General features: G+C 42.5%; 2 protein-coding genes and 1 long non-coding RNA gene across 4 annotated transcripts; 1 reads left to right on the top strand and 2 right to left on the bottom strand.

Moving 5' to 3' along the window:
- Positions 1-12556: 12556 nt before the first annotated feature.
- LOC127343846 (dynamin-related protein 5A) lies at positions 12557-16968 on the bottom strand. Of its 2 annotated transcripts, XM_051370040.1 has the most exons (8): positions 16483-16968; positions 16174-16365; positions 15866-16072; positions 15313-15741; positions 14990-15217; positions 14718-14913; positions 13582-14239; positions 12557-13044 (listed from the first exon to the last, which is right to left on the bottom strand). In XM_051370040.1, exons 1-8 carry the CDS (start codon positions 16855-16857, stop codon positions 12858-12860), a joined length of 2472 nt encoding a protein of 823 aa, XP_051226000.1. In that variant the 5' UTR covers positions 16858-16968; the 3' UTR covers positions 12557-12857. The 2 variants fall into 2 exon arrangements, with proteins under 2 accessions (XP_051226000.1, XP_051225999.1); XM_051370039.1 differs by having other exon boundaries at positions 16174-16968.
- Positions 16969-18738: 1770 nt separating this feature from the next.
- Positions 18739-25081, bottom strand: LOC127343847 (homeobox protein HAZ1). The gene is made up of 9 exons (XM_051370041.2): positions 24948-25081; positions 22750-23455; positions 22260-22425; positions 22045-22168; positions 21847-21959; positions 21180-21734; positions 20164-20415; positions 19964-20053; positions 18739-19837 (listed from the first exon to the last, which is right to left on the bottom strand). Exons 2-9 carry the CDS (start codon positions 23310-23312, stop codon positions 19205-19207), a joined length of 2496 nt encoding a protein of 831 aa, XP_051226001.1. The 5' UTR covers positions 23313-23455; positions 24948-25081; the 3' UTR covers positions 18739-19204.
- Positions 25082-34273: 9192 nt separating this feature from the next.
- LOC139837633 (uncharacterized) lies at positions 34274-39935 on the top strand. The gene is made up of 2 exons (XR_011754218.1): positions 34274-34328; positions 39418-39935. It is a non-coding gene; the product is annotated as an uncharacterized lncRNA (long non-coding RNA).
- Positions 39936-72089: the final 32154 nt, after the last annotated feature.

The raw sequence follows: 72089 nt of genomic DNA, 5'->3' as shown, positions 1-72089 counted from the left end.
TCGTTAATAGGTTAGTGCCGGAAAATGCATAATAATGACATATAATGTGTATAAAACATGTGAGTATCATCATAAAAGTAGCATGGAACATAAGAAATTATAGATACGTTTGAGACGTATCAAGCATCCCCAAGCTGAGTTCCTACTCGTCCCGAGTAGGTAAACGATAACAAAGATAATTTCTTAAGTGACATGCTATCATAATCTTGATCAATACTATTGTAAGCACATGTAATGAATGCAGCGATTCGAAGCAATGGTAAATGTAATGAGTAAACAACTGAATCATATGACAAAGACTTTTCATGAATAGTACTTTCAAGACAAGCATCAATAAGTCTTGCATAAGAGTTAACTCATAAAGCAATAGTTTCATAGTAAAGACATTGAAGCAACACAAAGGAAGATTAAGTTTCAGCGGTTGCTTTCAACTTGTAACATGTATATCTCATGGATAGTTGTCAACATAAAGTAATATAACAAGTGCAATATGCAAGTATGTAGGAATCAATGCACAGTTAACACAAGTGTTTGCTTCTAAGACAGAAGGAAATGGGTAAACTGACTCAACAATAAAACTAGAAGAAAGGCCCTTCGCAGAGGGATGCATGGATTGCTATATTTGTGCTAGAGCTTTTATTTTGAAAACAAGAAACAATTTTGTCAACGGTAGTAATAAAGCATATGTATCATGTAAATTATATCCTACAAGTTGCAAGCCTCATGCATAGTATACCAATAGTGCCCGCACCTTGTCCTAATTAGCTTGGATTACCTGGATTATCATCGCAATACATATGTTTTAACCAAGTGTCAGAAAGGGGTACCTCTATGCCGCCTGTACAAAGGTCTAAGGAGAAAGCTCGCATTGGATTTCTCGCTTTTGGTTATTCTCAACTTAGACATCCATACCGGGACAACATAGACAACAGATAATGGACTCCTCTTTAATGCATAAGCATTTAGCAACAAATAATGTTCTCATAAGAGATTGAGGTTTGTTGTCCAAACTGAAACTTCCACCATGAATCATGGCTTTAGTTAGCGGTCCAATGTTCTTCTCTAACAATATGCATACTCAAACCATTCAACTCATGGTAAATCGCCCTTACTTCAGACAAGATGAACATGCATAGAAACTCACATGATATTCAACAAAGAAATAGTTGATGGCGTCCCCAGGAACATGGTTATCGCACAACAAGCAACTTATAAGAGATAAGATGCATAAGTACATATTCAATACCACAATAGTTTTTAAGCTATTTGTCCCATGAGCTATATATTGCAAAGATAAAGAATGGAAATTTTAAAGGTAGAACTCAAGCAATTTACTTTGGAATGGCGGAGAAATGCCATGTAGTAGGTAGGTATGGTGGACACAAGTGGCATAGTGTTTGGATCAAGGATTTTGGATGCATGAGAAGTATTCCCTCTCGATACAAGGTTTAGGCTAGCAAGGTTGTTTAAAGCAAACACAAGTATGAACCGGTACAGCAAAACTCACATAAAAGACATATTGTAAGCATTATAAGACTCTATACTATCTTCCTTGTTGTTCGACCTTTACTAGAAAATATCTAGACCTTAGAGAGACCAATTATGCAAACCAAATTTTAGCAAGCTCTATGTATTTCTTCATTAATAGGTGCAAAGTATATGATGCAAGAGCTTAAACATGAGCACAACAATTGCCAAGTATCACATTATTCAAGATATTCTACCAATTACCACATGTAGCATTTCCCGTTTCCAACCATATAACAATTTAACGAAGCAGTTCAACCTTCGCCATGAATATTATGAGTAAAGCCTAAGGACATATGTGTCCATATGCAACAGAGGAGCATGTCTCTCTCCCACACAATGAATGCTAGGATCCAACTTTATTCAAACAAAACAAAAACAAAAACAAACAGACGCTCCAAGTAAAGCACATAAGATGTGATGGAATAAAAATATAGTTTTACTAGAGGAACCTGATAATGTTGTCGATGAAGAAGGGGATGCCTTGGGCATCCCCAAGCTTAGACGCTTGAGTCTTCTTGAAATATGCAGGGGTGAACCACCGGGGCATCCCCAAGCTTAGAGCTTTCACTCTCCTTGATCATATTGTATCATCCTCCTCTCTTGATCCTTGAAAACTTCCTCCACACCAAACTCGAAACAAACTCATTAGAGGGTTAGTGCATAACCAAAAATTTCACATGTTCAGAGGTGACACAATCATTCTTAACACTTCTGGACATTGCTCAAAGCTACTGAAAGTTAATGGAACAAAGAAATCCATCTAGCATAGCAAAATAGGCAATGCGAAATAAAAGACAGAATCTGTCAAAACAGAACACTACGTAAAGACGTATTTTTCTGGGGCACCATACTTGCTCAAATGAGAAAACTCAAAACTAATGAAAGTTGCGTACATATCTGAGGATCATGCACGTAAATTGGCATAATTTTCTGAGTTACCTACAGAGAATTTTACCCAAATTCGTGACAGCAAGAAATCTGTTTCTGCGCAGTAATCCAAATCTAGTATCATCCTTCGATTAGAGACTTTACTTGGCACAACAATGCAATAAAACTAAGATAAGGAGAGGTTGCTACAGTAGTAACAACTTCCAAAACTCAAATATAAAACAAAAGTACTGTAGTAAAATAATGGGTTGTCTCCCATAAGCGCTTTTCTTTAACGTCTTTCAGCTAGGCGCAGAAAGTGTGTATCAAGTGTTATCAAGAGACGAAGCATTGGATGCTCCATTATCTATAGTGGTATTAAGAGCTTTGTCAATTTTAGGCCTATAATAGTTTTTTGGCTTAGGCACCTTAGAGACATACATGAATTTTTGCTCCTTACCCACATAAGCTTTCTCCCTATAATTAAGAGAAGAAAAAGTTGAACCTAAAATTCCCATAGCTTCTTCAAGTTCACTAATCCTATGGGTTTGATTACCATGAGTAGCACAAGTTTCTAAGACGGAAATTCTCTCATTAATTCCTCTTAGAGATTCATCAAGTTTATCAGTGCTATTAAATAGTATTCCCAATTTAGTCTCAATGCTCGGAAGACTTTGCTCTATGGTCTCCATCTTTTTCATGACATCTTCAAGAGAGATTTCAATTTTAACTTCATTAACAGGTGGTTTTCCAAATAGACTCTCAATAATGTAACTAGCTTCTAAAGCAGGAGTGCCTAGGAAATTACCTCCCGCGAGACAATCAAGAACATACCTATTCCAACTAGAGATGCCAACATAAAAATTCCTGAGTAGAATAATAGTGGAGTGTTTCTTAGTGCACCTATTATGAGCATCACTAATTCTATACCAAGCATCTTTTAAACATTCTCCCCCTTGTTGCTTAAACGAACGAACTTCAACTTCAGGATTACTCATTTTAGTAGTAGTAAATAAAGTAAACTAGATAAAGTAAATGCAAGTAACTAATTTTTTTTGTGCTTTTAATATGGCAAACAATATAGTAAATAAAGTAAAACTAGCAACCAATTTTTTTGTGTTTTGTTTTAGTGCAGCAAACAAAGTAATAAATAAAAGTAAAGCAAGACAAAAACAAAGTAAAGAGATTGGAGGTGAAGACTCCCCTTGCAGCGTGTCTTGATCTCCCCGGCAACGGCGCCAGAAAAAGAGCTTGATAGCGTGTATACACACGTCCGTTGGGAACCCCAAGGGGAAGGTGTGATGCGTATAGAAGCAAGTTTTCCCTCAGTAAGAAACCAAGATTATCGAACCAGTAGGAGCCAAGAAGCACGTTGAAGGTTGATGGCGGCGGAGTGTAGTGCGGCGCAACACCAGGGATTGCGGCGCCAACGTGGAACCTGCACAACACAACCAAATTACTTTGCCCCAACGTAACAGTGAGGTTGTTAATCTCACTGGCTTGCTGTAACAAAGGATTAGATGTATAGTGTGGAAGATGATTGTTTGCAGAGAACAGTAAAGCGAGTATTGCAGTAGATTGTATTCGATGTAAAAGAATGGACCGGGGTCCACAGTTCACTAGAGGTGTCTCTCCCATAAGAAATAGCATATTGGATAAACAAATTACAGTTGGGCAATTGACAAATAAAGAGAGCATAACAATGCACATACATGTTATGATGAGTAGTGTGAGATTTAATTGGGCATTACGACAAAGTACATAGACCGCTATCCAGCATGCATCTATGCCTAAAAAGTCCACCTTCAGGTTATCATCCGAACCCCCTCTAGTATTAAGTTGCAAACAACAGACAATTGCATTAAGTATGGTGCGTAATGTAATCAACAAATACATCCTTAGATATAGAATTGATGTTTTATCCCTAGTGGCAACAGCACATCCACAACCTTAGAGGTTGCTGTCACTCCCCCAGATTTAATGGAGGCATGAACCCACTATCGAGCATAAATACTCCCTCTTGGAGTTACAAGCAATGACTTGGCCAGAGCTTCTACTAGCAACGGAGAGCATGCAAGATCATAAACAACACATAGATAGATTGATAATCAACATAGCATAGTATTCATTATTCATCAGATCCCAACAAACGCACATGTAGCTTTACAGATAGATGATCTTGATCATGATAGGCAGCTCACAAGATCTAACAATGATAGCACAATGAGGAGAAGACGACCATCTAGCTACTGCTATGGACCCATAGTCCAGGGGTGAACTACTCACACATCAATCCGGAGGCGACCATGGCGGTGTAGAGTCCTCCGGGAGATGATTCCCCTCTCCGGCAGGGTGCCGGAGGCGATCTCCTGAATCCCCCGAGATGGGATTGGCGGCGGCGGCGTCTCTGGAAGGTTTTCTGTATCGTGGCTATCGGTACTGGGGCTATTATCGACAAAGGCTTAAGTAGGCGAAAGGGTAGGTCAGGGGGCCTCACGGGGGCCCCACACCACAGGGCCGCGCGGCCAGCACCTGGGCCGCGCCGCCCTAGTGTGGCGGCGCCCCGTGGCCCCACTTTGTATCTCCTCCGGTGTTCTGGAAGCTTCGTGGAAAAATAGGCCCCTGGGCGTTGATTTCGTCCAATTCCGAGAATATTTCCTTACTAGGATTTCTGAAACCAAAAACAGCAGAAAACATCAACTGGCTCTTCGGCATCTCGTTAATGTTAGTGCCGGAAAATGCATAATAATGACATATAATGTGTATAAAACATGTGAGTACCATCATAAAAGTAGCATGGAACATAAGAAATTATAGATACGTTCGAGACGTATCAGTAGCAACGAGGGGATAAACGAGACTAACCCTTGAAGAGTTCCAAAGCCTACGAGATTAGATCTCGTTGTTGCAGAAGATGATCACTTGCCACTTTCAAAACCGCGTAGAAGATCTTGACGGTGCCACAATCGGGCAGCACCTCCGTACTCGGTCACACTTACGGTGTTGATGAAGACGTCCTTCTCCCCGTTCCAGCGGGCAGCGGAAGTAGTAGATCCTCCTCAGAATCCCGGCAGCACGACGGCGTGGTGGCGGTGGTGGTGGAGAACTCCGGCAGGGCTTCGCCTATGCGCTGCGGGAGTAGTATGTGGGGGAGGGGTGCTAGGGTTTGGGAGAGAGGGAGGTAGGGGCGCCGGCCAGGGGCCCCCTATGGGTGGTGCGGCCAAGTCATAGGGCTTCCCCCTCCCACTCCTCCTCATTATATAGGTGGAACCACAAGGGTTTTCCCAAAGTCTTCGAATAAGACCCCAACAGAAAAACTGCCTTATGAACGAAACCTAGTTGGGTTGGGACTCTCCCCTTTCCCCCCTTGCTTGGCCGGACAAGGAGGTGGAGTCCACCATGGACTCCACCCTCCCACTTGGTGGGCAAGTTAGGATTGGTGGAGTCCAACAGGGACTCCACCTTCCATAGTGATTTATTCCGGATAATTCTAGAAACCACCTTCCATAAATTCACCGGATCATTTTCCAAACTTGGAAAGTGACTTCCTATATATGAATCTTATTCTCCGGACCATTCCGGAACTCCTCGTGATGTCCTGGATCCCATCCAAGACTCCGAACAAAACTTCGAACTCCATTCCATATTCCATATCTACTTAAACGACATCAAACCTTAAGTGTGTCACCCTACGGTTCGCGAACTATGCAGACATGGTTGAGACCTCTCTCCGACCAATAACCAATAGCGAGATCTGGAGATCCATAATGGCTCCCACATATTCAACGATGACTTAGTGATCGAATGAACCATTTACATACGATACCGATTTCCTTTGTCACGCGATATTTTACTTGTCCGAGGTTTTAATCATCGGTATCTCTATACCTCGTTCAACCTCGTCTCCTGACAAGTACTCTTTACTCGTACCGTGGTATGTGGTCTCTTATGAACCATTCATATGCTTGCAAGCTAATTAGACGACATTCCACCGAGAGGGCCTAGAGTATATCTATCCGTCATCGGGATGGACAAATCCCACTGTTGATCCATATGCCTCAACTCATACTTTCCGAATACCTAATCCCACCTTTATAACCACCCATTTACGCAGTGGCGTTTGATGTAATCAAAGTACCCTTCCGGCATAAGTGATTTATATGATCTCATGGTCGAAAGGACTAGGTAACTATGTATCGAAAGCTAGCTAATAGAACTTAATAACGTGATCATATGCTACGCTAAATGGGGTGTGTCCATTACATCATTCATATAATGACATAACCTTGTTTATTAATAACATCCAATGTTCATGATCATGAAACTATGATCATCTATTAATCAACAAGCTAGTTATACAAGAGGCTTACTAGGGACTCCTTGTTGTTTACATAACACACATGTATCAATGTTTCGGTTAATACAATTATAGCATGGTATGTAAACATTATCATAAACACAAAGATATATAATTACCATTTATTATTGCCTCTTGCGCATATCTCCAACAGCCTCCATAGCCACCAATGCCTCACATAGAAGTCACCCCTCCCATAAAACTCATTCCTCCATAGCCACCAATGCCTCACATAGAAGTCAACCCTCTCATGAAACTCATTCCCCCATGCTGCCAATGCCTCCTTACGCCCCGTAACCACCCATTGGTGCTCCCATGCCGCCCATGCTTCCATAGCCTCCAATGCTTCCATAGGTGATCATCCGTTTTTGAGCCAATACTTGATGTCGCATGAGGTTGATGTACTCATTTTGCTTGTCATCTAGGTTGGATGTGTCCATGAAAAAAAGATATTCCTCTCATACTCCACGTCCACGAGTCGTTGATTTTCTTCCATGGCAACCTTCTTCTCCTCCAATGCCACCCCCCTCTCCTCCGTCGCGGCCCTCCTTTGGTCGGCCTCCGATTTTTTATCCCTAGACAACCTCCTCTCCTCCGTCGCTTCCTTTATTTCTTGCACAATAGCTTCCATAACGTTCTTGAGATCACCATCCCCGGTCTTCTTTCCATTTTTCTCTTGTTTCTTTTCTATGGGTCTTTTTATTCTTGCAACCGAGTTAGGAGTTTCTTCACTTGATGATTCATCTTCTAGTCCAATGACATCATCCACATGTGCCTTCATTGCGTTCTTTGTCACTTCCAATCCATTGTGGTCCTTCCACTTCTCTTTACTTTTTAGCTCGGCCCAACAATGGTGCAACTTCGGTTGTCCTTTGAACAAATTTTGAGCAATGTTCATCTACATTAAAAAAATGAGAGAACAAATAAGACATCTAAAGCAATTACGTATGCACATGAAACAAAACAAATATTGACAAAACAGTTGAACTTACCCTATCTTTATCATTAGTGCCACTTGGGTTCATATTATCAACCGCCGTCAACAGCCCCGACCACTTTGAACAATCGGTATTTATAGTGGACCAAGAGAACGAAGAGATCTGTAGGTGCATTCACATCCTCTATTGAAATTTTTGTCATGCATCTCCTTGATTATAACCCACTGTGTATCTTGTGTTTAGTCCGTTTCGGTAGGCAGATCCAAGCCCACCTTGCACCATGATCTACAAAGTAAAACATCTTTGATGAGGACATCCCTACCTCACTACTACCTCCGTCATTGCAGACTAAAGATGATCCTGCTGTGAAGCTCAAGTCCAATGAAGTTAGGATTGGACCAATAACACGAGCTCGTGTGAAGCTACTCAAACAACAGGTGAACTTGTTCCTAAACGATACTTTGATTGATGAGAACTTTATACTGCCTAAGTGCTATTACTTATGTATGATCAGGTATGAGGAGGGAGCAAGCATCGCACGAGGAGGAGAGGAGCAGCTGGACCAGAAGATGGACGTGAAGCTGGACATGGAGCTGGACATGAAGACATCCCATGGACGCGCTAGGGAGGAGCGGGAGGAATGCGCGAGAGGGGAAGCTGAAGTTCAGGCCGGTGCCAGATCCGGTCCGACCGGCCGTACCGCCGGACCATCCGGTCCCAGGCCCGTTCCGACCGGATCCTGCGCCGGGTCCACCCGGTTTTCAACTGGGTTTTCGACCTGTGCCATCCGGGCGATGTCCAGTAAGCCAGAAACGTCGCCCGGTCACCACCCGGCGCCAGGCCCGGTTTGAACCGGACCGGCTGGTCCCAGACCCGGTCGACCAGCCTCCCGACCGGCCGACTCCGAGTCTGTCTCGACCAGATCTGTTCTGGGTCGGTTATTTTCGTACTTTTTTGACCTGAGGTCGTCCTGAACTCCTATATAAGTGCCCAGGACTCCCTCCTAGCTGCTTCAGACCACTTTTAAGATAAACCCTAGTTCTTAGTTGTTTGCTCTGCAAAACTTTTGAATTCCCTACACCATATTGCTTGATATTGTGTAGATCGTGAAAAAGTCTTGTGTGATCTGCTGTTCCATTGGGAATTAGAAGGTTGCAACTTACCGCTTTGTGGTTGGCGGCTACGTGCGCAAGTGTGTGGAGTTGCGAATATCATGCAGGGTTGAGAGCTGTTGCATTGGCGACAGGGACCAATCTAGAGATTTCGTTGCGTCATACAAGTTATCATCCACTACATCGTCGTGTTCCTCCGTTGCTATCACCCCGTGATCATCATCACCACCGTTGCTTACTGAGAAGATCGGGCCACCCCTTATCAATCTTCCTCCATGGTGTAGTTGAGAGATCTTCCTTTCGGTGCATGGACCAAACCCTTAACGCGCGCTGGTTTTTACCACGCCTGCTGGAGAGCCGATTTCCAATTCCCGCGCCAATAAGAAGTCATTTTTAGCGCGTCTAGGCTTTTTTGGGCGCATGTTGGAAATGCTCTTAGCTTTCCCCCACAGATATACCATGTCATGTGTGTCAGCTCTGCATACTATGTGTGGTGCATACTATGTGTGGCGAGGGAACATGGAGATGCTAGCTATCCGAATTTACCAACTACTCCGTACGACTTCACGACCCAAATTAAGTGGAACGATTCAACGATTCTGCTAGGTAGAATCTAAAATTTTAGGACTCTAAAAGTTAAGATCTTACGATTTACAATCCTATCGTAGAGGTTCCGATCCGATTCAAAATAACGATTCTGATAATATTCTCCATATCTTTGCTACTCCATCTCAGGGAAAACAATATGTCCAGCAGATTTGCTTCTTTATATCCATCTGATGGCCGGATCCTATATCTCCTCATAGTTTCATGTATGACAGTGTATTTTCAGCTTCGCAATTGTATGCCCGTCGAATTGCGTGTTCTAGCTAGTTTAACCAAAACACCGACTAATGGAATAAACTAATCAATTATATTCAACACCTCCTCTTATGTTAGGCTGGTGGGTATTTTTTAGATCTCCAATGTGCCTTAGACGTGTATCATTGGAATAATATTTAGCACCCGTCCTCACATCTAGGCCGGTGAGTCATTTTTAGACCTCGCACGAGTCTTAGACGTGTATCCTTGGATTTTTTTTAAATATTGCGTTGGCTAAGATTTGAACCCAGGAACTTGTAGCTCTGATACCATGAAAAATTGTAAGCTCTAGCTACTTCAATCAAAAAACGATCTAATGGAAGAGACTAGGCAATTATGTTCAACACACCCTAGATTACGTATGTAAGAGGGATCCCGTAAAAAAATCCACTTCTAGTTCATTTTGTGATCTCTCGTTTTAATTTTGGTTTCAAAATCGAAACTAGAAGTGAGATCTTGATGGCATCCAGCTTGACACCTCACCTTTGATGGGTGAATTGTCCTTAGCTCCACAAGTTATAGTCCACACAACTCACAAGTGGGCGATTAATTTTGTCCAATCCATGGTGGTTCTGGTGAAAGCGTCATTAGCGCTGCCATTTCGTGTTTGGACTCATTAACTCTTCTTTGACCCGCAAACTTAATAAGTGTGTGCTTAATTCTCGACCAATTCCACATCTTCTACTGACCATGACACACGGCCCGTCGTTCCGCAGTGTAGACCGCGCTCGCTATCACATTTAGATCGCCCTACACGCTTCCCATGTTCAATTGTACTCCTAATCTTTCAGATAGAGAGATCTACCACACGACTGTGAACTCATTCCCTCACAAGTCACAACAGCCACGCAAACCTGTAGTGTACAGTCGTTTTCGTTCTTGACGAAGACCGGTGTACAGTAGTAGACTAACGCGCACAGGTCGTTGTTCCTCGATGACCTCACCTAGCTAGTGTCCCCAACATCAAGATGCAATCCATCAGCTGATCTACTCACTCCCCTGGTCCTTCGGTTCCACGAGACCATGATTCCAGCTTCGCAAAGACGCACAGCATTGCATCTACCAATTCTCCATCCACGGACCACACAAGTGGATGACGAGATGCCCATCAGCTGGTGCCTCCCAAGTGTTGGAGCAACTCCCCTTGTCTTCTAGCTACGCCCACTCTCTTTCGCTCGATCCACTCCACTCCACGGCTGGAGTCCAAGGTGCAAATCACAGAATCTAATACTGACTATGAGATATTAGCATAAAAAATATGCGTATATGAGTCTAAACCTTTGCACCAAGTATACGATCAAAATAAGAGCCGAGGCGGTGAGGCCCTAGGGTAGAGCATGGGCGGGCACCTGAATTGTTGTGTCCATTGCCTGAACGTACGGTGGAGGCTACAGGAGTTACATGACTCGCTACCATCCATCGACTGACCGAGCAGATAGACGGTTGGGAGGAAGAAACGAAGAAAACACAATCTTTTTTCAACAATGCTACACTTACGGAATTAGTTTACGGACTAATCTTACGGAGAGGACGTGGGATCGTGCGATTGGAGAAAACAAGCGCGGCAGTTCTAGCCAAATCCTCCCGATCAAATCTGTAGCTCACACGTCAGCCCGTGACAAAATTTCCGTAGGAGTCCGTCCGTAGAAGTAGCATTATTGATCTTTTTTTGTAGAGCCACGAAGAAGAAGCCATTTGTTTTGGTGATGGCATGGCCCGATGTCGTGCAAGACATTCCCTTGGAAACGTTACGCAAGGATTGTTTGCTTGTTGCCTCGGGTGCTTGTTGTTTGGCCGATCTGCAACTTCCTACTCATTCCGTCCATAAAAAGATATCTCAACTTTGTCTAAGTTTGCATTAAAGTTGAGACATCTTTTCTGTAGACAAAGGTAGTATATATAAACTGATTCAAAGAGTATATTTGAAAAAGGATAATAAAGGAGAAATGACGGACATAGATACATCCATGCACAAACCAAGTTATTCTTCCTCCGTTCCATACTAATTGACGCTGATTTTGTACAACTCTCTGCACTAAATCAGCGTCAATTATTATGTCATGGAGGGAGTATTAATTATAAATCAACCAAGCAGTTGCGTGCTTGAGATTCACAAGTTGCCGAACCTTTTAACCGAGCCAACTAGGGATGTCATTGTTACCAAAGGGAACCAGAATACACTCTACATGTTTTGGTGTTTGGCCGCTCTGCAACTTGCTACTACATGAATTGATTCAAACAGTTCATTTGAAAAAGGATGATGCGAGGAGAAATGACGGACGTAGAGTACATCCATGAACAAACCAAGTTATTAATTAGTATATAAATCAACAAAAAGCAGTCGCGTGCTTGAGATTCACAAGTCACCGAACTTTTCAACTGAGACAACTAGGCATGACACTCTACATGTTTGTCGAAAATGAACTGCTAGAAAGCAACAGCGTCTAACACTCAATTATTACTCGAGAGAATACTAGAACTATGGCAGAAAACATGCTTAAGTTACAAGGAAATCCAGTTGTTAAATAAAGAGGAAAATGGGAAGCATGTAAGATAACTGGGAAAGAAAGCAGAAGATATTGCCTGATCTCAGCCATCATGCAGGTGGCAGTTGAAAGTATGACCAGAAAGATACAGGGAGGGTGTCATCAAACTACAACCAACAACAGCCTACTGTATTTATTGGGTGCACATCTGACTCGTGACCAAATCTGTTGAATTGGTTCAGTACTGCATTCATACGCAACTACGCAACTAGTATCTCATAGTTAAACCTTAAAAGAGAAGCAGTCCAACCAGACCACATGCTGAGTAAGAAAAATGGATATACGAATTGTGATGTATCTTAAAATCATATGAATACATGTTATGCAGGAGTTGGGCACAACTGATGAGATTCGACATCATCACATAATTCACATTCAAATCATCTCCAAGTTGCAAATTTGTAACCGAGTTTATAAGCCCCAATATCTGACAGGGATAATGTCAATGTTGAACAAATGCTAAGTGGTACACAGCTTGTCAATAAGTAACTTTGACATACAAACAACAGAAAGAATAGCTTGCGATAAGGTACAGAAGCATGAGGGGTAAGGAGGATTTGCAACGGTAATAAAACAACAACATTGTAGGGATACCCCTGAAGCTCATGAATACATGCCGGTGGAAGAATTACCAGAAGGATCTCAATTACAGAGTCCGCGAGATGTTCTTGAACTCACTCAAACAGGACAGCAAAATCTTTTGACGCTTCAGCAGAGACTGGCGCTCGTTCTGGATGGAATCAACTGCGCCAGGAGACACAAACATGTCCATGAACTTGTCGTCATTTACAGCAAACAGCTCAAATCCAAGCGCTAGAAACAACCTTTCACGGCTGCCATGCATCAATAGAGCAAAAGATTAGAAAATAATCAAAGCATCACACATACTTAGGAGACATATTTGATGCCAACTAGCAAATCTGTAATTCAACATGCACTGGCAGCAAATGTACACTAAGTCCATATCTATCACTGAATTAATAGTAGTGATTCAGATGGTTATTCTTGAGATCAAACTTAGTTATTTAGACTGTTCAGTGAGTTTTCCTAATCTAGTTACAAACGTTAAAAGAACAGACAAGTTTCCAGTCCCTGACTAAGTGGATGCCATCAGTTGGTTAAACACATCAATTACAATTTGCATGCAAAGTACATGTAAATTTAGACTGCTCGTTGAGTTTTTGCTAATCTAGTTACAAACAATAAAATAACAGAGAAGTTTTTAGCCCCTGACTACTAAGCGGGTCTGTGGATGTGATCAGTTGGTTGAAGACATCAATTACAATATACATGTAATGGTACACTTTCAGATTATACTAGCAGGAAAAGGAATGCATGTGTTATGAGTATAGTATAGCTATAGATCTTACCATGGTGTTAAGAATCCAGAGTTCAACGCAGAGGGAACATTCCTTTCAATCAGGACTTCACGCATTTTGGAAAAATACTGCGCAGATATTGAGCATATACTGGAATACGATGACCCTGCTTTTGAGACCAGATCATCAGCACCAACAGTAATATTGTTATGGTGATTCCTGTTTGCATATGCTGCCATCCTTGCATGTCTTTTCCTTGCACCGCCATCATTCATGTTTCCGTTGTCTTTCTTCTTACCACCATGCATATCACCTGGCAGATCAGGAGAAGGCGTCTCAGGAACTGTCAGCTGGCTTTCTCTCAGAATGTCCTTCGACTCATTTGCTTTAGCAGGCGGTGTCATATGCTGCTGATCTTTTGGTGGTACATTCTCCTGGCCTTCCTCTAGTGCAGATCCACTGTCTGATAGGTCAAACGATGCAACTCCATTGAACTGGTTAAACCTGTGAAGGGTGTTTGCTACAGACCCAGCACCACCAAGAAAGTCGCTCTCATAACAAATATGGGAGTAGGGGCTCGTAACTGAATCAAGGTGGTGGCGTACTATCTGCTTGCATTGCTTGGACAAATCCTTGACGAACTTATAATAGGAGCACCGGAGAGCAGCAAGGAAGCCAACATATCCATCCATATTTTCAACATTTTGATCTGCTAGGCAAAAGCGTGAAAGTATGAGAACAGTTTAGCAAATTGATCATGTACTCAAAGGACTTGTTAGAGTACGCAATGGCTCTAGCTGTAATTCCAGTGAAATGATGAAAATAATAAGTGGACAAAAGATAAAACTGAAGCTATGGTATCTTAATTTTAATTCTTAAGGCCTTCAGAAAGTAAGATACATGTATACAATGATCCATAGTAACATCAATATAAAGAGTAGGTCACCAGTAAATGGCACTAATGATTGACAGTTTACATTTGGAGTGGGGGGCAGTGATCAACACCAATAGCAAAACTCCAAATACATGTGTGCAAAATTAAGGAATGCAGACACTTAATGACCCACATTTGAGACATGCTACTAGCAGTTCCCTGTCTTAAAAACACTATGAAAATAATAACTGGATTGCTAAATATGGCTACAAGGAAGATGAAACCCAGCACAAAATAAAATTCCAATGCTTACATTTTGAATCATCATTGCGGCTGCGCTCCATTGCAAGGTCAAATAGGCTTTGCAGGACAAATGCAAGCCGATCACACGCAGTTTCTGTGAGAGGAGCAAGCCACGACCGTGCAGCTGCACGTGCTATCTCAGCAGCTGCCTCAGTCACCCCACTGCTCCCACCTCTTCCAGCATGGGCAAGCAATATGTTTGCAACCTAATGACATCAATATCGAAATTTCAGCCAACTTCCTTAAAATTTTGTACCTACAAAGCTGCAAACTTAACTGTACCTTCTCCCTTGACACCTGTGGGCACTCAATCGAGTATGTTGCACAACGGAATTCATGCATTGCCCTCTCAAAAGCTGCACCGCCATACAGCTTAAGAGTGGAGTTGGGAGGTTTTACAGGAACACTGATGCCAGGCCAGCTGCCAATACCACTGTGCATTTGTTCCTCTTCAGTAGTTTTACCCCATAGCTCTGGGGCTGGATCAGCTGCTCCATCAAGTAATGCGCGCTTTCATAGAGAAATATGGTGCCAGTTAGTTCTAGTACTACAATATTTCTCAACAGAATTAGAATGCAAAGATAGATTGTGTCTTGTCAGCATACCAAATGAGTGCAAATAGAAGCAGCATGAAGCATAGCTGATCTCCTCAGCTGAGAGACATCAGAGGTTGCTTGCAGCTTGGAGTCCAGTCTGGATAGATCAATCGAGACATCACAGCATCTCTGCTCTAACAATGCCAGGGTGGCTGGAGCAGCTTCTTTGTACCTCTTCTGAAGCTCGGACTCCAGGTACTTCCTGAGGCGACTGAACCCGATGTATGGACCATACTTCTCTTCATTGAAACCCCCTTTCACGCCATCACGCAAGTGCTTCAACACATCAATATCTACCTGGCATATTTGCCGCCTGAACTCCTCATTGGAGACCGTTCCTCGGTCCTTCGGAAGAGCCACAAAGAATGGGTGGATGTTGTCACCAAGGTAACCGCTCGCACTCAAGTAGCTGTCCACCTCCCATTTTTCAGTAAATTCCTAGAAATGAGAAAAACCATCGACAATGTTATTAGACAGGGTACCAATTCAGTTTCGCAGTTCACAAAGAAGATGCTACTGGGGCTTATAACAATGTGCTGATTGTTCTGCAGGCATTTCATACCTTGAGTCGGTTGTCAAACTTGGAGATGACTATCATGGTGCGCCTGAAAGAGGGGTCGATCTCTCTGATTGCATCCAGCCAGAGCGAGGAGCACCACTCGACGCTGCTCTGCTGGAGGAAGAGAATGAGGCGGTGGGGCGGGCTGGCTAGCGTCTTCACCATCGAGAGGATCTCCTGAGGCGTCCTCTCCGGCTCACCTTTCTTAGACTACAGCAAACAACAGTCGAACAATTCCGTCAGACAGCTGACTAAACAACTGGTACTACTCTGTGCTGAGATGCAGGAGTGAGGAATTCGCGTGTGCGTACCTTGAGCACGAAGCCTGGGGTGTCGATGATGGTGAGGTTGGGGCAGTGCGCGTACTCGGCCCGCATGACGATGGGCTTGGGCGAGACGGCGGCCTGGATGGTCCGGAGGTGCGACTCGGTGCGCTGCTTGATGAGGTCGGCGATGGCCGAGGACAGGACCATCGGGTGGCCGTACTCCTCCGAGTCCTCCTCCTGTGACGCGTTGCGCAAATCAACACTAGATTCAGCCACTCGCTCGCGAGTCGCTAGAACCCGATCTGAGCGAGGAGGAAGGGGGAAAACCCTAGGAGGAAGAGCGGGGGCACGAACCTGGAAGCGGCATCGGGGCTCGAGGGCGGCGGGGTCGTGGACCATCTGGAGGACGAGGGGGCGGCGGGTGCCCATCTCGACCTCGCGGACGTTGAAGCGGAAGCCGAGGAGCGCCTCGAGGAGCGAGCTCTTGCCGTCGGACTGGCCCCCGATGGCCACTATCTCCGGAATCGGGAGCTTCTCCCCGAACGCCACCGCCGCCGCCTGCAGCCGGTTGTAGGCCTCGAACCGCGCCTTGGTGTCCGAGGTCGCGGCTGCGGCGGCGGCCGTGGCCGCGTCAGGGGCCGGGCCGGCGCGGCGCGCGGACGGGGAGGGAGTCGCCTTGGGGTTCGGCGTCCTGCCCGCCGCCGGTGACAGCAGGGCGTTGGTGGCCATGGGTGGGGGCGGAGCCAGTGTGGTGGTGTGGCACCGGAGAAGACCGGATTCGAATTTGAAATGCGTCCGCCGGAGAGGGAGAGCGGTGTGGGAAAAGGGTTACAGGACAGGATTGCGGGGAAACCCTATACACCGACCAGGTCGGTGCCTACCAGGCACCGCACACCCTGGTCGGATATTGGGCCTGGCCCATTTTAACCTTTTGTTTCTTTTTTTTTCCGTTTTCTGTTTCTGTTTCTGTTTTTTATTTTTTATTTTTTTGGTTTTCTTTTTTGTTTCCTTTTGTTTTCTGTTTATTTTTATTTCTGTTCAAAACCGAAAAGTTCAAATTTGAAAATAGTTTAAATTTGAAAACGTTTAAATTTGAAAAGTGTTCAAAACAAAAAATGTTCAAAGCTAAAAAATTTTCGTATCCAAAAAATGTTCATAATCGAAAAATGTTCAAATTTCAAATATGTTCATTTTTGAAAAAATGTTTAAATTTTGGGAAAAACGAATTTTTGAAAAAATGTTCATTCTAAAAAATGTTCAAATTTTGAAAAATGATCAATCTAAAAAATATTCAAATTTTGGAAAAAAGATATTCTAAAAATTAATTTTTTCGAAAAAATTATATTAAAAAGACAAAAAAAATTAAACTTTCGGATTAAAAAACGGATTAAAAAAATTCTTCTTTTAAAAAAAAGGAAAATATGTAAACAGAAAAAAGAAATAAAATAAGAAAAATAGAAATGACCTTACCTGATGGGCCGGCCCACTAGACAACCGTCGGGTCGGGGGTGTGCGGCACCGCGTCCGCACCGACCCGGTCGGTGTATAGGAGGCCCCGGATTGCGAGCCGTTTGGGATTTGGGGGATCGTGATATTTATGCAAGAGATGGGCCGGTGTCGATCTGAGTTTTCTTCTTTTCTTTCCTTGCTAGGATCGCGCTGAGATTTACGGCCCGGCCCGGCCCACCCATCCAGCTTGTCGAGGAAGGAACCGCAAAGCAATATACCTCTGCTCTGACAATTTCTTTTCCACGACGCAAACAAAAAGGCGGCAAGCTAATTTGGACAAACTCATTTAGAACTGTGCAGGCTATATTTGGTATACAGGCCATATTTGGTATACAGGTTATATTTGCGCAGTTCATCTTCCACTTCCTCGCTCCTAGTCTTCAGATACGATTTTTTCGATAAAGAGGTTTCAGACATATGATGGTAGCTCCACTGATCGCATAAACCGAAAGCACAATCATACTGTACATTTCTACTGAAGTGAAATTGCGGATCACAAACCTCAGACAAAAGCCATTGATCTCATTACATTTCTACTGAAGTGATTTGACGGGGATTAAATCCATTAGATCTTGTTTGGTACTAGGGTTTTAGTAGGAATTAGTGGGGATAATACTTCATAGTATTGGATGAATCTCTGCTGTCACCCAATCCCTACAAAACCACATCCCCAATCCACTAGGTAGGGGTAGGGGTAGTGTATTGAGGATTGAAAAAAATTACACTAAAATTTAGAGAAAAGTGAAGATAAGTGGGAATTAAACTCGCTTATACTCTAGCACCAAACATGCATTTATAATAAATAAGTATTTAAAATTTAAAACGAATTATCCCCGCTAATCTCCACTAAAACTCTAGTACCAAACAAGCCAAAGCATGGGCTCTCTCGTATCCTTGGTGATCGGGTAAGAACTTCTAAATTACAACTTAATCTCCTATAAAAAATGTCATGCAAAAACGGGCGCTCTCGAAAAAATCCCTTGCAAGCCAAAGGTAAAATCCCCTTGGAGAAGTGATTAACTGAACAAGCCCTACTGCCCTACGCTTTAACTACCCGCAGATTCAGAGACATGATGGTACTAGAGGAAACAATGACAGATATGAAGATCACAAATCCCGAATAGAATGTCATTGACATCGTCTCAAACTTCATCACAGTACAAGAGGCAATACATCAAAGGGACGGTTCGCATCAGACATCAGCTTCATAACATGTCTACCGATCAGGGTGATACAAGAATAGCAACAGTTCTAATGTCCCACTACAGTCTACGGGTTACCCGACTATTGTTACACTCAAAATAGCCGCGGTTGTGGCTTGAGTACTTCACATTCCAGGTGTGCCCCATCAGAAATTCTGCACGGAAGCTTAGCAAGGCTCTATAAAAAAACAGATGAACGTGAAAATATGACCCTGCTTCTTCAAAACAACATGCCTGTCAGTTGTCTTGACCGGGTGCCTATCCCGTCCGATCAGAAGCATTCTAGAGTTCACACTTGTTGTGTAGCATCCAAAACTTGAATTCCACCCAAGGATCAAGAAATAGTTGAAATAATTCTGGGAGTTTCACCTGCCCGTCTTCATCTTCCTCAGCTCCCTCAGTATTGCCTTCCTCCTTGCCTCGTCTACATGTTCTAGCCCAGGAATGCTTTTCTCAGCAGACCTACCTCTTGGGCTTCCCACAGTCCTTGGCCTGCCACGTCGCTTCTTTCCTCCAGACACACCAGGTGAGCCAACATTGCTTGTGTCAGGAGTGAATTTCTGGTTCACAGAAGGAGTAAGAGGCGTCTGATTCAAACCAACATCTTGTCTGGACGGTGTATTTTCTGCATTTCTCGAGTTACCACTGTACTGGTCTCCTCCAGGCACACGATTTGGCGAGCCAACTTCTCTTGAGTTGGTAGTGCGGTTTTGGTTAACAGTGGGAGTCACAACCATCTGCTCACAGCTGATATCTTGTCTGAATGAAGCATCTTCTTTCTTACCTTCACGAGGATTATCTTGTGCCATCCTGTCCTCGGAAACATTACCATTTCCATCTACAGTTGGATTTTTCAATACCCTGCCATTGGGTTCTATCTGTCGTATATCTTCAGCCATTCTATCGTTATTCTCAGCAGTATGGTTTTCTGGCTGCTTCTCCTTTTTGGAAGCAACAACTCTAGAGTAATGACGAGTGCTGGCAAACCATTTAGTCACCTGTCAACAGAAATTCTAGTGAGGCAGGATAAATATAGTGGCAACCTCAACAGGAACACAGCTTGACATTCAAATTGAGTGCAGCAAAAAATGCATGTTGGGAGGAAGAAAAGCGGTGGTCTGAACCTGATGGAGTGTCAGGCCTAGCTCTTGTGCGAGACTTTCTTTTGTTGAGCGACTAGGATAAGGATCTTTCTCGATATGCGCCTTAAGCTTCTGCACAAGAAATGGAGTGCCAATGAAACATATAATATGCTAACAATTCAACTGGTTTAAATCTTCAGAACTGGTTTAACTGCAGAGGTACATGTTCAGTTATTCTATACCTGACGAACAATAGGACCATGTCCTTTACGGCCCATGCTATTGCTACCATTAGAGTGAAGCACTTCAGTGCGCTCTTCACTCATTGGAGTATGTTCAACATTCCGCGGTCTGCCTCGTCCTCTTTTAGAAGAGCATGTTTTGGCAGGCCGAAGTGACCCATCAAGTGAATCTGAATCACTGTCTTCTAAATTCCCTTTTCCAGACCACTCTTCTTCATCACTTGGATCAGAGGTTTCTTTTCCATAAGCCTCCTTTAGATTCCAACATGAAATGAATGGAAAGAAACCAAGTAAGATCCATGCATGCCAGATAGAACAGTAATTTCTTTGCTTATGTGGCTTTTCACAAACAACACACTGATTGCTTGGCTGGAAGTATGTAATTATGTATAGTTTCAATATAAGGCACAGAAAACATAGCTGAGCCAAAATGACCTGTGCTGCCGTGCATCATTCAGAATAAGGCAACAATCAGAGTCAAGATGCAGTAGGGTAACAATATATACTATTATATGCTCCATCTGTTCCAAAATATAAGGTATATAAGTTTTGTCAAAAGCCAAAAGTCTACAAAGTAACAGCCTTTTGTCCGAAGCAAGTTGGGGTAAGCTATTGAAATATACTATGAAAACATAATTCATGGTCGGTCTATTGATATTGATTTGGTATTCTTGATGTTGACATTTCTATACACTCGGTGAAACTTAGGAAACTTTGACTGATGACAAAATTATATTTGGAATGAAGGGAAAATCAGCTTATGATATTGTGTGACTAGGTTATCTATGCTCACCTAGGAATAAGATTACAAGATATTTTGCGTCTAAAATTGTTTGATCTTGTTTAATGAATACACTTCTCATATAGAATGACTATGTTATTTCCTGAGTACACATGGTCATAATTCTTCTTGCCAACGGCATGACAAAAACAAACAGAAAAAAGACTTTAAAGTAGGAATTCGAGTATGAGAAACACACATTTATGACATGGAGAAATGCAAGGAGAAGACATACATCATAAAGTGTTTTGTAATCCAAACGTCCAACTTGTCGCCTACTTGAAGCCGGCAGCACCAAGTCTTGCTCTAGCTCTGCCTCCATAATTTCCACTCCGTCAGTCTGGTCTGAAAATGGAGGTGCCAGAACTTCATCCTTGCCACAAGATTTAGAAATTTCAGCACAGAAATCATCTGAATCAGATGTGAAGTCCGAGTCCTCTGAGTTTGTTTTAGTCTTTTGGTCCTCGCTGGAATCTGGACCTTCAGGATCAAAGTCATCATCCTCCGAGTCCTCAGAAGGCAACCCAAGGTCATCTACTGCAGTTTTCTTCTTTGATTTAGAGCTTTTCTTCGTCGAAGGTTCAGAATCATCAGACGATGTCATAAAATCCAAGTCATCAGAATCTGATCCTTCAACCCCATCCTCTGCAGAAGACTTGTTTTCATCTACCATGTTGCCTTCAGCTAAAGTAGGGTCATAATCATTGTCCTCTGAATCATCTGATGGAAGATCAGCTGAACCAATTTGCTTTGCACCATTTGCAAGCGAAGCTGACTCAGGAAAAACTTTCTGCAGAGAAAAAAATGTAGTCTCATTCAAGAATATAATTCAGTCTCGTTTATCTCGAGAGTGATACAAGACTGTCATTACTTGCTATAACAGGGTAGTTTGTAGGTTTTACCTCCCATGAGTCATGAATATCAAGTTTGCTCCCTTGGAGTTCATTTAGTACATCTATACAATCTAACTTGCAATCACATGCAGGGCAAAGCCATCCTTCATCCTCCGGAGGAACTAGTAACAAATGCGACTAAATACATGAGCAAGGTAGGGAATAATGCTTTCTATATCAAGAATGTGAAAGGGAATAAAATATTACTGTCTTCTGCTAGTAAAGGAGGGTTTAAACACTTCTGGTGGAACCCTCTATCACAGGCTCCATCGCAAAGAATGATATCATTTTTCAATGTAACATGCTTTGAACCACATATAGCACAGAAAATCTGCAAGATGAAACAGAATATCTCAGCATTAAAGTGACAGCCATGAGAGTATAAAAATGAGACATGTCAAGATTAAAATAAGAAGGCCTACATCTTCACTAGATATTTCTCCCTCAGAATCAAATAAAGATTCATCGATCTTCCCCTCAGACAGTAGAGAATCCATATTACGAAAAGCTTCCCGAATTCGTAACTTGCATCGCAAGATTTCCGCCTTGGCTCGTTCAAGCTCCTTCTCAGGTCTTATTTTTTCCGAACTACATATGCATGTATTAGAAAACCCAGCGTAAGAGGGTGTACATGTTAAAAATGCATAGAAAGAATCAAAGACATACATAAATACCAACTTCAATGCATAAATCAAAATGAACAACACATTACATGACTTTCTTATGCACACCGCATCCCCCTGTCATAAAAACCAAATTGAAGTTTTTTTATCACGCAGTATCCTGGCTAATGCTTTCAGAAATTTGCCCAATTAAATTGATCCTTCTAAGAAGTACAACAACCAGGTTCCAACAAACAAAGAACTGAGTCTTCAAAAGGAGTGTGAAATATAGTGATTCAGAGAGACTGACCTTTGACCTTTCCATCCTTCACTAGCATAAGCTTGAATCAAACTTTGTTCGTAGTTCATCCGATTCAAAACGTATCTAACTCGCTGACGAATTTTGATGCACTGATTCTCATTCTTGGGACTTTCTGCACTCGAGGGCCTGCCTCTTTTCCTTTTCTTGGCAGTTGGCTGAACAGCAGTATTATCACTTACTGGCTCATTGGGTGCCTTACTGTTCTTCTTTGAAGTAGAGCGAAGCGCCCTGGCACCACTACGTGCGGATCTCAGCGGCTTTACTGGCTTCTTAGCTGTCTTCCTCTTGTTTTCTGGGGTAGAACGAAGCACCCTGGCACTACTATGTGCAGATCTCAAGGGACTGACTGGCTCAATAGGTGTCTTACTATCATTTTTTGAGGTAGACCGAAGCACCCTGGCACTACTATGTGCAGATCTCAAGGGATAACTTTTACTTTCTGTACTTTGGGACCCTTTCCTTCCTCTTTTCCCCTTGCTAGGAGCAGGGGTTGAATCATTTGGAACTCTGCCATTGTCGTGAGGAAGACCAAGAACAGGTGTTTTATCCATATAAACGATAACCACAGATGGACCTCCGCTGTAAAAACTGCTAGGCCAGTCCTGGACTCCTGGGAGACTCGGGAAGCCTTGGACAACTGCTTTCTAGAGGGAGAGATAACCAAGTAAGCTTTTCCAGCCAACTGTGACGGGGCCTACAACAATGAAAATACACAAAAACTATTATTAACAGCATAATAAAAATGTTAAAACCAATTGTTCGCATGTATCTACTAAGCACTTGCTTCGGATGGACATGTTGTTCCTCTTATAGTTCACAGTAAGTATAGCTAATACTTATTTCGTCAAAAGAGGCAAGAAAGAGAGCAAGGGGATGCAGGAGCGAATAAAAAGGCCATGCAATACACATTCTTATGTGTCATATCGTCAGGATTTGGAGAACGTGATTACAAAAAAGAGGAAACAGTTCTAGTCGTAATGTAAGACGGCATCTGAGTGACTATAAAACCATGAGGGTGGCCTGACACAAGCAATTGAAAGCACGGTGGAAGAAATTAGAGGCGCTTGATGGTCAGAAGCAAGGTTGATCTTTGGTAGTATATTAGTACTCTTGTATTACCGAAAGAATCCAAGAGTCCTAATATGTGTTATGGGGGTTGTGTCACAGACAAAATCTCTTGTACTTCTCAGGCCGCACGCACTCAACAAATCTGCGGCCTGCTTCGCCAAAATTGCTCCCTTGCCATGATTGTTTCGTCTCTATTCTTTTGCTTCTTTGGGTATGTTAGGTTCTAGCCCAAGCTTGCCCTACCAAAGTGGGCTAAAAATTGCAAACTATCCAAACAAAGACCAAGTTTGTTTTCATGACCAAAAAATTGGTAAGGTGAGCTTTGGCGACCATCCAAAACATACCAAGAACACGTACATAATCTCTTCTTCGTTCTTGGTACCGTGCAGCTTATGTCATATCCCACAATATCGCATCGGATTGAGGAGCTACCATTCATAAGATGAGGTATCAGCGAGTATAACACGGAAAATGCAATCTGAGATTGCAGGTAAACCAATACCTCCTAATGCGACTGCTCACCAAGCTAACTAATCAAATTAGGCAGATCCCGAGCATTTCACTCTATCTCCCCCCAACAATCCAGATCTCAAGCTTTGTAAACCACCTCCTTTCACGCAAAGCATACTTAATAAAATTGCATAATGCAGTAATAACGGCAACTATTATAAATTCGCATTGAAGAAAGCTAGCTCGAAAGCAACCAGAATACCCCGTTCTGCACACGAAACCCCGCGTTTCGCACTTAATAATCGCATGTGCACAAACAGATAGCGGGATAGTCAGTGGGGAGAGTACTTGCGGCGGGCCGGCGGGGGCACGAATGCGGACAGCGGTGGAGGCGCGCGGCCGGGGAGCGCCGGCCCCGCGGAGCAAATCGGTGCGCATCGAGCCATCGCGCGACGGGATTAGGGAGGAAAGATCCTCCCTAGCTCCAACGGGGACGGTACGGCAGAGTTCATTGGGCGGTACCCAAAGGCTGGTGGCCGGATGCTGCCGGCCGGCGATGGGAGGAGAGGGGCAACGCGCAGGTCGGACCCGGGGGAGGAGAGCGAGCGGGGCGACGGAGATGGAGGAGGAGGGGGAGACGCGGCGGGTGGTGGTGGTGGGGGACTGACCTCGCCGCGGCCGCGGCACCGCGCGGCTTCCTGCAGATTTCGCAGCTGCCACGGACAACCCTCCCGCGAGCGTCGCCAGGTACCCGAAGGGCTGACGCCGCGTGCGCGTGTTAGGGCTTGTTTATGGACTCGCCGGAACAGCGGTCGCTGGGCCGCGGTGGGCCGGGAGGCGATGGAACACTCGAGGAATCCAGGGCCGTGGAGCGCAATGAGCCTTAAAACTCTCATCTATATCTATATCTATACCTAATCTATCTATACCTACTAATAAAGGAAGGAAGGTTTCTCCCCATAATTTTCGTCCGTTTTTGAATTACCCCAACTTGCTGTTGAAATTACGGCTACTGCCACCGCTTATGCAAATAAACGGTTTAGGCGTGTCCGCCCCACCTAGCTTTCGTCTATTTTTCTCTTCCTCAGAATCGTCTTATCCTCTTTCCTCCTAGCGCCAGAACTCAGCAGCCCGATTCGTAGATGTTGGTGAAGGAGATATGCCCTAGAGGCAATAATAAAGTGGTTATTATTTATATCTTTATGTTTATGATAAATGTTTATATATCATGCTAGAATTGTATTAACCGAAACATTAGTACATGTGTGATATGTAGACAAACAAGAAGTCCCTAGTATGCCTCTTAAACTAGCTTGTTGATTAATGGATGATTAGTTTCATAATCATGAACATTGGATGTTATTAATAACAAGGTTATATCATTATATGAATGATGTAATTGACACACCCAATTAAGCGTAGCATAAGATCTCGTCATTAAGTTATTTGCTATAAGCTTTCGATACATAGTTACCTAGTCCTTATGACCATGAGATCATGTAAATCACTTATACCGGAAAGGTACTTTGATTACACCAAACACCACTGCGTAAATGGGTGGCTATAAAGGTGGGATTAAGTATCCGGAAAGTATGAGTTGAGGCATATGGATCAACAGTGGGATTTGTCCATCCCGATGACGGATAGATATACTCTGGGCCCTCTCGGTGGAATGTCGTCTAATGTCTTGCAAGCATATGAATGAGTTCATAAGAGACCACATACCACGGTACGAGTAAAGAGTACTTGTCAGGAGACGAAGTTGAACAAGGTATAGAGTGATACCGAAGATCAAACCTCGGACAAGTAAAATATCGCGAGACAAAGGGAATTGGTAATGTATGTGAATGGTTCATTCGATCACTAAAGTCATCGTTGAATATGTGGGAGCCATTATGGATCTCCAGATCCCGCTATTGGTTATTGGTCAGAGTGAGTACTCAACCATGTCCGCATAGTTCACGAACCGTAGGGTGACACACTTAAAGTTGGATGTTGAAATGGTAGTACTTGAATATGGAATGGAGTTCGAATATTTGTTCGGAGTCCCGGATGAGATCCCGGACATCACGAGGAGTTCCGGAATGGTCCGGAGAATAAGATTCATATATAGGATGTCATTTTATGTGAAATAAAATGTCGCGGAAGGTTCTATGGAAGGTTCTAGAAAAGTCCGGAAGAAACCACCAAGGAAGGTGGAGTCCACATGGGACTCCACCTCCATGGCCGGCCAACCCTGGATGGGGAGGAGTCCCAAGTGGACTCCTCCATAGGGGGCCGGCCACCCCCCCACATGGGAGGTGGAAATCCCACCTTTTGGTGGGAGTCCTAATTGGGCTAGGTTTCCCCTCTTATGGAAGGTTTTGGTTCGGGTCTTATTCGAAGACTTGGACACCAACACTTGGGGATCCACCTATATAATGAGGGGCCAAGGGAGGGGGCCGACCACCCTAAGACCACAAGCTGGCCGCCCCATTGAAGTGGCCGGCCACCCCCTCCCAAACCCTAGCCGCCCCCCCCCCCCTCCTCCATATCTCCCGCGTAGCTTAGCGAAGCTCCGCCGGACTTCTTCACCGCCACCGACACCACGCCGTCGTGCTGTCGGATTCAAGAGGAGCTACTACTTCCGCTGCCCGCTGGAACGGGAGGTGGACGTCGTCTTCATCAACAACCGAACGTGTGACCGAGTACGGAGGTGCTGCCCGTTCGTGGCGCCGGAACCGATCGTGATCAAGATCTTCTACGCGCTTTTGCAAGCGGCAAGTGATCGTCTACCGCAGCAACAAGAGCCTCATCTTGTAGGCTTTGGAATCTCTTCAAGGGTGAGACTCGATACCCCCTCGTTGCTACCGTCTTCTAGATTGCATCTTGGCTTGGATTGCGTGTTCGCCGTAGGAAATTTTTTGTTTTCTATGCAACGTTATCCTACAAAGGGTATCGAGCCGGGTCTATGCAAAGATGGTTGCACGAGTAGAACACAATGGTTTGTGGGCGTTGATGCTCTTGTTATCTTTAGTTTGAGTACTTTGCATCTTTATGGCATAGTGGGATGAAGCGGCTCGGACTAACTTTACATGACCGCGTTCATGAGACTTGTTCCTCGTTCGACATGCAACTTGTATTGCATAAGAGGCTTTGCGGGTGTCTGTCTCTCCTACTATAGTAAAGATTCAATTTACTCTTCTATTGAAAACATTAGTATCAACGTTGTGGTTCATGTTCGTAGGTAGATTAGATCTCTCTCGAAAACCCTAAACCACGTAAAATATGCAAACCAAATTAGAGACGTCTAACTTGTTTTTGCAGGGTTTGGTGATGTGATATGGCCATAATGTGATGATGAATATGTATGAGATGATCATTATTGTATTGTGGCAACCGGCAGGAGCCTTATGGTTGTCTTTAAATTTCATGTTGAGTAGTTTTTCAAAGTAGTTGTAATAGTTGCTACATGGAGGACAATCATGAAGACGGCGCCATTGACCTTGACGCTACGCCGACGATGATGGAGATCATGCCCGAAGATGATGGAGATCATGTCCGTGCTTTGGAGATGAAGATCAAAGGCGCAAAGACAAAAGGGCCATATCATATCACATATGAACCGCATGTGATGTTAATCCTTTTTATGCATCTTATTTTGCTTAGATCGCGACGGTAGCATTATAAGATGATCCCTCACTAAAATCTCAAGATAATAAAGTGTTCATCCTTAGTAGCACCGTTGCCAAGACTTGTCGTTTGAAGCATCTCGTGATGATCGGGTGTGATAGAATCAACAAGTGCATACAACGGGTGCAAGACAGTTTTGCACATGCGGATACTAAGGTGGCCTTGACGAGCCTAGCATGTACAGACATGGTCTCGGAACACGTGATACCGAAAGGTAGAGCATGAATCATATGGTTGATATGATGAACACTCTGAGTGTTCGCCATTGAAGTCACACCTTTTCTCGTGATGATCGGGCTTAGGTGCGGTGGATTTGGTTCGTGTGATCACTAAGACAATGCGAGGGATATTGTTTTGAGTGGGAGTTCACCTAGATTTTTAATTATGTTGAATTAAAATTTGAACTCAATTTGTCATAAACTTAGTCTAAACTATTGCAAATATATGTTGTAGAGATGGCGTCCCCAATCAATTTTAATCGGTTCTAGAGAAAGAGAAACTTAAGAGCAACGGTAGCAACTTCACCGACCGGTTCCGTCATGTGAGGATCTTCCTCTCTGGCGGAAATCTGCAATTTGTGCTTGATGCACCGCTAGGTGACCCTCCGCAGAAGATGAATTCGATGATGTAACAGCTGTTTACGCGACTCGGAAAACTTCGGTACTCTCAAGTTCGGTGTGCCATCCCGTGCACTGGAATCCGATCTTCAAAAACGTTTTGAGCACCACGATCCTCATGAGTTGATGAATGAGCTGAAAGCTATATTCGAGACTCATGCGGCCGTGGAATGCTATGAAGCATCGAAACATTTCTTCAGCTGTATGATGGAAGAAGGCAGCTCCGTTAGTGAGCACATGCTCGCCATGACCGGGCATGCGAAGAAACTCGATGACTTGGGAATAGTGATTCCTAACAGATCGGGGATTAATCGTGTCCTTCAATCACTCGCCACCAAGTTACAAGAACTTTGTGATGAACTACAATATGCGAGAACATGAACAAGGAGTTACACGAACTCTTTGGCATGCTAAAAGCTGCTGAGATTGAGATCAAGAAAGAGCACCAAGTGTTGATGGTCAACAAGACCACCAGTTTCAAGAAACAGGGCAAGTCTAAGGGAAAATTCAAGAAGGGTGGCAAGAAAGGCGCCACGCCTCCTATGAAACCTAAGAACGGCCCTAAGCACGATGCTGAGTGCTATTACTGCAAGGAGAAGGGACACTGGAAGCGTAATTGCTCCAAGTATCTGGCTGATCTGAAAAGCGGCCTTGTCAAGAAGAAGAAAGAAGGTATATCTGATATACATGTTATAGATGTTTATCTCACTGGTTCTCGTACTAGTACCTGGGTATTTGATACTGGTTCGGTTGCTCATATCTGTAACTCCAAAACTTGAGGAACTAAAGAATAAACAAAGACTACTGAAAGATGAAGTAACGATGCGCGTTGGAAATGGATCCAAAGTCGATGTGATCGCTGTCGGCACACTTCCTCTACATCTACCTTCGGGATTAGTTTTAAGCCTAAATAATTGTTATTTTGTACCCGCGTTGAGCATGAACATTATATCTGGATCTTGTTTAATGCAAGACGGCTATTCATTCAAGTCTGAGAATAATGGTTGTTCTATTTTTATGAATAATATCTTTTATGGTCGAGCACCACAAAAGAATGGCTTATTTCTGTTAGATCTCGATAGTAGTGATACGCATATACATAACATTGATGCTAAGCGAATTAAATTGAATGATAATTCTACTTATATGTGGCTTGTCGTCTTGGTCATATTGGAGTGAAACGCATGAAGAAACTCCATACTGATGGATTACTTGAATCACTTGACTTTGAGTCACTTGATAGATGCGAAGCATGTCTAATGGGAAAAATGACAAAGACTCCATTTTCTGGTATGATGGAGCGAGCTACAGACTTATTAGAAATCATACATACCGATGTATGTGGACCAATGAGTGTAGCATCGCGCGGTGGTTATCGTTATGTTCTAACCTTCACAGATGATCTGAGTAGATATGGGTATATCTATTTCATGAAACATAAATCCGAAACTTTCGAGAAGTTTAAGGAATTTCAAAGTGAAGTAGAAAATCAACGTAACAAGAAGATCAAATTTCTACGATCTGATCGTGGAGGTGAATATCTGAGTTATGAGTTTGGCATGCATTTAAAGAAATGCGGAATACTTTCACAATTGACACCGCCGGGAACACCTCAACGAAACGGTGTGTCCGAACGTCGTAATCGAACTCTCTTAGATATGGTTCGTAGTATGATGTCTCTTACTGATTTGCCGTTATCATTTTGGAGTTATGTATTAGAGACAGCCGCATTCACTTTAAATAGAGCACCATCAAAATCCGTAGAAACGACACCGTATGAATTATGGTTTAATAAGAAACCTAAGCTATCGTTCCTGAAAGTTTGGGGTTGCGAAGCCTATGTAAAGAAGTTACAACCGGACAAGCTAGAACCCAAAGCGGAGAAATGCGTCTTCATAGGATACCCTAAGGAAACTATAGGGTACACTTTCTATCACAGATCCGAAGGCAAAATCTTTGTTGCTAAGAACGGAACCTTTCTTGAGAAAGAATTTCTCACTAAAGAAGTGACTCGGAAGAAAAGTAGAACTCGATGTGATTGATGAATCTATACTCGTTGATCGAGTAGCGCAGCATCGAAGTTGTACTGCACCGCCTACACCGAACGAGAGGAAGCTAATGATAATGATCATGAAACTTGAACGAGGAAACTGCGAACCTCGCATGATCGACAAGGGAACGTGCCACTCTGTTTGGTATGATCCTTGTCTAAATGTCATGATTGTGGATAACAATGATGAGGACCACACAACGTATGAAGAAGCGATGATGAGCCCAGATTCCAACAAATGGCAAGAAGCCATGAAATCCGAAATGGGATCCATGTATGATAACAAAGTATGGACTTTGGTAGACTTACCTGATAGCCGAAAGGCTGTTGAGAATAAATGGATCTTCAAGAGAAAAACAGATCTTGATGGTAATATTACTGTCTATAAAGCTCGACTTGTCGCAAAGGGTTTCCGACAAATTCAAGGAGTTGACTACGATGAGACTTTCTCACCCGTAGCGAAGCTAAAATCTGTGAGGATTTTGTTAGCAATAGCTGCATTTTTCGATTATGAGATTTGGCAGATGGATATCAAAACGGCGTTCCTTAATGGAGACATTGAGGAAGAGTTGTATATGGTACAACCCAAAGGTTTTGTCGATCCTAAAAATGCTGACAAAGTATGCAAACTTCAGCGTTCAATCTATGGACTGAAGCAAGCATCAAGCAGTTGGAACCGACGTTTTGATAAGGTGATCAAAGACTTCGGGTTTATACAGTGTCATGGAGAGGCCTGTATTTACAAGAAAGTGAGTGGGAGCTCTGTAGCATTCCTGATATTATATGTAGATGACATATTATTGATTGGGAATGATATAGAACTATTAAGCAGTGTTAAAGGTTATTTGAATAATAGTTTTTCAATGAAAGACCTTGGTGAAGCATCATATATATTAGGCATCAAGATTTATAGAGATAGATCAAGACGCCTAATAGGGCTATCACAGAGTACATATCTGGACAAGATTCTAAAGAAGTTTAGAATGGACGAAAGTAAGAAAGGGTTCTTACCTATGTTACTGTGCAAGGTATTGAGCAAGACTCAAGGACCGGCTACGGCGAGAAGAAAGAGAAAGGATGAGTAATATCCCCTATGCCTCGGCAATAGGATCTATCATGTATGCCATGCTATGTACTAGACCGGATATAGCACATGTCGTTAGTTTGACTAGCAGATATCAAAGTGATCCAGGAATGGAACACTGGACAATGGTCAAGAATATCCCGAAGTACTTGAAAAGAACTAAGGATATGTTTCTTTGTTATGGAGGTGACCAAGAGCTCGTTGTAAACGGTTACACCGATGCAAGTTGGAACACTGATCCCGATGACTCTAAGTCACAATGCAGGTACGTGTTTATATTGAATGGTCTTTGCGATGGCTGGGCAAGCTCGAAGCGATGCACGGTGGCGAAGTCTTCAACAGAATCGAGTACATAAGCGGCTTCAGAGGCTTCATCGAAGCGGTATGGATGAAGAGGTTCATTGTAGAGCTCGGTGTGGTTCCTAGTGCATTGGACCCATTAATCATTTACTCGTGATAACATGGGTGCCATCGCCAATGCACAAGAGCCAAGGTCACACAAGAGGTGAAGCATATCAAGCTGCGTTACCACTCGATTCGCGAGTACATCGAAGATGGAGAAGTAAAGATTTGCAAAGTACACACTGATCTGAATGTAGCAGATCCATTGACTAAAGCTCTCCCTAGGGCAAAGCATGACCAACACCAGAATGCCATGGGTGTTAGGTATATTACAATGTAATCTAGATTATTGACTCTAGTGCAAGTGGGAGACTGAAGGAGATATGCCCTAGAGGCAATAATAAAGTGGTTATTATTTATATCTTTATGTTTATGATAAATGTTTATATATCATGCTAGAATTGTATTAACCGAAACATTAGTACATGTGTGATATGTAGACAAACAAGAAGTCCCTAGTATGCCTCTTAAACTAGCTTGTTGATTAATGGATGATTAGTTTCATAATCATGAACATTGGATGTTATTAATAACAAGGTTATATCATTATATGAATGATGTAATGGACACACCCAATTAAGCGTAGCATAAGATCTCGTCATTAAGTTATTTGCTATAAGCTTTCGATACATAGTTACCTAGTCCTTATGACCATGAGATCATGTAAATCACTTATACCGGAAAGGTACTTTGATTACACCAAACACCACCGCGTAAATGGGTGGCTATAAAGGTGGGATTAAGTATCCAGGAAAGTATGAGTTGAGGCATATGGATCAACAGTGGGATTTGTCCATCCCGATGACGGATAGATATACTCTGGGCCCTCTCGGTGGAATGTCGTCTAATGTCTTGCAAGCATATGAATGAGTTCATAAGAGACCACATACCACGGTACGAGTAAAGAGTACTTGTCAGGATACGAGGTTGAACAAGGTATAGAGTGATACCGAAGATCAAACCTCGGACAAGTAAAATATCGCGAGACAAAGGGAATTGGTAATGTATGTGAATGGTTCATTCGATCACTAAAGTCATCGTTGAATATGTGGGAGCCATTATGGATCTCCAGATCCCGCTATTGGTTATTGGTCAGAGTGAGTACTCAACCATGTCCGCATAGTTCACGAACCGTAGGGTGACACACTTAAAGTTGGATGTTGAAATGGTAGTACTTGAATATGGAATGGAGTTCGAATATTTGTTCGGAGTCCCGGATGAGATCCCGGACATCACGAGGAGTTCCGGAATGGTCCGGAGAATAAGATTCATATATAGGATGTCATTTTATGTGAAATAAAATGTCGCGGAAGGTTCTATGGAAGGTTCTAGAAAAGTCCGGAAGAAACCACCAAGGAAGGTGGAGTCCACATGGGACTCCACCTCCATGGCCGGCCAACCCTAGATGGGGAGGAGTCCCAAGTGGACTCCTCCATAGGGGGCCGGCCACCCCCCCACATGGGAGATGGAAATCCCACCTTTTGGTGGGAGTCCTAATTGGGCTAGGTTTCCCCTCTTATGGAAGGTTTTGGTTCGGGTCTTATTCGAAGACTTGGACACCAACACTTGGGGATCCACCTATATAATGAGGGGCCAAGGGAGGGGGCCGACCACCCTAAGACCACAAGCTGGCCGCCCCATTGAAGTGGCCGGCCACCCCCTCCCAAACCCTAGCCGCCCCCCCCCCTCCTCCATATCTCCCGCGTAGCTTAGCGAAGCTCCGCCGGACTTCTTCACCGCCACCGACACCACGCCGTCGTGCTGTCGGATTCAAGAGGAGCTACTACTTCCGCTGCCCGCTGGAACGGGGAGGTGGACGTCGTCTTCATCAACAACCGAACGTGTGACCGAGTACGGAGGTGCTGCCCGTTCGTGGCGCCGGAACCGATCGTGATCAAGATCTTCTACGCGCTTTTGCAAGCGGCAAGTGATCGTCTACCGCAGCAACAAGAGCCTCATCTTGTAGGCTTTGGAATCTCTTCAAGGGTGAGACTCGATACCCCCTCGTTGCTACCGTCTTCTAGATTGGATCTTGGCTTGGATTGCGTGTTCGCCGTAGGAAAATTTTTGTTTTCTATGCAACGTTATCCTACAGTTGGAGTAAGTAGTAAAATATATAGAGCTGTAGGGTCTAAAGTGTAAAAGGGGTAGTCCATATAGAATAGCTTAGAAGGATCGAGAGGATAGAGGAGAAACAGAGAAGAACTCTCCCGTCCTCAACTCTGTAAGCCTAGCTAGTACAGACTACAGATCCAAAAATCAAGAATCTGAATATTTTCCTTCGTGTGTTTCTTCATGGTATCAGAGCAGGATGGTTCCTGCACGTCCTCCCTACTTTCTTGAGCGGAAATCGCTATCAGGCGAGGTGCTGTGTCACCGGCGACTGAAGAAGTTGTGGCAGCGGCTGCTTGATTCGCTTGGATCCAGGGGGAATTGGCTAGAAGAAGGCGGATCCCTAGTTATCTACTGTTGCCCTTTATCGTTTCACAGGTCACAAGCTCCAGCTGGCTGCTGCAGTGCTCCACTCCAAGCTTTTTATCTTTCGTCAGATCTTTCACAAGAAACAGAGGAAGGTATGAACTACACTGGCATTTATTTAGTATACGAGAGTTGAGCTGAGAGGTCGAAATTGCAGCCCTGTCTTGAAAGACAAATCAAATCAGATTAGCATACTGCAATTATTATCTGCTAGTTTGTGATTTCCCTGAAAGATGGGAGAACCAAACAAGGACTCGAGTATGGATAAGATGTATGAACTTTTTAGCAAGTTCTTTGAACAGCAACAGCTGAAAGCAATCCCTGAGGTGACCAAGTATGCCCTTGAACCCAATCCTGTGCGATTGTCAGGTCCAGGGAACTACATTAGCTGGGCAAGGCATGCTCAGCTCATTTTGAGCTCTCACGGATGTGAGAATCTGATTGTTGAAGAGGATGAGAAGCAAAAGAGTGGTGATATTACTGCAAAACAGGCTAATGATAGAGTTCTAGTGTGGATGCTAGGAAGTATGGACCCGTTGTGCGACGACAAGTGGAGATTATGCCAACTGTGTATGAAGTTTGGGCAACACTAGAGAAACAATTTGCTGGCAAGTCGAATAAGATGCAAAGCTACACGAATTATGGATGAGTTGACTCATCTAAATCAAGGGTCCAAGTCACATTCTCGAATTTGCAAGCGAGGTCAAAAGATTGTACAGGGATCTTCACTATTATCATCCGTTCCAACTTTGTTGATAAGAAAGATATGGCTGTTCACCATAAGTGGTTTGAGTCACTTGTAGCCAAACTTTTCTTGGATGGGTTAAACGAGGAACTGAATCTTCGGAGACAACTCATATTTTCACAACCAGAATGGCCAAGTCTTGATGACATTATATCTAGTGTGATTGAAGAAGAGACACGCTTGGCTCAACGCAAGGAGGAAAATCTAAACTACAAAGAAGAAAGAGCGGCCCTGTCAATGCAGTCACGGCGTGGTCCAAGGTCCTTCAACAAGATTGACAAGAGCAGATTGTTCTGTGATCATTGCAGGAAAAATGGACACACAAAAGAAATGTGTTTTGAGCTGCATGGTTATCCATCTTGGTGGGACAAGGGAAAGCCACGGATAGGGGGAGTTCAGATAGAAAACAAGAAGCAAGCCAGTCATATTGCATCTCTACAGCAGCGACCCGTGGTAGATGTTCGAGCTCTTGAGGAGTTCAGTTCCAGGCTTCGCCTCTCAGAAGGATCTTCTTCCTCCCAGGGTTCCTCTAAACCAGATTCTTGCCTCGCCGCCACCTCTCATCAAGGTATGACATGTCCTCAGATTTACACTTCCACACATCTCCGAAACCCATGGATTATCGACACCGGAGCTACAAATCATATGACAGGAGCCTCCAACTTATTCACATCCTACACACCGTGCTCAGGTATGGACAAAGTGCGTGTTGCTGATGGATCGATGGCACCTATTGTAGGGCGCGGATCCATCAAGTGCACCAAGAATTTGTCCTTATCACCGATGTTGCATGTTCCTAAGTTCCCAGTTAATCTCTTATCGATTAGCTCTATGAACAAGTCCCTCAATTGTGGAAGTTGGTTTGATCCTACTCGTTGTGTGTTTCAGGATCTAGGAACAGGAGACTGTTGGGGACTGGGACCGAGCATGAGGGGCTCTACTATCTTGACGAAGGAAGTGATGAAGTGGCGTTTGCATCCTGTTTGTCTCCAAGTCAAGAAATATTGTTGCATCATCGCAGGCTTGGACACCTCTCTTTTGCTGTTATGTCCCGCATATATCCTACTCTTTTTAAATCATGTACTAGAGAGTCCTTAGTTTGTGATGCATGTGAACTAGGTAAACATACTAGGGCCTCTTATCCTAGTAGGGGTTTAAGAAGTAAACAACCTTTTGATGTCATTCACTCAGATGTCTGGGGACCACTGTGAGGTCCACTCAATCTCTGGACATCGATGGTTTGTAACTTTCATTGACTGCTTTAGCCGATATACTTGGCTGTATCTTTTGAAGCGAAAGAGTGATGTTCTATCCGTCTTTAAAGATTTGTGTGCTCTCATAAAAAATCAACATGGAACAACTATTAAAGTTCTACGTTCAGATAATGGCACTGAATATGTCAATCAGGAGTTCGAAAATTTTCTTTCTGAGAGTGGTATTGAACATCAGACTACTTGTGTTAATACCCCAGAACAAAATGGTGTCGCAGAGCGCAAAAATAGACATCTTCTTGAAGTTGCACGCTCACTTATGTTTACTATGAATGTTCCAAAATTTCTTTGGGGAGAGGCTATTAAAACTGCAGCATATCTGATAAATCGTATGCCTCTTCGCTCACTAGGTTATAAAACTCCCGCTGAATGTCTTTTGAATTCAAATGAATTTGTTGTTCCTCCAAAGATTTTTGGATGTGTTTGTTTCGTACATGATTATCGTAATTCTGTTGGGAAACTGGATCCACGTGCTTTAAAGTGTGTTTTTATGGGCTATTCTCCTTCTAAGAAAGGCTACAAATGTTGGTGTCCTTCTGAACATCGTTTTTTTGTGAGTATGGATGTGACATTTCGTGAACATGAACCTTTTTATGAGTCAATTAATGATACTGGTATTGCTTTATTACCACCTGAAGTGGAACAAGAGGGGGAGAGTGGAACTCGAGGTTCTTTGAGTAGCCCTGTTCTTGCTCCCACTCCAGGTGGTACTCTAACTTGTGATCGCATTTCAAGCCAGGGGGAGCCAAATGGCGATGCTGACAATAATTCCTGTCATGGAAACATAGAGGATGCAACAGCAAATTCACCACTTCCACATCAAGGAGCAGAGCCTCCATTGCATGAGGATCCAGGTACTGATAGTAATTCTCTTAATCCTACAAATCCTAGTAGCACTATGGGGCAGGGTCATAATCTACTTCCATTTGTTAACCCACAAGATAGCTTGCCTATTGCCTTACGAAAACAAACCAGAACACGTAGTGCCCCAGGATACCTCAAAGATTTTGTTACACAAAAACATGACATAGCAAATTATATGTCCTATAAATACTGTAGTCCTGTCTTCCAAAACTTTATTGCCTCGTTAGACTCTGGTTCCATACCATCCCACTGGAAACAAGCCATAGAGGACCCAAAGTGGAGGGAAGCAATGCTGGATGAGATGAGAGCTTTGGAAAAAAATCAGACTTGGGAGCTCGTGGATCTACCACAAGGTAAGCAAACTGTAGGATGCAAATGGGTCTTTACCATTAAATATAACCTTGAGGGTAAGGTTGAGAGATATAAGGCTAGACTTGTAGCAAAAGGTTACACACAAACTTATGGGATTGATTACGAGGAGACGTTTGCTCCTGTAGCAAAGATGAATTCAATAAGGACACTCATTTCTTGTGCTGTAAATCTTGACTGGAATATTTATCAGATGGATGTTAAAAATGCTTTCCTTCATGGTGATCTCCACGAGGAAGTGTATATGGACATTCCACCTGGTTTTGAACCAAAGCAAAATTCTGGGAAGGTGTTACGACTATGTCGATCATTATATGGTCTAAAACAGTCACCAAGGGCGTGGTTTGATCGTTTTAGACAAGCCATGCTGAAAAGAGGCTACAAGCAGAGCAATGCTGACCATACATTATTCTACAAACATGTTGATGATAAAGTTGCTGTGTTAATAGTGTATGTTGATGATATTGTGATAACAGGCAATGACCTCGAGGAAATCAATGAGCTGAAGCATCATTTAGCACAAGAATTTGAAGTGAAGGACCTTGGTCAGCTGCGTTATTTTCTCGGCATAGAGGTCTCAAGGGGCTCAAAAGGTATCTTTTTATCACAACGAAAGTATACATTGGACCTACTCAAAGAAACAGGTATGCTTGGGGTTCGTCCTGCGGCAACTCCTATAGAACAGAATCACCGCTTAAGCTATGATGCTGGCATACCTGTTGATCGGGAGCGCTATCAGAGACTAGTTGGAAGGCTAATATACCTCTCTCATACTCGTCCTGACATAGCATTTGCTGTGAGTGTCGTTAGTCAATTTATGCATGAACCAAAGACATCTCACATGAATGCTGCGAATAGAATTTTAAGGTACCTCAAAGGGTGCCCCGGGAAGGGCCTGTTATACACTAAGCAAGGGAACTTATTAGTTGAATGCTATACGGATGCTGATTGGGCTGGCTCCCTAGATGATCGCCGTTCCACCTCAGGCTATTGTGCATTTGTTGGGGGGAACCTCGTGTCATGGAGAAGTAAAAAACAGTCTGTGGTAGCGAGATCAACAGCGGAGGCAGAATTTCGGTCTATGGCTCATGGGATATGTGAGCTATTGTGGCTGCAAATTCTTCTAGTAGAGCTAAGGCTTTATAAGCATGGTCCATTAATGCTCTACTGTGACAATAAAGCTGCCATTGACATTGCAAACAATCCAATCCAACATGATAGAACCAAACATATTGAGATAGATCGCCATTTCATCAAAGAGAAACTTGACAGGGGGATTGTTTGCTTACCTTATGTAACCTCAGCAAGTCAGATAGCTGACATTCTTACTAAAGGTTTACCTGAAAAAAAATTCTCTGTATTTTGTAGCAAGATGGATCTATTTGATATATTTGACCCATCTTGAGGGGGAGTGTTGGAGTAAGTAGTAAAATATATAGAGCTGTAGGGTCTAAAGTGTAAAAGGGGTAGTCCATATAGAATAGCTTAGAAGGATCGACCCGTCCTCAACTCTGTAAGCCTAGCTAGTACAGACTACAGATCCAAAAATCAAGAATCTGAATATTTTCCTTCGTGTGTTTCTTCAGTAGACATCGGCGCTCGATTCACGCCCGACACTGGCGAATCGAGGCATCCAGCGACTGAATCGAGTTATCTCCTAGCCATCTGATTTCATCCTCGCCGTTATATGAATCGAGCCGGACCAAGCTGCCGCCACCGAGCTCAACATCCGAGCTACCAGGTCTCATGCCCCTGCTGAGCGGTTGCCGAAGAGAGAATCGATCCGAACGCCTTGTGTGCGCGCGAGGAGATTGGGGCGTAGGCCGCCGTCGCCGGCGGAGGATCTGACGACCGGCGGCGCAGCTGCTCCCTAGCGACATTCGACAGCAGGCAGTGGCTGAGAGTTGTACAAAGCGTTGCTCCTCCAACATCACCTCCTCATCCACGGCCCCGTTGTGCCCTGTACTGTACAACATCGTTGTGTGTGTCATCAAGAAAAAGCCGTAAGTACAACCAAGGCTTAGTCTGCACTTTATGTACTACGGAACCTGAATGTTGTTTGTTTATTTAATTAATGCAAGGATGGAGATCTCAGATTTGCTCTTAGATTGGATTTACTTCATGAAAGAAAATTCATTAGAAAAACACCTCTTGAATGCAATCACTATATAAAGAACTCATGGACTTATGCATCACTTCTGAAGATTTTGACATGGCCTTTTTTCCGCACATCCATCATAGAAGCATCAGCTTTTAAGCAAGAATCATAAGTATTGGTTGACATCCGTTCCTAACATTAGGTTCTAAGTGAACATGCAACTAAAACTACACCGAAGCTTCATGACAATCACATTATTTCACTTGATCAAAGCATTTGAGCAAATGTGTCTCCCGATGCGCGCACGGGTAGTTTTCCTATACCCCTAATAATAAAGGGAGCATTGTTTCCATCGTCCAACACTTTTTTGGACCGTTTTACCCTCCCACCAAAATATGTCCAGATCCGTATATTGGACAGAGTCCTCACCCGCGCAAAGTCTTGCCATCGCTGAGTCGTGCGTAGTTCGGTTTGCCTACGTTTTGCTGGCAGCTAGGCTCCGGTCGGGACTCTGATCGCCCAAACCTATATGCACGCAGACGAGTCGAGAGAGAATAAATACCGCACGAGGAGATAGCGCACGCCCCCGCGGTCCTGAAATCCGCCCCCAAGTAGCACTACCGCGCGTCTAACGCCGAACCCTGCCTCCGCCGGCGATGCGGCCGCTGGCACGGCGCCGTCGAAGAACGCAGCCATGGCGGAGTCGTGGGTGTTCTCCGCGCTCGCCACGCACTACCGTGCCTCTCGCCGAGCACTGCCTCTGCCGCCGATGCGGCCCCTGGCGCGGCGCCGTGGAAGAACTAGATCACCAAGCTTTTCTACCGTAAAACACAACACGTGAGCATCGAGGAACTAGATCGCGTCATCTGCTCGCTGTCGTCCCCCGACGCCATGCCCTGAAGGACCTAGCATCCAAGTCGTTGCAGCAGATCTCGGTAGGTAAAGCCGGTCACTGACATTGGTGCAGCATCAGTAGCACCTCAACAACGCCAGCGAATCAGTTGTTGTACTGGCGGATTTTGGCCTCACTTTGATTGATAATCTTACAAGTTCATACGCATCGACTTTAATTGCCTACCTGTTGTCCATGCTCTCCGTGAATTAAAGAGTTGCCAGACATCTGATTGATTTCCTCTCTGCAGTAAAAAGATACAACATGTCAAGACACGGGCCAATCCATTACTGTTGAAATTGTTAAGCACACAATACATATGAGAGAGTTTCAGGGGTGTTTCTTCCTGCGTGTTGGAGGTGCTGGAAAATTGTAAGAGTGCTAATATGTGGCGTGCAGTGCGAAGACAGAATCTAGAATTGAGGTGTGGCAGGGAATTGTTGGGGCATAGAAAGTTGGACCTGGAATAAGTAGGCTTCAGAATGCTAGAATTGAAGTGGAGACCAAACCTGTGAATATTCGAAAAAAAGGGAAGACCAATTCTTGGGAGCGACGAGCAATCAAACATACATAGAAAGAGACTGGAAAGATCAAAGCGTGTAGCTGTGATTCTAAACGGTGTCAAAGCGTGGCGTGAGGTCGCGAGAGCGGATGACATGCTTGTCTATTCATGGAGGATGAGTAGGAAAGATATCTGCTTGCCAGCATGACCATATGCAGAGAGCCATTGGCCGTGCTAGCTTTCGCCGTCGACCATGAGGTGATCACCAACGCATTGTCTGACTGCCGCAGGACGAGCACGCCCCGCAAGGCTGATGGAGATACAGGGTCGTCTTACCTCTTCATATAATTACGAATTCCGAAACATCGCGCCAGAAAAACCTAAGATGAGATCAGTTGAGGGCACTGGTAACAGACTGTTTGCTCGTAAAACTATTTTGCTTGCCCAGAATTAAGCAGCTTTACATGCAGCCTGGCCAATTCGTCGTTCTAGCATTTGGCGGAATGGATAAGAAAGGCAAGCATAAGTTGAGGACTTTTTGCACTTCAGGATCAGTGAGGTAAATGTCTACATAATAATCGTACACTACCATGGTATCTGCACAACTTAGAGCAGATTTGATTTTAGTTTGGTAAACAAATATTCAAGGAAAGTGAGTGAGTTACTGCTATATAAAAAAGACGCAAGGGAGGAAAGCCAGCAACTCGCTTGTACTTGAAGTCACTCTCCTGAACTCGCGATGTCCAGAGCTACTACCAAATTATTCAGTTTATGGGACGCTCCAATCCAGGCAACGCGGGGTCAAAGCCACCGAATCTCAATCAAGGGTGACACGTGGTGCAAGCAGCCGATATCGTGAGCCGGGACAGGGCGTTCTGATGTCGACGGGTTCCGACATAGGCATCCTGGGATTCAAGCAAGACGGGCGTAGGGGAATTCAAGGAAAGGGAAGAAAAGGCGGCGCAATGTTGTTGGGACTCATAGGGGGTGGAGCCATACCACCGACACCTCGGGGCTCGAAAAAATCTCGCGGCACGTGCATCTGAAGAATTAGTCCGAGAATCCGTAGTAACGTACGGGCAAATTTCTAGTAATAATAAAGGGAGGATTGTTTCCTTGGTCCAACACTTTTTTGGACGGAATTACCCTCCCACCAAACAACATATTACCCTCTCTGCCACCCGTAAGTTGAAACGTTTTTGTCAAGGTCCAACACTTTTTATTTCAGGTTACGTTAAAAACGGTTCGCAGGCTTCTGTCCAACCCTGATACGTAACCATCGTTTTCTCACCTCTCACATGGGCCATGTGCGCACTGGGCCTGGGCCGCAGCCCGTGCTCCAGCTGCTGGGCCTGCGCCACCAGCACGCATCATCAACGCTCATGAAGGAAACCAATCAGCCTAGAACCGAGTACAACTCAATGACGTGACCTGGAACCGAGTACAACTCAACCGGTGTTAGTTGTTGGAAGGAAAAAAAATTAACCTCTGCTCAATCCGGTTTAGGATTTCGTAGCAGGCAAGTTCCCTATCTGACCTCGCTTGGTTCCTATATATATGACTCGTGAGATCGAGAAGACTAATCCAACCACACCGAGGATAGCCCGATCCTGAACGCGCTCAGCGGCTGCAAGCCATGCTCGTCACCACCGATCATCCTGACACGCCGGCGGCCGGTACACTGCATGCCCCCATCCTCACACGATTCTGGTCAGGACCCCGCGCGCCACGCGCACGGTGGCGGAGATCGGGTGTGCGCCGGATGTGGTCGAGCGCAACCATGGTCGATATCTGTCCATTGACTCGTGGTCGAGCATCCGGTCGTCAACTCGTGGTCGAGCCGCACTTGGAGCCGAGTATGGGGAGATGAATCGATAGGCCGCCGCCGGTTTACGTCGTTTCGTCGGTTTACTAGAGGTCCTCAACGCCGCCGGTTTATGATGAAAGTATAAACCGTCCGTTCGTCGATTCGTCACTCCGCTGATTGATCGCTCAGGTGAATAAGGCCTCGGCCTAACGAGTGATTCCATCGCGAGGACATAACCAGTCTCCAACACGGAGGTGCAAAGAAAGCAATATGATCGATCCGTTTGACTTTGCACACGGAGGCCCTCCGGCAAGTCGTGCTGGATGACGTATCCTTAATTACCATGTGGTTTTCGGGGCATCTGTGGTGACCCAGCATACCACTGCATGGTGTAGTGTGCAAGTCTGATATAACACCAATGAAACACCGTTCCACTAGTATTATATCGCTCAGAGTGGTACAACAGAAACATATGCGGGTCCAAGGCATGTCTATAGAATTACATCATTGACTCTGTTACATAAGATCATCATAGCCTCCTACTTTACAATGAGGTAAAACTGCAAATAAACTCCAGAAGAACGACTCGTAGTCTAATCTTATCACGAACTCCATTTGTAGAGTATTTAACTAGCTATAGAGGCTATGGATAGATTCTAGCTAAGTAGGAGCTAGGTTTAGGAAACTAGTTCCCTTCTATGGCTAAACTAGGTTTTCTCCTTGTTGGATGTGGTATCTGATTCCTCTGACAGGGTCCTGTCTCTTGAAGTAGTTGTTGACTCCTCGGCCTTCGAGTTGCACTGTAGATCCTCCTTCGATGCCTCCATATCTAAGCAGGGGATTTAAGAGTGGGATGAGTACGAGCGTACTCAACAAGTTCATTATGGGAAAGAGGTGTTTAATGCACTAGCTACAGCATTAGACCAGAAAGTCTAATACCAATGCAGGTTTTCATAATCATTTCTTCAAAGGTTGCTTTTATTCAGAAGAACTATGTCCGTCAGCCTTCACCGGTTTACTAGAACTTCATGGAGCTCCTTTCCGGCCGCGTTCGCAGTTCCATATCCCGGAACAGGGAGTGACAGGTCACGGTTCTTTACACTCTGCAGAGGTGTGTTGCTTTACCCATAAGAGATCTTAACCTTGTTGCCAACCGAGCACGTTACCCGTCCACACTTCCTTTGGTGTGAGGCCCGGTATAAGGTCTAGCCAATCATGTTCCTCCTCTACCTCGAACACCCACCCGTTGTTGCATGCCCCGACCCTGGGTCCACGCCGGTCCCATTATTCCCGTAATTTCAGGGTGAACCCCGATCACGACTACAGTGCTGGGCTCTACCATACACTCCTACGCCGGTAGCTGCAACCCATCATAGACCGCATTACCGTGGGGAATTAGAATGGGATCCCCACCCTCCGGTTGTTCCGCAAGACACAACTTCTACGGCAAGCAATGCTTTACCGTGGGGAATTAGAATGGGATCCCCACCCTCCGGTTGTTCCGCCAGATACAACTGCTACGGTAAGCGCATCCGTTGATGAACGAGAGGTGGAAACACTTTTGACTACTCCGTCCCACTCCGGATCTTATGGTTAACAAGGGTATTACGGCACAAGAATCACTGGCGACATTTGTTGTTTAATCCTAGATGGATATAAACCCGTGCAATGGAACCTCCACCATATCAACACAATCCATGGTTCCATTGCCAACCACATAGTCATATTCATAGTTATGAAAATAGTGGTTTTGCTTTTTATGCAATAGTGATAACCATAGTATTTTGCAAGTAATTTGATAGAAATACTCAAATGACATGAGCAAGTGATGAACTTGCCTTTCTTGACTGCAAGATTATGCAGGCAAGGTCTTCGATGCGTAATAACTCCAAATTCTGAAATAGCATCATCGTCCGGTAAGGACGATGTTTAAAAGATTGGCAAGGATGCAATAATGCATAAGAATGAGATGCAATCGCTCTAAGCGTGATCTAACCCCGATAATTTAGGATCAGTGAGTTGTAATGATTGATTCAGGGTGTGTTGCACTTTTAGAGTGATTTACAAACAAGGTTCTTATTAAGGCGTGGTTACATAGTATCATAAACAGGTGCTGCAATATATCATCACAATAATAATAATAGCACACAACTATAACTTTTGGTATAATCCTAACATGTAATGAATAGTGGTTGGTTTTAGCATTACATGGCATGGTTAATTATCATATACTTCAAAAGAATAACTTTTGAAGAACATGTTCTTTAATAAAGAACAAGTATGATAATTAAGGTTGTGGAGTTCTATGGTTTACTATGGTTTCAACTAATTTTCTGGAGTAAGATTTAGATGGATCACAACATAGTTGGATTCATCAATAACTAGAACTTGTAGGGTTGAGTTAAGCCTGAGCATCTTGTGCAATTTATTATAAACAGTTGCTATCAAGGTTGGTATACCTTGCTGGTGATAACTGGTTATTGGCGATAGGTCCTATTAGGTAGGATTGATGATGATTCCTTATTTTCTTCAAAAGAATAACTTTTGAAGAACATACTTCTTATATAATAAGAAGTATCTCAATTAGGTTTAAGGTTGTCTAGGTTTTGCTATTGGATTTACTAAGTAAGAAGTAGTTGACTCCTAAGTAGGATGATAAATAATTATCTTACACTAATAGGGTTTAGTGGAGTATGGTTAGGTAATGCAAGATAATAAGCATGGTTGCTATTTGGGGTTCATCACAATGGTGTGATGCTAAGCATGGATGAATAAGGATGATGGTCTTGACAGTAGAAGCTAGGTTTTAAATTTGGTTGATCCTACTTGATCAACTAGGTTTAGAGATATGCATACAGGGAATACTAAATTGCTGGTGATAGGGTTCTACATTTTATGTAGACATAGGTATGTCTTTCAGCTGCTAATGATGGCTCTATGATTTGAAATAAAGTATCATGATCACATGTTCTAACCTAGGGTTTAGGTTAGAAGCAATTTAGGTTTCATATTGATTATTGGAACTAGGGTTTGGTGCATAGTTGAATTAGGGTTTTAGGGTTCCACATGAAATGATAGGGTTGTAATATTATTCCATATGGAATTAGGGTTTGCTAATTACCCTATAATTATTGGATTAATAACTTCATTGATAAAGTTGAAGTTATTAATAAGTTTGAAATAAAAAATAATATTAGATTTGATATTTTATTGTTTTTAAATAATTAATAATTAAGGTATTTATTAATCATGGTTTTAAATCCTCCGAATAAGGATTTAATAAGTTAATAGAAAAGGAAAACTAATTTTAATGTTTTCCTTATTTATTTTCTGGTTTTTATTTATTTTATACTTTTTTCCTAATTATTGAATTTTAACTGAATTTAGAATTAAAATTAAAGGCTTAAAAAATAAGTATTAAATAATTAAATTTTTATTAAAAATAAAAATTTCATATTATATTTTTATTGGGTAGACTTTTCCTTTATAAGAATTTTAAGATATCATTTATATTTTTCTGACTTAATATGAATTTTATACATTTATGTAAAGTTTCAGCAATTACTAAAATTTGAAATATAAGCAAATAGCTAAAGCTACCCGGCCTTCTACCCACGCAGACACTGACCTGTGGGCCGGAGCCACGTCAGCTGCCACATGGTGCCGATGTGGCAACCATGGGCTCTGCCGGCGGCCAGTGATCGACGGCGCCGGCGCTAGAGTGTTTTCGCGGGGCTGCGCGGGGTTGCGTTGGAACGAGGACGTCGAGGTGAACCTCAAGGTGGTGGCGCCGCTCCGGTTTGGTCACCGGAGCGTGCCCGGCGGCGAGGTACCGCGGCGGTGGACACGGTCACATGGCGCGGCGATGCTACGATGCGAATTAGGAAGCAATAGGGAGTCCGGGAGGTGCGTGAGCTCACCGTGGTTGTGTTGAGCTAGACGGCGTGGCCGGAGGTGGTCCTAATCGACGGCAATCGTCGGATTTCTGGCAGTGACCGGCGAAAGGGAACGAGCTCCCATCGGCGACTGGAGGCTTCTTGGTTCGATTCTTTGTGCAGGGGTAACAAGTCGACGACGGCGATGAAGCTTGTAGCCACGGCGGGGCTTGGGAAGGTCCCTACTGGCGGCGAGGATGATGGCCGAGCTAGCTAGGGTTTCGGCTGGGAGGAAAATTAGGCAGAGGAGGAAGAAATGATGGGCACCCGCGTCTTTTATAGCCTCTCCGGCGTGTGCTGGCAGTCAACAGAGGCGGCGGCGACTGCGGGACGTGGAGCTCGCCGTCGTGCTGGCGCTCTCCCGCGCGTGCAGAGACGAAGACGAAGGTGGCGACCTCGTCCTCGCCCTTATCCAACGAAGGGGTAAGCTGGGCTAGCTGGGCTGCGGTTTGGGCCGTGCTGCTGGGCTGCTGGTGGGTTGACACGACCAGATAAGGTCCAGGTATGCCCTTTCTCCTCTTTTATTTATTTACTGTTTTGTTTTCTATTTCTGTTTTATTTTCTGGTTTACAATTCTGTTTTTGGTTTCTATTTGAATTCCATAATTGAATTCTGTTATTTTTGCAGGTTTCTCAATTGTTAATTTTATCAAGATTTAATATACTGACTATTATGTTATTGTTCTACTTGAACAAGCATTTTATATGAGATTCTATTGCACACTTGTGATTTTTATTCAAAATGTTAAATAGACATGAATTGATACTCTCATTTTGGTTTTCTTGTGAATTATATCTATTTGATATTATTAGAGTTGGGTATTTCTACTATGAGTGTGCTAGAAGTTATTAGTTGGGTTTGATCTCATAACTGAGGATTTAACTCTATGCATATAATTTTATGTGAGCACTTGCTTGTTAAGGTCTTGTAGTTTTTATTATAACCATCTCCCCAAAGGTAGTACTAGGGTTATAATGTTATTTACCTAATGGCATATGGTTTGGGATCTCAATTATGACCTAGGTTTATCTTATGATTACCATAGTGATGCATAACTAGGGTTGAGATATACTTCTAATTTGTAGAGTTGAGGTGATATCATTTTGCATTTGCTAGGGTTTAATCTCCCCTAACCCTGATAAGCTGGTGGCTTAATTAACATTTTATGTTCTTCTTTAGTTACTAAGATATTGAGAATTATTTTTATTTGATTCCACTATGGTTATCCTTAATACACTGTTAAAGTAACTAAAGTAGATATGGTTCTTTTTTATAGTTAACTTTGGTCTTATGGGGGTATGGTTTCTTACCAAGTAAAGTATAGAGTTTAACTCTAAGGTTTTCTTGTGGTTCTTAAGTGAAGAATATGTGGAATGTAAATGTGGTAGGTTTCTACTTAATATCACCAAGTGGTTCACTAGTTTAGGTTGGGATATAATTCTATGGTTGATTACTAGTTACCACCCTATGATTTCATGTGGTGAAGGATATCTACTTATCCTATTAGGATTCAACTTCTTCTCACATACCTCAAGTGTATGATCATGGATTAGACATGATCAACTTGCTCTTAATACCTCTACCTCCAGTTCTTAGGGTTTATGATCATCACTCAATATATCATGATCAAGGTTTGGCTTCCTAAGGGATCTCTCATTAAATGGGTTTCTCACTTCCATGATCAAGCATTGTCTTGATGAACTAAGGTATAGCACTTCTATTTTATTTTCTAGGATGAGCTATTATGGTGGCTTCTATAGTTTATATCCCAGGAGATTGCCTGAGATAATTCTTAGGGTTCTTTCCAGGGAATGATGATATAATCATCTGGGTATATGGATAGTTCTCTTTCCCAAGTCCAAGTGTTGCCTCATTAACTTGAGTGTAACACCATAACTTGAGTTCTCTCATCTAGGAATAGTTATTCTAGGGTTTATGGTGTACTCCTAATATTTATTTAGGTAGCTAAGCTAAGGATTCAATTGTCTAACTTAGTTGGATTAATCCAATCCTTATTTCCCTAATTCATGGATATAGTCTTATTTCACTTGGTATTTGGTTATCCCATCACTCCAAGATGAAATGGTTTACCTCCTAATGCTATAGTTCAAAGGTTGTCCTTTATTTTGAAATAGGTAAAGCTTGAATTGATATGAATGGGCTCTCTCACTTGGGAAGGACTTCAATACTAACCTAAGGTTAGTCTCCAAAGATAACTATGGGTCACCAACATCTATGGTTAATATAAATGGGTTCTCTCTCTAGGAAAGGTCTTGAATAATACCCTAGGGTTTCTCTTAAAGATGATGATTTGAATACTTGGATGTATATCCAAGGTTTAATTCAAGGTTTATCCTTGATCCTCTAATAAGTAACATAGAACTCTCACTTCTCTAGGTTTGATGCTTAACTATTTGGAATAGAGAAGAATGTGTATTTCTAGAGTGGATCTCCTTGTCATGTTTCCAAGAATGAAGTAAAATAAATACCATGAGGTTCATGGTAGGATCATGGATTAGTTTAAGACATGGAAAAGATAAGTGAAGAATAGTTTCTCTAGTTATTGTTACTTGATTTCCAATTAAATGGATGTTCATATGTTATGTCAAGGAATATCATGTTGTGATCTTTAATAAGATCAAGTGGTTGATCATTGAGTAAAGTGTTGGTGTGTTGATTATTAGTTCCATTTGATCTAACCCCTTAGATCAAATCATCTCTACCCAAAACAAGGTTTTAACAAAGTCACATTGAGGTTTATAGCGCTTGACTTGATGAGCTACTTCAATTCCACCAAGGTCAAGTGAAACTTCAGTTACTGTGACTGTTTTACTTTAAAGCGCGAAAATTCCCCAGATTTTCTATGCATGAATGCAATGCACACCTCGGTTTCCTCTATTTTTGTAACCCCAATACCTGGGATATTACAGTCTCTACCCCTTAAACTAAACTTCGTCCTCGAAGTTTGATCTCTCTCACGTTTCCGTAATGTGGATCTGTCTTGTGCAAACTACGACTTTTCTCGAACTCCGTATTGATCTTACTGGATATAATTAAATATATCCCTTGTCCAGATTCTTCCTGGAATCCATTAGGGTTTCTCTCTGAACATTAGTTTCTTACTCTAGTTCTATGATTTTTCTCTGGAATCTAATAATACCTGTCTCTGAGCCATGGCTTCTAACTTTAATTATTTGATTTCTTTCAACTCTATAAGCTTGTTTCCTTTCACCTTGAACATTCTATGATGGGAATTTTTCTGATGCTGCTAGTCTCAACTGAAGACTAATTTGATAACATATTCCTAATTGGTAAATAGGTCTTTGTTTTCCCTTACTACCAAAACTGCAATAATTGTACAAGTAAGGTACTGACCATGGAAAGGGTCATGATGGTTTATTTCCTTAAGAATGGATTAGACTCATTTAGTCCATCCAATCATGGTTTATAGTTGATACCTACAACTATTTTGGTTTCTTTAGGTTCCATGAAAGGAATCATTCCAATGGACTTAAGTTTTGGTATAGTCAATCTCCTTCGGTCTTTGGCCTATTTGAGCTTTATTAGGTCTGTGATATCGCCTTAATTCAACTTCTTTATCCATGAGTTACTTGAGATTCCGTACTTTTGAGTAGATATTACTCGCTTTCTCAAGTTATAGTCCAATTCTTACTTCCTCGAGGTGTGGCCCCCTCGTGGCCCCTCTTCGTCTCCTCTTCGGACTTCTGGAAGCTTCGTGGCAAAATAGGACCCTGGGCGTTGATTTCGTCCAATTCCGAGAATATTTCGTTACTAGGATTTCTGAAACCAAAAACAGCAGAAAACAAAGAATCGGCACTTCGGCATCTTGTTAATAGGTTAGTTCCAGAAAATGCACGAATATGACATAAAGTGTGCATAAAACATGTAGATAACATCAATAATGTGGCATGGAACATAAGAAATTATCGATACATCGGAGACGTATCAGCATCCCCAAGCTTAGTTACGCTTTCGTCCCGAGCGGTAAAACGATAAACACGTATAATTTCTGGAGTGACATGCCATCATAACCTTGATCATACTATTTGTAAAGCATATGTAGTGAATGCAGCGATCAAAACAATGTATATGACATGAGTAAACAAGTGAATCATAAAGCAAAGACTTTTCATGAATAGCACTTCAAGACAAGCATCAATAAGTCTTGCATAAGAGTTAACTCATAAAGCAATAATTCATACTAAAAGCATTGAAGCAACACAAAGGAAGATTAAGTTTCAGCGGTTGCTTTCAACTCATAACATGTATATCTCATGGATATTGTCAACATAGAGTAATATAATAAGTGCAATAAGCAAGTATGTAGGAATCAATGCACAGTTCACACAAGTGTTTGCTTCTTGAGGTGGAGAGAAATAGGTGAACTGACTCAACATTGAAAGTAAAAGAATTGTCCTCCATAGAGGAAAAGCATCGATTGCTATATTTGTGCTAGAGCTTTGATTTTGAAAACATGAAACAATTTTGTCAACGGTAGTAATAAAGCATATGTATCATGTAAATTATATCTTACAAGTTGCAAGCCTCATGCATAGTATACTAATAGTGCCCGCACCTTGTCCTAATTAGCTTGGACTACCGGATCATCACAATGCACATGTTTTAACCAAGTGTCACAAAGGGGTACCTCTATGCCGCCTGTACAAAGGTCTAAGGAGAAAGCTCGCATTGGATTTCTCGCTATTGATTATTCTCAACTTAGACATCCATACCGGGCAACATAGACAACAGATAATGGACTCCTCTTTTATGCATAAGCATGTAACAACAATTAATAATTTTCTCATATGAGATTGAGGATATTGTCCAAAACTGAAACTTCCACCATGGATCATGGCTTTAGTTAGCGGCCCAATGTTCTTCTCTAACAATATGCATGCTTAACCATAAGGTGGTAGATCGCTCTTACTTCAGACAAGACGAACATGCATAGCAACTCACATGAAATTCAACAAAGAGTAGTTGATGGCGTCCCCAGTAAACATGGTTATCGCACAACAAGCAACTTAATAAGAGATAAAGTGCATAATTACATATTCAATACCACAATAGTTTTTAAGCTATTTGTCCCATGAGCTATATATTGCAAAGGTGAATGATGGAATTTTAAAGGTAGCACTCAAGCAATTTACTTTGGAATGGCGGAAAATACCATGTAGTAGGTAGGTATGGTGGACACAAATGGCATAGTGGTTGGCTCAAGTATTTTGGATGCATGAGAAGTATTCCCTCTCGATACAAGGTTTAGGCTAGCAAGGCTTATTTGAAACAAACACAAGGATGAACCGGTGCAGCAAAACTCACATAAAAGACATATTGAAAACATTATAAGACTCTACACCGCCTTCCTTGTTGTTCAAACTCAATACTAGAAATTATCTAGACCTTAGAGAAACCAAATATGCAAACCAAATTTTAGCATGCTCTATGTATTTCTTCATTAATGGGTGCAAAGCATATGATGCAAGAGCTTAATCATGAGCACAACAATCGCCAAGTATCACATTACCCAAGACATTTATAGCAATTACTACATGTATCATTTTCCAATTCCAACCATATAACAATTTAACGAAGGAGAAACTTCGCCATGAATACTATGAGTAGAAACTAAGGACATACTTGTCCATATGCTACAGCGGAGCGTGTCTCTCTCCCATAAAGTGAATGCTAGGATCCATTTTATTCAAACAAAACAAAAAACAAAAACAAACCGACGCTCCAAGAAAAGCACATAAGATGTGATGGAATAAAAATATAGTTTCAGGGGAGGAACCTGATAATGTTGTCGATGAAGAAGGGGATGCCTTGGGCATCCCCAAGCTTAGACGCTTGAGTCTTCTTAATATATGCAGGGGTGAACCACCGGGGCATCCCCAAGCTTAGAGCTTTGACTCTCCTTGATCATGTTGCATCATACTCCTCTCTTGATCCTTGAAAACTTCCTCCACACCAAACTTAGAACAACTCATTAGAGGGTTAGCGACAATAAAAATTAACATGTTCAGAGGTGACACAATCATTCTTAACACTTCTGGACATTGCATAAAGCTACTGGATATTAATGGATCAAAGAAATTCATCCAACATAGCAAAAGAGGCAATGTGAAATAAAAGGCAGAATCTGTCAAAACAGAACAGTTCGTATTGACGAATTTTATCGAGGCACCAGACTTGCTCAAATGAAAATGCTCAAATTGAATGAAAGTTGCGTACATATCTGAGGATCACTCACGTAAATTGGCATAATTTTCTGAGTTACCTACAGAGAAAACATCCCAGATTCGTGACAGCAAAGAAATCTGTTTCTGGGCAGTAATCCAAATCTAGTATGAACTTTTCTATCAACGACTTTACTTGGCACAATAAAACACTAAACTAAGATAAGGAGAGGTTGCTACAGTAGTAAAAAACTTCCAAGACACAAAATAAAAACAAAGTACTGTAGGTAAAAACATGGGTTGTCTCCCATAAGCGCTTTTCTTTAACGCCTTTCAGCTAGGCGCAGAAAGTGTGCATCAAGTATTATCAAAGGGTGGTGCATTCTCAGCGGGGTGTGGAGTTTTCTCAACTATGCATATTATCTTTTCTATGTGAGTTTCAGAGGCTCCCTTTTCATTAGTTTTGGGCTTGCTACTCTCATCAAACAAATCTTCAGGAACAATCCAATCAAAATTCTTTTCTAATGCCTCACACATTCCCAAGAGCTTGCAAGGTATTGATGTTTTAATATCCCCCTCATAATTAACTTTATTAGTGTACTTTTGTCTATCCTTTTCCATCTTCTCAAGGGTACTGGCAAAGTTGGTATGAGAGCCTAGCATATTATATTTAGTGAAAACTTTCCTAGCTTCTCTCGCTATTCCCCCAAATTCTTTAAGAAGGGTTTCTAATACAAAATCTTTCTTTTCTCCTTCTTCCATATCACTGAGTGTAAGAAACATATGTTGAATCATAGGATTAAGATTAACAAATCTAGCTTCTAACGCGTGTACTAAAGAAGCAACAGCAATTTCATAAGTGGGAGCAAGTTCTACCAAGTGTCTATCTTCAAAATCTTCGACCGTACTAATATGAGTGAAAAAATCTTCTATATTGTCTTTCCCAAGGATAGACCCTCAACCTACCGGTACATCTTTAAGAACAAACTTAGGAGGAAACATGATGAAACAAGTAAAGTAAATGCAAGTGACTAATTTTTTGTGTTTTTGATATAGCAAACAAGATAGCAAATAAAGTAAAACTAGCAACTAATTTTTTGTGTGTTTTGATTTAGTGCAGCAAACAAAGTAGTAAATAAAACTAAGCAAGACAAAAACAAAGTAAAGAGATTGAGAAGTGGAGACTCCCCTTGCAGCGTGTCTTGATCTCCCCGGCAACGGCGCCAGAAAAAGAGCTTGATGGCGTGTAACTCACACGTTCGTTGGGAACCCGAAGAGGAAGGTATGATGCGCACAGCAGCAAGTTTTCCCTCAGAAAGAAACCAAGGTTTATCGAACCAGGAGGAGCCAAGAAGCACGTTGAAGGTTGATGGCGGTGGGATGTAGTGCGGCGCAACACCAGGGATTCCGGCGCCAACGTGGAACCTGCACAACACAACCAAAGTACTTTGCCCCAACGAAACAGTGAGGTTGTCAATCTCACCGGCTTGCTGTAACAAAGGATTAACCGTATTGTGTGGAAGATGATTGTTTGCAGAAAACAGTAGAACAAGTATTGCGATGATTGTATTTCAAGAAAGAGAATTGGACCGGGGTCCACAGTTCACTAGAGGTGTCTCTCCCATAAGATAAACAGCATGTTGGGTGAACAAATTACAGTTGGGCAATTGACAAATAAAGAGGGCATGACCATGCACATACATATTATGATGAGTATAGTGAGATTTAATTGGGCATTACGACAAAGTACATAGACCGCCATCCAACTGCATCTATGCCTAAAAAGTCCACCTTCAGGTTATCATCCGAACCCCCTCCAGTATTAAGTTGCTAACAATAGACAATTGCATTAAGTATTGCGCGTAATGTAATTAGTGACTACATCCTTGAACATAGCACCAATGTTTTATCCCTAGTGGCAACAGCACATCCATAACCTTAGAGGTTCTTGTCACCCCTCCAGATTCACGGAGACATGAACCCACTATCGAGCATAAATACTCCCTCTTGGAGTTACTAGCATCAACTTGGCCAGAGCATCTACTAATAACGGAGAGCATGCAAGATCATAAACAACACATAGACATAACTTTGATAATCAACATAACAAGTATTCTCTATTCATCGGATCCCAACAAACGCAACATATAGAATTACAGATAGATGATCTTGATCATGTTAGGCAGCTCACAAGATCCGACAATGATAGCACAATGGGGAGAAGACAACCATCTAGCTACTGCTATGGACCCATAGTCCAGGGGTAGACTACTCACACATCACTCCGGAGGCGACCATGGCGGCGTAGAGTCCTCCGGGAGATGAATCCCCTCTCCGGCAGGGTGCCGGAGGCGATCTCCTGGATCCCCCGAGATGGGATCGGCGGCGGCGTCTCTGGAAGGTTTTCCGTATCGTGGCTCTCGATCGGGGTTTCGCAACGGAGGCTTTAAGTAGGCGGAAGGGCAGGTCAGGAGGCAGCACGAGGGCCCCACACCACAGGGCCGCGCGGCCAAGGGGGGGCCGCGCCGCCCTAGGGTGTGGCCCCCTCGTGGCCCCTCTTCGTCTCCTCTTCGGACTTCTGGAAGCTTCGTGGCAAAATAGGACCCTGGGCGTTGATTTCGTCCAATTCCGAGAATATTTCGTTACTAGGATTTCTGAAACCAAAAACAGCAGAAAACAGCAACTGCCACTTCGGCATCTTGTTAATAGGTTAGTTCCAGAAAATGCACGAATATGACATAAAGTGTGCATAAAACATGTAGATAACATCAATAATGTGGCATGGAACATAAGAAATTATCGATACGTCGGAGACGTATCAGTATAGCACTTCTATTTTATTTTCTAGGATGAGCTATTATGGTGGCTTCTATAGTTTATATCCCAGGAGATTTCCTGAGATAATTCTCTCATTAAATGAGTGTAACACCATAACTTGAGTTCTCTCATCTAGGAATAGTTATTCTAGGGTTTATGGTGTACTCCTAATATTTATTTAGGTAGCTAAGCTAAGGATTCAATTGTCTAACTTAGTTGGATTAATCCAATCCTTATTTCCCTAATTCATGGATATAGTCTTATTTCACTTGGTATTTGGTTATCCCATCACTCCAAGATGAAATGGTTTACCTCCTAATGCTATAGTTCAAAGGTTGTACTTTATTTTGAAATAGGTAAAGCTTGAATTGATATGAATGGGCTCTCTCACTTGGGAAGGACTTCAATACTAACCTAAGGTTAGTCTCCAAAGATAACTATGGGTCACCAACATCTATGGTTAATATAAATGGGTTCTCTCTCTAGGAAAGGTCTTGAATAATACCCTAGGGTTTCTCTTAAAGATGATGATTTGAATACTTGGATGTATATCCAAGGTTTAATTCAAGGTTTATCCTTGATCCTCTAATAAGTAACATAGAACTCTCACTTCTCTAGGTTTGATGCTTACCTATTTGGAATAGAGAAGAATGTGTATTTCTAGAGTGGATCTCCTTGTCATGTTTCCAAGAATGAAGTAAAATAAATACCATGAGGTTCATGGTAGGATCATGGATTAGTTTAAGACATGGAAAAGATAAGTGAAGAATAGTTTCTCTAGTTATTGTTACTTGATTTCCAATTAAATGGATGTTCATATGTTATGGCAAGGAATATCATGTTGTGATCTTTAATAAGATCAAGTGGTTGATCATTGAGTAAAGTGTTGGTGTGTTGATTATTAGTTCCATTTGATCTAACCCCTTAGATCAAATCATCTCTACCGAAAACAAGGTTTTAACAAAGTCACATTGAGGTTTATAGCGCTTGACTTGGTGAGCTACTTCAATTCCACCAAGGTCAAGTGGAACTTCAGTTACTGTGACTGTTTTACTTTAAAGCGCGAAAATTCCCCAGATTTTCTATGCATGAATGCAATGCACACATCTGTTTCCTCTATTTTTGTAACCCCAATACCTGGGATATTACAGCATCAAAGCAAATACCGATTAGAGTAGAAGGATGGTCCTGATCGAGTTTTACAGTATCAATAATTGAGCCTCAGCGACCTCCGCCAGCGCCGCTATGTCGCCGTCGGCCCTGCCACGCAAATCGGTTGACGTCCAGCCCGGCGTATGGCGCAATCGGCGGAAACAATTCAGAGTGGGTGCGGTCTCCCGGTCGAGTTCGAGGTGAACATGGTCTTCACCCATCAGCAACTAAGTGCCAGCAGGCGCTCAGCCTTGGGCATCTCTGTCCGCGTGTTAGTCGCTGATTGGAAAGTCACTGTCACCATGTAGAACATCAAGAACTACCTCTGCAGTGCTGTGGTACGATTTCGCTATACTAGCTAGCTATACTTTCAAGATTCGGTCAACAGCGTCTGATTGCTTTTGCGTCCATGAGATGCTGACCATTTAATGACTCGGTTCTAAGTTGAGTTGTGTTCATGAATCTGCATAAGTGAAGAAAAGCCAGCCTAAATATTCAAATTTTGCTTTTGCCAAGCTGACTTAATGTGCATGGCTAACTCTGCATCTTCGCGTGCCCCACTGTACATGCCATTCTCAAGAACTACCATGGAGATCATTGTGGTGTTTCAGGTAACCTACATACGAGGGGGTGGACCAGTTCTTGTCGTGCTGCCCCTACTTCTCATTTTTGGACATACTATGTTGATTTTTGACTGTCTCGCAAGGTGATTAGGTCAATACTATTGTTATTATATATAGTTGTATTGTTATTTCTTTTACTTTTTTCAAATCCATGTGCTGATGTGCACTTGAAGTACTTCTCAAATATTCACATGCAAAAAAAGGATGATTTTCAGGTGATGTGGGGAGTTGGATGTAGTCAACAGCATATATGGTGGTGACATAAGAGATCGGTATTTGACAATTCATATGCATCTCTACCTCTATTTTTCAGTTTCCAGTTTTGATCTATTTTGTAATTTAAGTGCATAGTTTCGCTGAAGACTGAAGATGGCACAATAAGATAGATAGATCTCTGTCGTCATTTTGATTTGTTCATGAATTTGGGATCTTGATTTGTTCATGAATTTCGTGTATACCAATCGATGTGGTTGTTCTCCATGAATATGGCTTCGTATGAAAATCAAATAACGAGTCAATGACATGGTGGTGTAGCTTTTGAATTGTATTTGTGGAAGAAATTGGATGGTCAAATGCAAAAGACAAACATTAAAAGCTTGAGAGAGAAAAATGCTTTGAAATGCAAGCACTGAATGAGACAAAAAGGGATAAAATATGCATTGTGCCGAGTAGTTTTAATGCCTACATGGTACATATTTCTCTCTCCCGGTGCAACGCACGGGCACTTTTGCTAGTTATGATAAAGCATGAGGAGATAAAGGTTGATGAAGACAAAGAGCAAATATTGGGTTCAAGTTGGTCAACACATGAAAAACATAAAGAATGTACTACATGCATGGGATTTTTTGGTATGTCAAGTTTTGCCAATTATGCTTCATGAACTAACACATTACATTTTTTCATGGGCATGCATCAAAAGTAAAGATTTCATATAGTCAGTGAGAGGATGGTATCAAGTGATGATCATCATCAAGGTTGAGAAAGACAAGTTCAAGATAAGCATTTGGAAAGGATCATATGCTCAAAGCTTGCCGTCTATTTGGTGATAATGGACATGTGAGGATGTGCCTTAATGAAGCTATCTCACTATGGTGTATGGGGGAGCAAATTATGAGTTTTCACGAAGCAACAATGATCAAATGAAACATTCTAGCTTGAATGAAGCTTAAAGTGTTGTCATCAAAATCAAGTGACATGCACAAGGAAAAGTTATGGCTTTTCTAGGTTCTACTTTTACCAGTATCAAGGTGGTTGTTGGGAGACCGGGTTACAGGATAGATAGCCGGAGTATCAAAAGAGGCTTCAGTTTGGTAACTTGATCACATCGTCTTAAGAGCTCAATCCTTTGCATCCCCTTATTCTTGTTGCTTCTTGATGTTTCTATGTGTGAGGTTCCTGTGGTTGTTGCCAGCTTTCCAATAAGCTCAAGTTCATCAAAAACGGAATTTGCATGGATTTTCTATTGCGCTTTCGAATTTAGAGGTTTTATCGGTTCTTTGTTTTGGGAAGTTTCACATCTCCCTGATAACCCACAAGTATAGGGGATCGCAGCAGTCTTCGAGGGTAGTATAACCCAATTTATTGATTCGACACAAGGGGAGACAAAGAACACTTGGAAGCCTTAACAGCGGAGTTGTCAATTCAGTGCACTGAAACAGACTTGCTCGCAAGAGTTTATCGATAATGTAACAGTTTTATAGCGATGTGATAGTGAAATAACAGCAGCAGAGTAACAAAGACAGCAGTAGTGATTTTAGTAAACAGCAGGATTAAAATACTGTAGGCACGGGGACGAATGACGGGCGTTGCATGGATGAGAGAAACTCATGTAACAATCATAGCAGGGCATTTGCAGATGATAATAAAACGGTGTCCAAGTACAAAGCAATCAATAGGCATGTGTTCCAATTATAGTCGTACGTGCTCGCAATGAGAAACTTGCACAACATCTTTTGTCCTACCAGCCGGTGGCAGCCGGGCCTCAAGGGAAACTACTGGATATTAAGGTACTCCTTTTAATAGAGTACCGGAGCAAAGCATTAACACTCCGTGAACACATGTGATCCTCACATCACTACCATTCCCTCCGGTTGTCCCGATTTCTGTCACTTCGGGGCCATCGGTTCCGGACAGCGACATGTGTATACAACTTGCAGGTAAGATCAATAAACAATGAATATCATGATGAAACAATAACATGTTCAGATCTGAGATCATGGCACTCGGGCCCTAGTGACAAGCATTAAGCATAACAAGTTGCAACAATATCATCAAAGTACCAATTACGGACACTAGGCACTATGCCCTAACAATCTTATGCTATTACATGACCAATCTCATCCAATCCCTACCATCCCCTTCGGCCTACAGCGGGGGAATTACTCACACATAGATGGGGGAAGCATGGCTGGTTGATGGAGAGGCGTTGGCGGTGATGATGGCGATGATCTCCTCCTTTTCCCCGTCCCGGCGGAGTGCCAGAACGGAGACTTCTGGCTCCCGCGACGGAGTTTCGCGATGTGGCGGCGTTCTGGAGGCTTTCTGGCGACTTCGACTTCTCCCCGTGCGTTTTTAGGTCGAAGGCATTATATAGTCCGAAGGAGGGCGTCGGAGGCCGGCCGAGGGGGCCACACCATAGGGCCGCGCGGGCCCCCCCTAGGCCGCGCCGCCTTATGGTGTGGGGCCCTCGGGCCTCCACCTTACTTGTCCTTCGCTCCGTCGCATTCGGGAAAATAGGGCCTTCTGCATAAATTCCGAGGATTTTCCCGAAAGTTGGATTTCTGCACAAAAACGAGACACCAGAGCAGTTCTGCTGAAAACAGCGTTAGTCCGTGTTAGTTGCATCCAAAATACACAAATTAGAGGCAAAACAATAGCAAAAGTGTTCGGGAAAGTAGATACGTTTTGGACGTATCAACTCCCCCCAAACTTAGCTTATTGCTTGTCCTCAAGCAATTCAGTTAACAACTGAGCGATAAAAGAACTTTCACGAACACATTTGCTCATATGATGTATATATTCTCATGCTATGGCTAATACTTAAGCAGTTCATAATAAGATGCATACAAATAAGATCATCTAACAGCTATGTCAATCATGGAGAGGTACCAACAATTAATAATAAGCATCATGAATCATGTATATAAGCAGGATTGCAATGTTCATAAGAGGGTATGATAAAGTGGTATCTCGCTTGCCCGTATTTGATCGGCAAAACATAAATGCCCAGGCACCTCTGGAGTTCATAGAAAGACTAGAAGTAGTGATTGTCAAAGATAAAAGCATCAAAGTTATACCACAATCAATTATATTTTGAGACAAGCATATTATACTAAGAATGACAGTTGTGCTCTCAAAATAGTGCTCAAAGAAATAATGGAGACACAACATAAAAGTAAAAGATTGACCCTTCGCAGAGGGAAGCAGGGATTAACATGCGCTAGAGCTTTTTCATTTTTGAAATCAGGAGTAAAATTATTTTGAGAGGTGTTTGTTGTTGTCAACGAATGGTAATGGGTACACTAACTACCTCGCCAACCGGACTCTCAAGAGCGGCTCCCATGAATTATTTGCATGTTTATGTGGCACTCCTTCCAACCTTTCTTACACAAACCATGGCTAACCGAATCCTCGGGTGCCTGCCAACAATCTCATACCATGAAGGAGTGCCTTTTTATTTTAGTTTTATTATGATGATGACACTCCCCCCAACCTTTGCTTACACAAGCCATGGCTAACCGAATCCTTCGGGTGCCGTCCAACAATCACAAACCATGGAGGAGTGTCTATTTAAGTTAATTAATTTGGGACTGGGAATCCCATTGCCAGCTCTTTTTGCAAAATTATTGGATAAGCGGGTGTGCCACTAGTCCATATGAGAGTCCGTCAAAAGTAAATGACAAGGTTGAAAGCTAAACACCACATACTTCCTCATGAGCTATGAAACATAAACACAAACTGAGAAGCATTTTGAAGGTTTTAAAGGTAGCGCATGAGAATTTACTTGGAATGGTTTGAAATGCCATGCATAGGTATTTATGGTGGACACTTTGGAACAACTTGGTTTTCAGGTGTTTGGAAGCACGAGCAGCGTTCCCGCTCAGTACAAGTGAAGGCTAGCAAAAGACTAGGGAGCGACAAATCAAGAGAGCAGTAACTGTCATAATCATGCTTGCGGCAAAATAAATTAACGGAGGCATAAAATGGATACAAGAACTCTGAAGCAATGTAAATCATTGAGGCTTAATTGACTTTTGTTCAGTCATATGCATGCGTGAGCATGTGCCAAGTCGATATAAATGAATTATTCAGAGGAGGATACCACAATGCCATATTTACTTATGAATAAAACAATGCAAGCAAACATCCATGACATGCTACTCATATTAATAAATTGGAGCTAAACATGAGAGATCATGAACTAGTAGACTTTCTCAAATAACATATACCTCACATGAACCAACTAAGCATGCTCACATGGATGAGTATATGTACAAAAATGAAAACAAATAGAGTTCATACCAGCCTCTCACCACAATCCAATTGTCGTAGATCGTCATTATTGCCTTTCACTTGTGCAGCTTGGATAATATGAAATGAAAACCACGCTCCAGCCACCGAAGACCATTGAACTCATAATGAACTTTACAAACCAAAGAAGAACAGCAAATATTTTTGGTTTTTTCGAATTAGAAACAAGAACAAAAGGAAACAAGCAAACAAAGCAAAATCTTTTTGGGTTTTCTTATAGCAAACTAGCAATAGCAAATAAAGCGAAACAAATGCAAGAAACCAAAGCAAACAAATGGTGAAGAGAGATAACAGAAATATTTTTGGTCTTTTTGTGTTTTGGGAAGGAAACAAAGCAAAAACAAGAAATGGCAAACTAGAAAACTCACATAAACACAAAGCAGCAGAAATTCGTCAAACTTGACAGCAGTACAGTACCCGATTTTTAATAAATTCTTCCACTGCTCAAATCGAAAAGTGTTCAACTAATGAAAGTTAGATAACAACCTGGGGAACATGCACAAAAATTGGCTTCGCAAAATACTGTTCTGGCTATTTTTGAGAATTTTTACGGTAATAGTCCAGAATCTGTTTTCAGGCAGCACTTCCCCAAATATCATCTTTCTCTCATTAGAAAACCACTAAAACGAACAAAACAAGTATATACAAGTATCCAGCAATCATAATATGCAAAGAATGAGTGATGCTGGTATACCTCCCCCCAAGCTTAGACTTTTGGCCTAAGTGGAGTTCAACCCCAACGAGGATCGCTGTTCCTCGCCGGTGGATAATTCATGGCGTAGTCATAGTAAAGTTCCTGTGCAGAAGAAAAGCGTGGAGGCTCCACATGTCCAACATGTTGATGCGAGGAACTTGCTGCATCGGATGATGAGTCGAGGTGCTCCTCGACCTCCGTGTCGTCTCTTGCATGATGGCCTCCTCCCTCTATGTGTGCATCCAGTGCACCTTCTGTGACCGACCAATCTTCCCTGGAATCAAAGTTAGACAGAACAGGCGCAGGCAATCTTACAAGTTTCTCAGTTTTCTTAGTTATTCTCCAGACTTTCTTATAAAATGTCATCTTGTAAAACAGGTTACCCAAGTTGGAGGAATCAGAAACAAATTCATGTTTAATCATAGAGGCTATGTCAAGTTTTTCTATGGAAAATGGAATATCAAAATGATGAGGTTCTACATTATGAAAAGCTAGTAAACGAGAGGCGATGAGACCTCCACAAATTCCACCTTTCTCACGGTTAGTAGCGAGTCTATAAGCTATCAATGCCCCCAAATTATAAGTCCTACCACTTTGCAGTGCCGCAGCTAGAAAAGCTAAATCCGGGATAGATAGTTTACCACCAATCTTTCTAGCAAGAACGCATTTAGTAATGAAATAAGCAAAGTAGCGGATAGCCGGGAGCTGAATGCTAGTGATTTTACCACTATCCTCTGAGAAACTCCTTCCATAGCAAATCATCTTGAAGAGGCTTAAGAGTTCTTGCGGCGATCCCCTTATCTTCTCGCATGATCCCCATTGCGGTACTCTAATTGCTGCACAAAAATCACTGAATGGCAAGTTGACAGCTTTATTGTAAATTTTATACTGAACCGTGGGGTTAGATCGCGACCAATTGAACTTAAAGTCCTGCACAACAGACATAGTTAATTTTGCATATTGTCTTGGCTCTCCTTCAAAAAAATCACTCAGCCCCTGAGAGAAATTAGACTCCGAACATCTTCCAATATTCCCGCTTCTCATGAAATCCGCAAGACGGGTAGTAAGAGGGGTATACTCCCTCTTCACGGTTCACTCTCATGACTTGTTGGACCTCCAATTCTTGTTGGTTAAGTTGATATCTATTCCACTCCATTTTCTGAAATTTTCAACAAACAATATAAAATTTGATTTGGTGACATATAATCAAGGGGAACTACTATGGGAACTTGCTAGAGTACTAATAATGCATCAAAACTAGTTTATACAACTTAGAACAAGCATGCAAGCTCACTAAACATGTTACCTACAGCAGCAAAATATTCAAGATATACTCAACCAAACAAAATTCTATTTGGATAGGCGGAGGAGTCACATACCGGAGAGCAAATGTGCCAAATTTCAGACAGAAATCTGGGCTGAGCAAAGAGATTGAAAAATCCTGAGCTCTTGAGCAAAAACACGAGTGAGAGAAAGCTGGTTCGAGTTTTTTCGGGAGAGAGAAGATGCTGGGAGAAAGAGATGCTAAAGTGGGGCAAAGGGGGGCCCACACGCCAGGGTGGCGCGCCCCCCTTCCAGGCCGCGCCGGCCTGTGGGGTGCCACCCTGGGGTGCCCCACAGGTCATCTCCAGGTGCTCCCAGGTGCATTTTCGAAAAATAGGACCAACGGTATAATTTTTGTGAATTTTTGAAAACTTTGAAAAATGCACATTTCTGGGTATTAAATTTATTATTACTGGCCAGGAAAATTTTGAAATCTCTAATTAACTAAGGAACTTTGCAAATCAAAAGTGCTACAGCAAGTAAAACAAATAGAGGGAGAAAGAGATGTTGTTTACCTCCTCTATGCATATAAAAGGTATTTGTTAACAAGGTTGATCAAGTCTTGCCACCAAATAAATTTTACATAGCATATGAAGAAATAAACCTCAAATCAATCATGTTACCTTGAATTGTATTGATATGGATCCAATCATAAGATTATGATATCCTTCTTTAGGCTCATATATAGGACAATCAATAGTTCCAATTTTGATAGTTCTCACATTAGAAATAGTATTGACTCCACATACTTTATCAATCCTCTTGGGGAAATAGACGGTATGCTCCTTATCATCAACATTGAAAGTAACCTTTCCTTTATTGCAATCAATAACAGCCCCTGCGGTGTTAAGAAAAGGTCTCCCAAGAATAATAGACATATTATCATCTTCAGGCATTTCCAACACAACAAAATCAGTTAATATAAAGCAGTTATTAGTAACTTGAACAGGAACATCCTCACATATACCAACGGGAATAGCAGTAGATTTATCAGCCATTTGCAAAGATATATCAGTAGGTATCAACTTATCTAAATAAAGTCTCTTGTAAAGAGAAAAAGGCATAACACTAACACCGGCTCCCAAGTCACATAGAGCAGTTTTAACATAATTATTCTTAATAGAACAAGGAATAGTAGGTATACCTGGGTCGCCCAACTTCTTTGGAACTTTGCCATTGAAAGAGTAATTAGCAAGCATAGTGGAAATTTCCTCATTGGGGATTTTCCTTTTGTTAGTAACAATATCTTTCATATACTTTGAATAAGGAGGCAATTTAATAGCATCAGTCAAAGGGATTTGCAAGAATAAAGGTTTCATCCAATCACAAAATTTATTATAGTGTTCTTCTTCCTTTGATTTTAGTTTCTTAGCAGGAAAAGGCATTTGCTTTTGCACCCAAGGTTCTCTTTCATTACCATGTTTCTTAGCAATAAAATCTTCTTTAGTATACTTTTTATTTTTATCATGCTTTTTAGGTTCATCTTCTACTTCTTCTTTATCAGAAGCATCATTCTTATTATTATCATTATCATTATCATGTTCATTACCACTTTCAGTTTCAGCATCGGAAATAGAAATACTATTAGGATCATTAACAGGTTCAGAGGATTCTACAACATTTTTATGTTTCTTCTTCTTTTTCTTCTTAGAAGGAGCACTAGGTTCAATGCGTTGAGAATCTTGTTCAATTCTTTTGGGGTGCCCTTCAGGATATAGAGGATCCTGGGTAGAGACACCACCTCTAGTTGTTACTTCATAAGCATGTTTCTCTTTAGAATTATTATTTAGCAGATCATTTTGCACTTTAGTGAGTTGATCAATTTGAGTTTGAATCATTTGAAAATGTTTAACAAGCACCTTAACATGATTGGAGGTTCTCTCCACAATATCATGCAAATTGCTAATAGCTTGAGAATTTTCCATTAGATGATTCTCTACTCTCATATTAAAATTTTCTTGCTTAACAATATAATTATCAAACTCATCTAAGCATTGCGCAGGAGGTTTTGAATACGGAATATCTTCCCTAGTAAAGCGTTGAAGGGAGTTTACCTCAATCATGGGTGAAGGGAGAATTATCTCACATATATCTTCTATGGGAGGTAGATTCTTCACATCTTCGGATTTAATACCTTTCTCCTTGAGAGACTTCTTAGCTTCCCGCATATCATCATCATTCAATTCAATTAAACCCCTCTTCTTTAATATTGGCGTTGGAGTTGGTTCGGGTGTTTCCCAATCATCATGATTCCGGCTTATTCTTGCCAATAAATCTTCAGCTTCATCTGGGGTTCTTTTCCTGAAAACACAACCAGCACAACTATCCAAATATGCTCTAGATTCAATGGTTAGTCCACTATAAAATATATCAAGTAGATCATTCTTTTCTAAATCATGTCCAGGTCTAGCTCTGATAAGAGAACAAAATCTTGCCCATGCCGCAGGCAATTTCTCTTCATCTCCCTGATCAAATCTGTAAATTCTCTGTAAAGCAGCATGTTGAGCACTAGCAGGAAAGTATTTTCGAAAGAAAACATCACGCAACTCAGTTGGATTTTTAATAGAACCAGGAGGCAAATTATTATACCAAGTTTTAGCGTCATCCTTTAATGAGAAAGGAAAAAATTTAGCGACAAAGTAAGTACGCATCTTGACATCATCAGAAAACAAGCTACTCATAGAAGAAAGTTCAATCATGTGTTCTACAGCACTTTCTTTTTCAGTACCACAAAAGGGTGTTTTCTCTACAATAGCTATATGAGATAGATCAAGAGAAAAATCATAATCTTTATCCTTAATGCATATAGGAGATGTGGCAAATTCAGGATCAGGAGATAGCTTATGTTTAATAAAGATATTGTGCGAGAAACTTTTTAATGTTTCTTGCATCAGTAATAGAATTGCATTTATCAATAAAATCATCATTAAGCTCCACATAATCTTCATCAGGATCATCACTAAAATAATCAAGTTCAGGTGAACTAACAGGTGTAGTGGCATTTTCATTAGGAGTTTCAGCATTTTCAATTTGTCTAGACCTAGCAATTGTAGCATCTAGAAAGGATCCCAACGAACCACTATCATCAAGCACAGCAGAAACATTATCAATATTATGAGAGTTTTCAGATTCAGCAGACGTACCAGCTTGTGGCGGTGAAACAAGTTGACTTATCACAGATGGTGAATCAAGTGTAGCGGAGGTACTCAGAATTGTACCTTTTCTTGTAGTGGATGGTAATATGGCGACTTTAGAATCGCGAGGTTTACCCATGATGGAGAATTTGCAGCGAACAATATTAATCCAAGTGAACTTCCAAATAAAGCTATGCTCCCCGGCAACGGCGCCAGAAAACGGTCTTGATAACCCACAAGTATAGGGGATCGCAGCAGTCTTCGAGGGTAGTATAACCCAATTTATTGATTCGACACAAGGGGAGACAAAGAACACTTAGAAGCCTTAACAGCGGAGTTGTCAATTCAGCTGCACCTGGAAACAGACTTGCTCGCAAGAGTTTATCAGTAATAACAGTTTTATAGCAGTAGCAGTAGTAAAATAACAGCAGCAGAGTAACAAAGACAGCAGTAGTGATTTTAGTAAACAGTAGGATTAAAATACTGTAGGCACGGGGACGGATGACGGGCGTTGCATGGATGAGAGAAACTCATGTAACAATCATAGCAGGGCATTTGCAGATGATAATAAAACGGTGTCCAAGTACAAAGCAATCAATAGGCATGTGTTCCAATTATAGTCGTACGTGCTCGCAATGAGAAACTTGCACAACATCTTTTGTCCTACCAGCCGGTGGCAGCCGGGCCTCAAGGGAAACTACTGGATATTAAGGTACTCCTTTTAATAGAGTACCGGAGCAAAGCATTAACACTCCGTGAACACATGTGATCCTCACATCACTACCATTCCCTCCGGTTGTCCCGATTTCTGTCACTTCGGGGCCATCGGTTCCGGACAGCGACATGTGTATACAACTTGCAGGTAAGATCAATAAACAATGAATATCATGATGAAACAATAACATGTTCAGATCTGAGATCATGGCACTCGGGCCCTAGTGACAAGCATTAAGCATAACAAGTTGCAACAATATCATCAAAGTACCAATTACGGACACTAGGCACTATGCCCTAACAATCTTATGCTATTACATGACCAATCTCATCCAATCCCTACCATCCCCTTCGGCCTACAACGGGGGAATTACTCACACATGGATGGGGGAAGCATGGCTGGTTGATGGAGAGGCGTTGGCGGTGATGATGGCGATGATCTCCTCCTTTCCCCCGTCCCGGCGGAGTGCCAGAACGGAGACTTCTGGCTCCCGCGACGGAGTTTCGCGATGTGGCGGCATTCTGGAGGCTTTCTGGCGACTTCGACTTCTCCCCGTGTGTTTTTAGGTCGAAGGCATTATATAGTCCGAAGGAGGGCGTCGGAGGCCGGCCGAGGGGGCCACACCATAGGGCCGCGCGGGCCCCCCTAGGCCGCGCCGCCTTATGGTGTGGGGCCCTCGGGCCTCCACCTTACTTGTCCTTCTGGCTCCGTCAGTATTCTGGGAAAATAGGGCCTTCTGCATAAATTCCGAGGATTTTCCCGAAAGTTGGATTTCTGCACAAAAACGAGACACCAGAGCAGTTCTGCTGAAAACAGCGTTAGTCCGTGTTAGTTGCATCCAAAATACACAAATTAGAGGCAAAACAATAGCAAAACTATTCGGGAAAGTAGATACGTTTTGGACGTATCACTCCCCAGTTTGGCATTTAACCTCTTCCTCCTACTTGGGTTTTATAGTCTCTATTAGATAGATATTGTTCTTAGCTTTTCAAAAATCCTAAGTTTGCTAAAATTGGAGTCTGGACGCAAAAGTTATCACCGTTTTTTTTTTGCTAGTTTTTCAGTCGGTGGGCAATCCGGTCTCACCGGCTCTAGTGCCACATTTGGGTTCTCCCATCTAGTTTACCGGCCATGGGACCAGACCATACCGGAATGGGTTTCGTGAGCGGTTCGGTTCGGATTCGGTGGGTGTCAATGGGCATTCCGGCGTGGGAGCCGGTGCACCGGGTTGGGGACCGGGAAGGTCAGCGTGGGAGCCGGTTTGACCTGCCCTGGCACAAAATTTGGTCGGGATTGTCCCAAACGGTCATATTTGGTTTTCCTATAAACAGGGAATCTTCCCCAACAGTTTTGTAGGGCGAAATTGACATGCATTGTTGATCCTTTTAAACTTGCTTCCTCTCCATCCCTTCCTACGATTCTTGCATCCTTTTGAGGTCTTTGGAAGAGGAGATCCAGATCTACAATCCCCACGAAACAAATCATCCTCTAAGTGAGGGGAACCCCTTGGGTCTAGATTTTAGAGTCATTGTTTGACCTCCACCATTGTTCCTCATCTCTAGCTAGTTCCTCTATAACATTGTTGCTTTGATGTAGCGTGGGCTATCTAGAAACGCTATAGCATGCTATTAGCGCCAAAATAGCGAGCTATTTTTTCATGGATTTGAGAGAGAAGTATTTGACCTCCAACGTGGTGTACCTTACTTCATGTAAGGGAACACGGGAATACATCTTCGTCTCCACGTACCTCATTTATCTCTATACCGAGTTAGTTCAATGAGTAGTAGCATTAGAAAGATCCAAAAATGATCTGGCAAAACAAGATTTGAAGGCCCATGCCTAGAGAATTGTAATCTTTCAACACCACCATTGACGCGGGGAAGAAGATATCGTTGTCGAACGAAGAGCTAAAGATCACTGTTGTAAACGATGACATCTCCATTGAGGCGAAGGCCAAGACGAAGACGGCTATCAAACCCTAACCTAATCTATGAAACACTATTTCTACTCCCTCCGATCAAAATTAATTGATTCCACTTTGTCTAGATACACATCCATATTTAAACTTCACTTTGTCTACGAACTTAACTAAATACATAAAAATCTAAATAAAATTGATTCAATTAATATCAATCGGTAGTATTAAAAAGGTATTAAAAACTCCACGCATAGGTTGGTTCCCACACTTCACATTTTGCTTTCATCACTTTTTAGCAGACTAGCAAAAGTGCCCGTGCGTTGCACCGGGAGAGAGAAATATGTACCATGTAGGCATTCAAACTACTCGGCACAATGCATATTTTATCCCTTTTTGTCTCATTCAGTGCTTGCATTTCAAAGCATTTTTCTCTCTCAAGCTTTTAATGTTTGTCTTTTGCATTTGACCATCCAATTTCTTCCACAAATACAATTCAAAAGCTACACCACCATGTCATTGACTCGTTATTTGATTTTCATACGAAGCCATATTCATGGAGAACAACCACATCGATTGGTATACACGAAATTCATGAACAAATCAAGATCCCAAATTCATGAACAAATCAAAATGACGACAGAGATCTATCTATCTTATTGTGCCATCTTCAGTCTTCAGCGAAACTATGCACTTAAATTACAAAATAGATCAAAACTGGAAACTGAAAAATAGAGGTAGAGATGCATATGAATTGTCAAATACCGATCTCTTATGTCACCACCATATATGCTGTTGACTACATCCAACTCCCCACATCACCTGAAAATCATCCTTTTTTTGCATGTGAATATTTGAGAAGTACTTCAAGTGCACATCAGCACATGGATTTGAAAAAAGTAAAAGAAATAACAATACAACTATATATAATAACAATAGTATTGACCTAATCACCTTGCGAGACAGTCAAAAATCAACATAGTATGTCCAAAAATGAGAAGTAGGGGCAGCACGACAAGAACTAGTCCACCCCCTCGTATGTAGGTTACCTGAAACACCACAACGATCTCCATGGTAGTTCTTGAGAATGGCATGTACAGTGGGGCACGCGAAGATGCAGAGTTAGCCATGTCCATTAAGTCAGCTTGGCAAAAGCAAAATTTGAATATTTAGGCTGGCTTTTCTTCACTTATGCAGATTCATGAACACAACTCAACTTAGAACCGAGTCATTAAATGGTCAGCATCTCATGGGCGCAAAAGCAATCAGACGCTGTTGACTGAATCTTGAAAGTATAGCTAGCTAGTACAGCGAAATCGTACCACAACACTGCAGAGGTAGTTCTTGATGTTCTACATGGTGACAGTGACTTTCCAATCAGCGACTAACACGCGGACAGAGATGCCCAAGGCTGAGCGCCTGCTGGCACTTAGTTGCTGATGGGTGAAGACCATGTTCACCTCGAACTCGACCGGGAGACCGCACCCACTCTGAATTGTTTCCGCCGATTGCGCCATACGCCGGGCTGGACGTCAACCGATTTGCGTGGCAGGGCCGACGGCGACGTAGCGGCGCTGGCGGAGGTCGCTGAGGCTCAATTATTGATGCACTGTAAAACTCGATCAGGACCATCCTTCTACTCTGATCGGTATTTGCTTTGATGCCCCGAAAACCACATGGTAATTAAGGATACGTCATCCAGCACGACTTGCCGGAGGGCCTCCGTGTGCAAAGTCAAACGGATCGATCATATTGCTTTCTTTGCACCTCCGTGTTGGAGACTGGTTATGTCCTCGCGATGGAATCACTCGTTAGGCCGAGGCCTTATTCACCTGAGCGATCAATCAGCGGAGCTGACGAACTGACGAACGGACAGTTTATACTTTCATCATAAACCAGCGGCGTTGAGGACCTCCTA

The sequence above is a fragment of the Lolium perenne genome, chromosome 3 (genome assembly GCF_019359855.2).
Source record: "Lolium perenne isolate Kyuss_39 chromosome 3, Kyuss_2.0, whole genome shotgun sequence".
In the NCBI taxonomy this organism is placed as follows: Eukaryota; Viridiplantae; Streptophyta; class Magnoliopsida; order Poales; family Poaceae; genus Lolium; species Lolium perenne.
The sequence above is the reverse complement of the archived record's forward strand: the minus strand, read 5'-3'. Positions and strand labels throughout refer to the sequence as shown.

What these genes read in the sequence shown, in the direction of transcription:
- LOC127343847 (XM_051370041.2), bottom strand. Translation starts at nt 23,312, where the DNA reads ATGGATAAAACACCTGTTCTTGGTCTTCCTCACGACAATGGCAGAGTT. An exon ending in ATGGTCCTATTGTTCGTCAG is followed by an intron (nt 20,054 to 20,163) that starts GTATAGAATAAC and finishes TTTCTTGTGCAG; the next exon opens with AAGCTTAAGGCGCATATCGA. An exon ending in TAGGCCTGACACTCCATCAG is followed by an intron (nt 19,838 to 19,963) that starts GTTCAGACCACC and finishes TTCTGTTGACAG; the next exon opens with GTGACTAAATGGTTTGCCAG.
- LOC127343846 (XM_051370039.1), bottom strand. Translation starts at nt 16,857, where the DNA reads ATGGCCACCAACGCCCTGCTGTCACCGGCGGCGGGCAGGACGCCGAAC. An exon ending in AGTTTGACAACCGACTCAAG is followed by an intron (nt 15,742 to 15,865) that starts GTATGAAATGCC and finishes TCTCATTTCTAG; the next exon opens with GAATTTACTGAAAAATGGGA. An exon ending in CTTCTATTTGCACTCATTTG is followed by an intron (nt 15,218 to 15,312) that starts GTATGCTGACAA and finishes TCTCTATGAAAG; the next exon opens with CGCGCATTACTTGATGGAGC.